We start from the raw sequence: 72089 nt of genomic DNA, 5'->3' as shown, positions 1-72089 counted from the left end.
ATTGAAGACCCTGGCACAGAATGGGTATTTATTAATTGTTGGTTGATTAAATGAACAAATAAACACTTTTTTCCCTCCTGTATTTCACTCACAATACATTTTGCTACCAAAACCAGCATTACCTTTAATAGGTATTATGAATATCTTGACAAGTATTTTATGTAGTGAGTGGTATCTTCCATAGTAATAAAACGAATCCTATTACTATTAGAATTATTGATTACTGATGCCCTTTCCCCTCTTGCATTTATGGTAAATCTACAGTATATATTTCCATTTGAATAATGCAAGATCTAGCTGCATTATTATCACACATTGTACCCATTTCTTAGCTGGGAGTGGTTCTGTTGCTTCAAACTATATATCTAATCCAATATATAGAATCCTGTGCTTCTAAGGTTTTCCAATGTGTTTGTTGGATCTGTCCAACATTTACTAAGCACCTACTGAATATTTTGTATGAATACTACTAATTTATTCAACAAATTGCTTATTGAATGTTCTAGGACTAATGAGAAAAGCAGAGTAATATTATATAATCTCTACCTTCAAGGAATTTCTGATCTACTGGAAGAGATAAGAATTGTATGTATATGAAAAAATAACTAATAATAGACCTCAACTATAGCAGTACATTTAATGTGCCAAATGAGTGACACAGAAATAAATGACAATACCCTTGATTATCATTATTTTACTTGCCTTTCCCATCATACCGTGAGTGCCTTGAGAATACAATATTTTGTAATCTTAGCACCTGCTTTTCAAGAGACATTTGCTTTTTAATAAATTTCCCAGGTGATTCTGATGCACAATGAAGTTAAAGAATCACTAGTATGGACAAAAGGGAGGGATTGAGGGATTGGGAACAAGAACGTGTCATGATAGAGGTGGTTCGATGAAGATTCATCTAGTAGAGTGCAAGATGGAGCACAGCATGGAGAAACTGGAGATGAAGGGATACAGAATGAAAGCAAGTGCATTTTTCCATGCATGAAACATTAAGAATAGTGTGAAGTGAAAGAACGGAGTGGGCATAGAAAACAATGAGCAAGAGGAATCACCAAACTTGGTTATTGAGTGTTTGCTAGGAAAGAAGAGGAGGAATGAAAGTAACTTCAATATTTCTAACTTAAGGAACTGAAATAATCATAACAATAACAGCTAACATGTATAACCCCTGTGGCCTAGCTACCTCAACAACCATGCCCGATCCTCTTCCTTTTTGCTTGTTTCCCATTACAGAAGGAAAAAACTAGACAGTCACTTTTCTGGCCTCTTTCACAGACAAGGGTGGACATGTGACTTCATCTTGGCAATCAGATGTAGGGAGAAGCTCCTAGGAAATCTTTTGCTTTCCTGATGAAAGAATCAGTTGATGCAGGCCCTGCCCTTCTCCCTTCTTTCCTGCCTTGAATATGGATGTGATACCTAAAGCTGCAACAGCCTGGTCACCATAATGTGATAACCATGATGAAGGATGTGTTATTATTATCCCCATTATACGGATGAGATAATTAAGGCACCAAAAAGTCAAATAACTTGCCCAGGTCTACACACCTACTAACACAGCAGGGATTTGAAACCAGGTTGTCAGTCTCCCAACCCTCACTCTTAACCATTACATATCCAGTCTCTCAATAACAGTAATGGTGACAGCATAGATAGAAATAAGGATGTCAGGAACTGGTGCTAACAACTGGAAATGTCCATTAGGCACTTAGAAATTCGAAGTCTGAAGCATGCAAATATAAAGGGTATTATTTAGAACAAGGAGCCAACTGCATTGAAATAGAGTTGATTTAGAGACCATAAAAGTTCCAAATTCTCCTCATCTGTATACAAGGTAAGTTGAACATCACTTTATGTGCAGCAATCCTAGCTTGGCCTGAATAATAATGCTTTGTTGACAGAATATCTTTATCAAAAAGCCGGCCCCCTGGTTAGTGCAGAATTTAAGTTCTGCCAATGAGTATATCGTATAAAGGGATGTTGTGAAGTGGGGTCCTGGGCTGCTCCTTACTTCCAGGGATGATTGTTGGCTGTGCATAGCAATTTCCCAGTGTAGGCCAATGCAGAACATGACCTCAATCTTCCAGGCAGCTGCCAGTTTGTAATGCTGTGCTAACCCAGCAAAATTACCTGGAATCTGAAGTGAGGCTTCCAGGGCAGTTGACTGTATCCTATCACCTTCAACATCGGGGTAGCCTGTCCTCAGAAAAGAGAAAGAATGTTGTTTACCTTCATACCACTGAGGAATGGTCCAGAGAAAAAGGTGCTAGTGAGCACTAAGCTGGGATAAGGGGAAAATAGGTGACATTCATTCCAAATAATAAAAATAATGGTAATAAGAGCTTGCATTTATTGAGCAATGGCCTGGTGCTTTCTCATGCATTAGCAAACTTGAAGCAAGTTAATTTCTGGTCTGCTTCTATTTTAACAAAATCACAAAGCATCTAAAGAAAACTGTTATTAATCACTAAAGGTACTTTGGCACTTGCCAACTGTTTTGTTTTTGTTTTCCATCTTTTTTGAAAGGCTTAATAAAGGTCTGCTGGAACATTCTACTGATACCCGTGACACTGCAACAATTCTCACGTTAGTTAGGCTGAAAACCAAGACAATATATCAGTCCTATGGAAAACAGATTGGCTTGCCTGGGAGAACTGAGAGGTCACATATATGAAAAAGATACATCTATGAACTTTCTATCGCCAACTTTGAAAGACTGGCATTTACATGGTCCTAGAAATTGGAGCTGAACTAATCCTTTCTGATCCAACGTAAGATTATAAATGCTCTGCTGAATTGGAAAAGGACTAAAGAAGGGGAAGATGTCTATTATACAATCCAGGTATTGGTCAGAATGTTTTGTTCTTTCCTTGGTGATGAACTTCAATTAACCCAATTCTGATGTAGATGTGCTGATCTCCATCACAAATCACAGATGACATTGGAACAATTTAACTGTCATTAAATGCTTAAATGATGTTACAATCACTTAAGCAACTAGAGTACACATATTAAAGCTTTAATTTATAATCCTTTTGCCAAAACACTTCTGTTATAATTTAATTTAATACTTCTCTAGACTCACACTCCAAGTCCAATCATTAGAATTAATTCCAATCTCTCTAATCAAGGATGCATGTCTTTACTTAGTCTCCTTAAAAGTAATGGCAATTATAAACAACACTTCATTTTGCCGCTAATAATAACAGAAAGATCAATACACACACACACACACACACACACACACATACACATATATATACGTATATGTATATACATCAATCTTATTACAGAGATAAGAATGAGACAGGTTGAATCACCATTGAAGGGGTCAGTGGTCCAAGATCAGTCGTGCCTCATGACTGACAGCTGCAAAGGGTTCTCTCTGCCAAGCCCACTGGCCAGAGGACAAGCGGTCAGGATATAGGCACACTGCCTTGGAGAAGAGGTTCATCTAGCATTAGTGACTAAATCCAGAGGATGGAATTATACTTGCAGGCAGGATCTGATCTACTATTTAAAAGCACACAGAAGTAGCTAGCAAGTCTATTCACAATTCTGCAAAAGTTGATGTTTCATCCCAATGAAAGAGAAGTGAATTCCCTCCTAGACTTCCAACTCCTTAATTCAAACCTGGTGGATTATCTGGCACACAATAGATAATAAATGTTTGTTGGCACTGAAATTAATGGCATGTCCTGCCATTGAGTCTGCATAACTACCTGACAAAGTTGTCTTTATCTTACTATGAAGAAATCGAAAAAGATCAGTTTGGTAACTTATTAAAAAGGAATAGAGCCGAGACTCAAGCTCAGGTCTTTCTGGCTCTAGCGCTCATGTTCTTTCCATTACATCATACTACTGCAAACCACCTGCTTTACTAAATTAAGAAAAACCCTTCTGTATCTTTACTAATCACAAAATTTACAAGACTATTCTGCATGTGTAAAAATCTCTTCTGCTCCCACCTCCTTATTCTCTACAGATGATCTCATTCATTCCTTTATTCAAAATATGGAGATGATTCTGCATCAACACCACTTCTATGTATCTCCCCATCCTCCCTTCCTTCACTGCTGTAACTAAGAGGTCACCCTTAAGTTCTAGGTGACAGATTTGTTCCACCCTCGAACCATGACCTATTTTGTCCTTAATTTCCCAGAGAAGGCTCCAGCCCTGGTCAGCACTGCTATGACTTACTTACTTGAGCCACAATTCGGCACTATTGTCAGGGTTGAACTGGTTTCTCCAACCCTTGCTGAGATCCTCACAGCTATTCTGAGCTGTGAAAAATTGCCTCAAACTAGCAGCTTCAAACAGCTCAGTTAAGGAAGCTGTGATGAATGGTTTGGTGGCCACTGAAGTGTGGATGTGGCTTTCTGTTGGTGAGATCGTAGGCAAGCATGGTAATATTGGCTATAATGTTTAAAAACTAATCTTTAACATATATTTGATTTACTGTTTGAGTGTTTTTGGTCCATGTACAAAGACTGCTATATGAATAAAATAAGATCATGTGTCAAAATCAATGTTTTCTCCATCAAACACTACATAGACATAGAAGGTAACAATTTCTCAGTATTAAGTTGGGTTGCCTTTTGCTTTGATACATTAATATAGCTCTAAATGTATGTCTTTGTTTAGCCTAAAATTCAAAAGGTTTGAAATATACGTTAAGCTTTATTTCCAGAAAAGTTGGGGCAATAGCCTTGAGAAAACTAGAACTTGATACAGTAGGAAAAACAGTAATACCACGTGCCAGACAGTGATATAGTTAAATCAAGTCAGTGGTCATAAAAAATAAAATTTGGACTGTATCTCTGCTGAAATCAAAGAAATATCCCTTTGATAACAGCTATGTCTATGAATGCTGAGATACTTCTTCTCAACTTGAATACAGCCTCAAGAGAAAATAGCTGGTGGTATTCTAAATATGTATCTTTGTAACATCTGTAACAGTAAGACAGAGTGAATGAGAGCTATGACCTACATTTTAAATCTAAGTTTGATATCTGTTATATTATTAATCTGTCCAGTTTTATAATTTTTAGAACCTATTTTTGCAAAGTAAAATATCCTACAAACATTTAAACAAGATTATAAGAGTTAACACCCATGAGTCTAAACGGCATATGTCCTGACATAAATATAAATGACTGATAACAAAAAAATTAAAAATAAGTGACTCTTCTCTATTTCAGGGTAAAAGCCCCTTCAGTGGCCCTCATTCTCATCCGTTCTCTAGGGCCTTACTCCATCAATAATCCTAATCTGGCTATGTTTTATTACATCTTCATTCTTTCTTCTATGACATCTTCCTGCCAACGTAATAAATGTTTTGAAGTGCTTCCCATTATAAAATACACACACGCACCACCTCTAGTCACCAGGCTACTCCTTGAACTACATTCCTGTTCCTCCCTCCTTCCCTTCACTACCAAGTTTCTTTTTCACAGCCTCCATTTCCTCACCATCTAACCACGCACAAAAAATTCTCTTTTGATAACCACTAAGGGCTTTTTCTTTCATCCTCCTCAGACTCTCTGCAGCAAGCCACTGTCAAAACACTCTTCATATGACCTTCTCTCATGATTTTTTTATAATGCTGTTGTTCATTCTCAGATCTACCTCTCATTCTCTGATTCCTTTCTCCTTCTGACCCCAAATCTAAGTACTCCCTTTGGTTGTGTCCATGGCCCACTTCTTTCCTCTCCTATGGGAACTCACTCAATCTTTTCTTCTGTCCTGGCTAGGGCTGCAGCCCACATTTCCAACTGCTTGTTGAACACTGTTTGTCCTACTGACATCTCAAACTCAGTATGCTCAAAATACAGTCTTCTTTCTTTTTTTGTACATAGCTATTTACTATATTGTAATAGAGAGGTGCATCCCAACTTAATCTTAACTGAAACATCAGCATATACCATGAAAAAATGATTGCTCATGTGTATCAAGGCATGTACAAGGATGTTCACAGCAACAATATTTGTAAAAGCAAAAGACTGGGAACAACCTGAATGTCCATAAATACAAAGATGCATAAAATGTGGTCTTTTCCTTCAATGAAATATTATGCAGCAAAATTAGTAAATTATAGCTACATCAACATGGATGAATCTCAGGAATACAATGTTAAAGGGGGAGAAAGCAAGAAACAGGTATATATCATGAGATTCCATTTTATAGTTATAAAATATGCAACACTAAACAACATATTATTTGAGAATACGTACAGAGTGGTAAAAATAAAGGGAAAAGAAAATGTTAAATGCAAAATTCAAGATAATGGGCTCTCCTGAAGGAGGGAAGTGGAATTGGGAAGGATCACTCTTAGGGATTCTAAAGTACTGGGAATGTTCTAGCTCTTAAGCTGTGAGCGGGGACACCAATATTTGTTGTATCATCATTCTTTAAACTTACATGTGTCTTACAAATGCAGTTAATCTATTCATTATTTAATGAAAACAAACTTCAGAAAAGATATAACAATAGATATTTTAATTAGTCTGAAAAATCCGTTAGTTTTAATTTTCGTAATTTTCATAATTATGTGGAATGCAAGTAAAACAGCATTGTACACAATAAATGGGATCTACTTTTATGGGCCTTCAATTCACCACTTGTTTGTCCTATGGGAGTTTTAGAAAACTAAAGCAAGAATAGCAAATGCATTGATTTGCTGAGCACTGCAGGTACTCAGTGCAGCTTTATGAGATCCCAGGCAGAGTCAGCACAATACCCAATGAAGTGGGAAGGCTGGAATTGTCACAGTACTCTCAAGATGCCAAAAATCCAGTTTGAATTATCTTCTCACCAAAGTGAATAAGCTTGTCTTTCTCTACATCTGTGTTCACCTTCACAACATATCACTGCTGGTCTGCTACTGCCTGGCTCCAGGACTCTGGGCAGTTACCTTCGGCATGCTGGATCAGTATAATGGCCACAGCTCCATCAACTGAGCATGAACCTGTGCTCATTCAGCCCCTCAACATCCCTCAGGGGTAACATGTATTAACTCCACTTTACAGAGGAAAACAGGCTCAGGGAAGATTAACATCTGTCTAAAATCAGTTATAGCAGGTACCCGAGGCAGGATTCAAGTATAGGTCTCTCTGACTTCAAGCGTAAACTTCTCATCTGGCACCCAGAAATCTTCATCTCAGGACTTCTCTTGTCTAGGCAATTTCCCAATGAACCTTCTTCTCCAGTGAAACAGAGTCAACTTAATGTCTCCTGAAAATATCAGGCTCAATTTGTATCCATGCCTTTTCTTATGTTATTCTTACTGCAAACATCCTCTCCAACTTTCTTCCACTCATCCAAAAACTATCCAAATACCAAACACTTCCTTCAAGCTTCCATTTGGGACTGATCATCTGAAGCCTTCCTGAACCAATCCGACTCTAGAGTGGTCTCGCTTTCTTAGAATCTTGTTTTCTAATTGTTTCATTAATAAGGCTACAGGTTCTACGAGAGGCAAGATGCTATCTTCTTCTGTGGCATTTTGCTTTGCTTTATTTGGGGTTTTCCACATAGACACACTCAGTGACTGCAAAATAAATGAAGAAACTCATGATCCAGGTACTCTACAGACATATTTATAATCCCTGTGGTAGTGGTTCCAAGGAGATCCCAAATATCCCTCAGGGCTTGTTAAACCTACAGATGCCAGGCTCCATTTAGGGACCTGGTGGGTCAGAATGTCCCACAGTAGGGGATGGGAGAACTGGGTATCTATATTTTTTACATGTGCTCTTGAGTGCATCCACAGATGAGAACCTTTTGTTTTGTTGCAGTTCAGGACCATACCATGCAGATAAACACATAAAGGACAGACATAGAAAAGAAAAGTGAACCAAAATTCTAAGAAATATGTACTTTTAAGACATATAAATACATATTTCAAGAAATTTATTTCCTTATGGGAATGATTTTGAGGGGAGGAGTAGGAAAGGAAGACAGGAAGCAAAGGAAGGAGGAAAGAAGGGGAAAAGAGGGAAGTCAAAGGGAGGGGGCTGTGAATTTATGAAACTTCGCAGAATCTCAAGGTAACTCATTCTGCATTTGAGCAGTTCTGATTGTGGGTATTTTCTTACTTTGCACCAAAATTCATCCCTATGATCTTTGTCTCAGTGGTCCTAGTTCCTCCCTGACAGGCCTTACAGAACCTGCTTATCCAGGCATTGCAAATGCAAATACCTACAAGGCCAAGGAAGATACTTGAGTGAAACCAGCAGCATGTTAGACAGCAGGGAGTGAGGGAACTCAGGTGAGTTAGAGACTGAGAACCATAACTAAAGGAGTCACCAGTGACTCCGCTTCATTGTCTCCAAGCAGCTCTGGCCCACAGTTACCAGATCCTCCAATTTATCAAAAAAATTGTGATGTCTCCCAATTTTTAAGTATTGATCAATAATTTAAAAAAAAAAAAAATCTAAACACTGGTCAGGCCTAGCTTCCACAGGATAAATATCCTCAGTTCTTCAACAATTTCTTCCCTAACAGTGTCAGGTCTCTGTTGCCTTTAACAAAATATCACACTCCTGTGCCATCTAATTATAAGAGTGGAGTGAGCATCTCATTCTTTCTACACACCGCTTTCTCATAATAAAATCTAAGACCAAAATTAGATTTCAGAGTGGCTACATTACACCTAGCTGTACTAGATGTTTCTAGTACAGCTGCTACTAAACCACATTTCCTCCCGCCCCCATTGTAAGCTTCTGCAATTGTGTTTTTTGGCCCTAAGTGTTAAGACTTTTAAGTTATTACTGTCAGATTTCTTATTGGTTTCTCTCACCCTAGGCTGTCAAAATCATTTCTGGGTTTCAATTCTGTACCCGGTACTTGAAAATCCCTCCTATATTTGGGGGGAAAAAAAATGCCCTCTCTACATATTCAAGTCATTGATTTAAAAAAAATAAATGTAGAGCAAGAGCAGACTGTTGGGAGAGCCCTCTGCCAAACTATTAAAAATCACAATCTCATTAATCCATTTGGATACAACCAGGCAACAAGAAATGGATCCACTTAACTGTTCTCAATTCTAGCCTATACTGTTAACAGATCCTGTAAGATACCTTATAGACCTCTAAATACAATTAAATGCATATTACTGTTTTCTCTAGTAATCTCTTAATATTTCATTCATTCAACACATCTATCACTACATTCACAACACTGAGCAGTCAAATACCTAAGCTCATAGAATTTATGTTCTGGCAATAGAGATGGTCATTGAACAAAAGAATTCACAATTAATCACTAAACAATAACTATGACACCAAAATACTAGTGATTAATTTATATGTCTGGTATTTCCTTCAGAATAATTACAGGATGGTATATAATTCAAATAATATTAACTCGGAGTTAATAATTATTAAAACTGGGTAATAGAAATGGCAGACTTAACTATATTAATTCTACTTCTTCTAAATTTGAAATTTTTCCATTGAAAATTTACAATTATAATTATGATACTGTGGAAAACTATGGGAAATTTAAAAAATGCTAATAGTGAGGACCTAACCTAATGTGAAGAGGCAGAGAAAGCTTCTCTGAGGAAGATACTTTTAAATCTGAAGAATAAGAATTATCTAAATTGAAAGGGGAATGGAAAAGGAAAAGCTTTCCAAACAGAAGGATCAGTATGTGAAAGCATCCTAATATAAGGAGGAACAGAGTAAGTATAAATAGTACAAATATTGTCAAACCATGGTTGATTTGCAACCACAGTTTGGCTACGGATAAAAGAATTTGGCAAAAATTAGCACCCTGGGAAAATCAATTGACTATATGAAATTTATGAGTATTTTATACCTCCTTATACTTGGTATGCTATATACATCTTTTATGTCAGTAAAATTCAAAATAAATATATATGTATACGGAGATAGCTAGGAAGGATAGATAGAGATATATAGATAAAACTCACTTGTTAAACATTTACTAGCATAAACATTTACTAGTGGCAAAGTCTGAGCCTTTGAAAGGGAATTAGAGACTTCATTTGAACCTGGTCTGAGTAATATTCTCAAGTTTTGGGACATGGGAACTCACAGAAAAAGAAATGTAATTCAACACACTATCTGGGCTCTGCATGAACACTATTTAAATAGATGTAATAACATACATGCTTTTATGAGTTTTAACATTAAACCTTGGTCTGTTAAAATTCATCTCTACCCTTTGAGATAAGCTAGCCAAACATACATGCAGCAAAATTATGAAGCATACAGCCTGCAATCCTAATTTAGATTTACTACTGCCATAAGAGAACAAAATTTGGTGCCAGAATGATAACAGTGATTATTAACTGTGTAAGATATTTGCATAGTTTCATTTGAGCCTCACAGGACTATAGGCTATAAATCATCACCTCCATTTTACCAGTGAGAAAACTGGGGATCAAAGAAATTAGGCAATTGCCAAAGACACATGCCCTAACACTACCACTTCAAAGCCCAAAAATCCATCCTGTGGCACTGGCTCAGACTTGCCCTCCTCTGACCATTTGCTCAATTATTAGTACTAGGTCACCAATCAGTGAACAACCTTAATAATTACAGTAATTCACATTAAGACATAAAAGCACTTTAATAGATTAATTTCTTAAATCTCTGGAATGGTGGAGGGGTGAGAGGATTGTTTTTGTTTTGTTTTGGCATATGCATGACGGTTTGAAAGTTGACAAAGAGGTAACTTCTACATGCCCCTTAGCTACATTTCTACTCCATCCAGAAAGAAAAGAGAGTCAGGAACTTGTCCTTCCTTCTGAAAGTTTGTGAACCCCAAAGAGAAAGCCAAAACAAAAGCATTCAGTACACTTCTTTTCCATTCTCCTTCTATCCTCTACCCATACTTCCCTTACCTCCACTCATGTTAAAAATTTTAAAAGCTCCTGAGTAAATAGTTTGATAACATTTAGTGATGTTCGCACATAAAATTACCAGGGACACTGTCAATTTGTATTTCCTGGAAATATGACCTAATAAAAATAACCCTCTGGTTCTTTTACAAACACACACACACACACACACACACATTAAATAAAATTGGGCTAATGCAGCTGTTTCATTTCATTAGCATTGAGAATCCATAAAATTGACATAAAGAACCAGGCCATCATGAAAAAGTAATCATGTCAAATACATATTTAAAGTTGATTTATATTGAGTCCTTTAAATGCACTGTGGGTCTGCTGCCCTGAATCTCAAAGCTACAATAAATACTAACAGTATGAATTCACAAATATATAAAGGGAGTTACCAAATTGATTGAATTTATTTATGGGATAATCATCTGTCTTTCACTAATTATTAAAGATCGTTCTGAAAACTTGGTGTCTTATTTTTCAACTCAATGTTTGAGAAATATTTAAGACCACCATCAAGGAAGACAATAAACAAAAGAAATACAAACAAATGACCAGATCAACAAAGACCTTTTTTTTTAATGATAATATCTTACATAGGTATTTGAGAGGTTGAGAAACCACAAACTCTTAAACCCTCCCAGCAGGAATATGTACTGAAAGAACTTTTTAAAAAATAAATAAGATAGCTACCAATGCGTACTTACAAAGTAGAAGGCTTCAAAACAATACACTTTTACCATTTTACGGATAAGGAAACTTTTTGAGCAAAAAGTTAAGTAACATGCCCAAGAATACAAAGCTAGTTAAAAAAAAAATAAAAGCTAGAAGGCAATCTGGAAACAAGTATTGTCTTTAAAATGCGTGTGTTTTTAGAGCCAGCCATTCCTCGTGGAGTTTATTATAAAGAAATAATTAGAGAAATATACAATTTGTACAATGATGTCCCCTATAACATTATTTATAAAAATGGGAAGTAGAAACAACCTAAAGGTCCAACAATAGCCAAATGGCTAATGTCAGTGTACTGTGCATTGAAGCAATGGAATAATTACATAGTTTTTTAAAGTGATGGTATAACTCTACTTACTGAAATAGAAAGTCCCACGTTAAAGGAAAAAAGGAAAATACAGAGTAGTGTATATACAGTATAACTTTTATTAAAAATAGGTATAAAAAAGGCAAGAATATACTCCAAAATGTTAACTTGTTATATATTGTCATAGGATTTTTTAGTGGTTTTCTTTACTCACATATATTTTTTAATATTTCTCCAACAAAAATGAACAACCTCTGTAAACATTTATTTAAAAGAACTCACACATTGCTCACGTGAATGTAAAACAATACCAGCACTTTGGAAAACTGTTCAGGAATTTCTTATAAAATTAAGTATATACTTCAATGATCCCACCATTCTACTCATAGGTGTATACTCAAGAGAAATGAAAGTATATGTTCATTAAGACTTGTGACAAATTGTGTACATTCACACAATGCAACACTACTCAGCAACAAAATATTGATATATGCCTGAATACACAATATGGCTAAACCTCAAAATCATTATGCTGAGTAAAAGAAGCCAGACACAAGAGTACATATCATGCCATTTACATAAAATGCAAGAGAATGCAAACTAATTTATAGCAACAACAAAAAAAACCAGATCACTAATTGCCTGAGGCCTGGAGTGGGGGAGGGGGTGGGGGTGGGGGGATAGACTACAGAGAGGCATGAGGAAATTTGCGGGGGAGGGCGATGATGGAAATGTTTTGATTATGGTGGTGGTTTCAGATTTCACAGGTATATATAACTATCAAAGGTGACTCAGCATCAACTCAGCATCAAAGCAATTTCTCTTTTCTCTTCCTTTTTTTTAAACAACCAATTAGACACCTATAACCAAAGTGCCTCTGCACATTACACCAAGGTTCCCAGCTCACCTGTGCACCCAAAAGTAAACAAGATAACTATTAAAGCTTATCAAATTGTACCCTTTTAATGAATGTAGTTTGTTTTATATACATTATACTTCAACTAAGCTTTTAAAAAGCATGAGTTTATGTCTTGAAAAATATACAAGTTTTACAGTAATTTTTTTCCTAAATTCTGTATACAGGAATTTTAGATCACCAAATTGGTTTTAAACTTAATAACAACAATTCCAGCTAACATTGATAATATCAACAGTGGGCATGAAAGTTGGTAGGGGACTTCATGAAACACTTCGATGGGCACCTAAATCTTAAGCTAAATTGAAAATATGAATGAATTTGGAAGATAAGATCAGGGAGCATGAATACTATGAGCTTGAGTATGAAAGTATGAGATATATTTCCCTACACGTTTGGGGAACTACAAATAATTTGGTCTGACTAAAATTTAGAGACAGATGAGGTAGAAGGAGAGTAACAGGGCAAGATGAGGCTGAAAAGGCAATAGTCAGATCACAAGAGACCTTACATACTAGATTAAGAGTTTGGACTTCACCTTCACAAGTAAAGGGGCAGGAGGAAGTTGATAATAAAAGTTAATGAAGAGAAAAGAAGAAAAAATTTATTCTTAAAAGATCGTTCAGGCAGAATTACGGGAAAAGGTTTGAGGGCAAAATAAGGCAAAGACTAATTAGTAAACCCACTGGAATAATCCAGGCCAGAGAAGACCAGAGCCAGAATCAAAGCACCAATACAAAAGGATGAATTGATATGGTAAAGCACTATACCCAGTCTTTAGTGACTGAATATGAGGAGAAAATAAAGTCTAATTCCAGTTTTCAAGCATTGCGCACGGAGATAAGAATACAAGCGGAGAACATCTAGAAGAAAGACAATGCCATCTCATTTAGATCTCTTATAGTAAAAGAGCTATGCAAGCAAGTACACAGAAGAGGTTACTATTAGTGCCAAACATCAGCAAAATCTGTGTTGTGCCTTGAACTCTGATTATCATCCTTCGAAGAGCAACAAAAGATTTTTAAAATATTTTCCTACTATGTCTATACCATATTTTTATATATGTATTTATCTTACTTCCAGATATTTTCCTATAACATTATTTTAACTAAAATAAAACACATCTTCACTTTGTTATTTGTTTGTTTAATGTTTTAAATTTCAAAACACTTAAAACTTTCAAAGACAAAATATTAATCAAAATAACTTTACCTTTCATATGTGACTTTGATAACAAAGTGGAAAAGTGATAAACAGTCTCCCTTTAAAAAAAAATGCCAGCACTTCCAAAAAGCCAGAGAGGCTTATATGTAGAGCTAATTCAGAAAGGGGATAACACCTAAAGTCATGGATAAATACCTTATTTTAATCCAAAAACATGAAATACTTACTGCACCTTCATAATGCTTCCAATATGCCATTTACAATAAATTATCCTTGAAAATAAGTTTTTAACCATTCAATATACTCTCTGAAATATCTTGTTAACATATTATTTGACTTAAATATATCAAACATTTACAATCAGCAAAACATTTGAATCTGAAAGCCTGACATTCTGACTTACATTTTCCCAAGTATAATAATATAAACAAATTTTTGAGTATTCAACATATTAAAGTACAACTACCTATTTATAATTAACTTTCAACAATATGGCACACCAGTAAACACCAGTACAATACTTTATAGCAATCATATTATGTGAAATTACAAGTGGAAAACAAATTTCTCAGTAACAGTGAGTCACCAAATTCCTTCATCTAATAGTTACTATAAAAATTTATTTAAAAAACCTAAACACACAAACATGATTAAACATTTTTAAATTATATTGAAATGTCATGAAACTTTTTTTTTACGAAAGGAAAGTTTCAAAAATAAAAGGACAAATTTAATTCTAAGTATTTCATTGTTTTCTACTCTTTTAGAAAATTATTTATTCAATCGCTTCTTTAGGTTCTCAAGGTGTTCCACATTAACATCTTGTAATGCCAGTACCATTGCTTTAGACAAGGAGGGATTAAGGGAAATAGTCATCAGACAGCACAAATCTATTAGATCTCTCTGACACTTCTGCAAACCTTCCTGGAACTTTTGGTATTGAAGAGGATCCTTTTTTAACTTTTTCATTTCTGGTACTGAAAACCCTATCAGACTAGTAAGTATTTCATCTACAAAGTCTACATCTAAATATGCGGTACCATCAGAAATCTTTGCTGTTATACTCCAAATGCCACCAGAACTTGAGAGATTTCCAGTTAAGGTTACAATAAATGCTTTGACTTTCACTGTTGTAACTTCCTCTAGTTTGCTGGCCATTAGAACAGACAAATAGATAAAGGGTGGAGAATACAAATCCAGGGCAACAGAAAGATTAGTGCTATTCTCTGATGATCTTAAAGAATAATTCTGTAAATGGTGATCGCTTTCATTAGAAATTTGTGAACTTTTTGGTACATAACTGCCCAGTTCTTCATTTAATATTTTATTATTTAAGGAATGTCTATCTGAACTGCTGATGGTTGGTTTTACTTTATTATCTGTCCCAGAGTTCTTATCTTTATTTGTAAAATCATGGGGGAGTGGTATATTATGAACTGAAAAAACACTATTGTTGTCTCTAGCAGATAGACAACTAAAAGATTTGTCTTCATTAGTCATTCGTTCAGATAAATTTTTTTCATTCCAATTATTGTTTCCATACTTGCAAATCAAAGAAAAATCATTTGAAGTATTATGTTTATCTGAAGATCTCTCTATTGTTTCATCTGTGATTCTGTTCAAAGTCAATGACTGCAATTCTTTAGGCTCCATTTGTTCTTTCTGGACAGCTTCTTCCAAAAGCAAGGCCTCAGCCAATGAAAAGTCATCTAATTCCCCATCAGTGAAATGCACAGATTGATTTGGTGGTTTCTCCTTTGGTCTTAGAGAAATAGCAAGTCCTCGTTCAAAATCTGACTCTCCTGGGGGGAAAGCATTTGAGGAACTACCTGTGCTGAAACATCCTCTTTCCAAAGAGGTGTCATTCTTTGCTGCAAGCTCAACATTTTCATCAAGACTTGCCAAGAGTTCTTCATCAGAAGGCCCTAACACAAGATCGAGATCATCTGTAATTCTAGGGATGCTTTGGTTAGAATTATTTGGTATGACTGAAACTATAGGAACAGTTTCCCCAATTAATCTTCCAAGTACTTTTTCTTGTGCATATTCCTCTAAAAGAGCATCTACTTCTCCTCCCAACACCTTCACATTTTCTGGTTTCAATAAGAGAACACCAAGACGGAAAGAAATGTTTCCATAAATCAAAATTTTTGTACCTGGAGGAAGATTACTATGAAGAACTGGAATAGGCTGATATTCCATTCCTTGCATTTGGACAATTCCATCAGTTAACTGCAACATCAACATTCGTGAAGGTTTTGTTTCCCAAGGTTTTTGGGTTACTTGTGTTTCAGCTGTAATTAGGTCATTCATATTATTCTTTCCTCTCAACTTTTGTATCTGGGAATATGCAGGTTGACTTACATCAACTAATGAATTAATCTGCAGAGCAAAAAACCCATTCAGTTCTCCTTTTGGAACTTCTAAAATGCCATCAGGTAAAAGAGGATGCTCCAAATCTCTCAGATCAGTTAGGAGCCATTGCTCAAACACTTGTTTGTTTATTTGTGCCTGACTCAAATTAACATTATTATTTTCTTCTTGGATCCAGTTAATACAAGCTTCCAGCCACATCAGAGGTACTTTAACATGCCATGTAGCTAAAAGCCAAGTTTCAACTCTTAATGCAATACTAGTCACACTCATTTCTTTTAAATAAAAGATATATCTGTTACCTAAAAAAAAAAAAAAATTATAATTCAGTACACTTAAATATAGTCTATAATTCTGTACAATGCACAAACAGGCATAACCATACCCTTTTGATTTTTCTCACTTCAGCATCTTAAAAGTCTTTGACTTTCTACATAGCCAAAAATCAAATATCACAAGTAATCAGAGGGCATAATGAGAAAAGCAAAAGTCTGAAAGCTAGCTCTGCCAAATTACAAGCTGTCTGACCTAATATAAATTTCTTAACTTCTCTAACCCAGTTTTTTCTTCATCTTTAGAATGTCAATACCGTGCTCGCTTCAGCAGCACATATAACTAGAATGTCAATACCACCATCTATCTTACAGGGTTGTTGTGAGGATTACATGATTAACATTTGTAAAGCAGAATGTCAGACCTATGGTAGACATGCAGTAAAAAGTAGTTATGATTATATTAATAACCAGATTCTGATAATCTAGTTAAGAAACGATATTCACTAAGGTCATTTTCATATATTTAATTCATATTCTATTAAAACATACCATTGTGTTTGACCATACAGCACTTAAATATGTGCTCTAAGGATAAAATTATAACAAATAACAATAAATACTATGCTGATGTAAAGCATGTTATTTGTTTGGCTAAATAATTCTCAACAGTCTTACCAGGTAAATATACTTCTGATTTTCTCAGAATGATAAAACAGTAGCAAAACAGTAAAGACTAATTAACCCTCTGTTCACAAAAGTATATTTTTTCCTTCTACAGATGAGGCTAAGAGATAAAATTTATAAAAGTTTTAATATGTCCATAAGAAAACTTACCATTTAGAACAGGAGCCTAAGATTTGATGACAGGACTTGGAAGTGGTTGTTCAGTGGAGCACTTGTAACTTCTACTACTCAGGAAAAGCCCTGGGAGCTAAGACCAAAAGCAGTAAGGGTTATAAGAGGAAGCTGCAAAAAGAATCGATGGCCTATTTTCACGAGTGCAAGAGTTGGACAGAATGGTTTTTCAGGTTCCCGTTATCAATCAGGATAGAGTGTAGGTAATACAGAATAAAAACATGAGGTTTGGAGTGAGATAAACAGAAGCAAGTGACCATGAGAAACTTATACATTCTAAGCTTGTTTCCTTGTCTATATAATAGTTACTTCCTAGGGCTACTATGAAAATTAAAGGAGATCGGAGAGGACAGCTGGCAGGCCACCAGCCCAGGAACAGATCTTAGGCAGCTGGGTCATCTGACCCAAGGGGTAATCCAGCCCATTTAGGCTGCTCACCTCAGCCTCAGAACCACCACCTCTGCGGCCAGTCAGCCATAGGGCATCCAACAGCTGCTGCAAGCCAAGAAACAAGCTGCCCAGAAGGTGTCCAAGGCCCACAAGTGACCAGAAGCTGAAGCAGGACAAAGCAGCTCAGGCTAAAACTGAACAATACCATGTGCAGAGGAAAAAAAGAGTTCGAGGCCAAAGAATCTGGGGCTCTGAGATGGAGGAAGAAACCCAAGAGAAGACAACAATCCTCCAGACCTACTTCCAGCAGGGCAGGGATGACATCCTGGATAATCTCTTAGTTTTACCTGCAAAATCAGCCAGAAATCCATGAAAACTACCGCATAAATAGATAAAAGAATAAAGAAGCACCTGTTCCATGGATTGGCATTTTAGATGCTTTCATGAAATATGAAGCATTAGCAAAGCTCGAGCTATTTCTTATGAAAAGGCAATCATATATAGTAGGTCCCTTCACTTTTTGAAGATAGCAAATCTTATTTCTTTGTACAAACTTAAAGCTTATCCAAAAATTTCATTTTTTACCTTGTATTTCTTGGAAATTTATTCAGTATATACATTGTCTGGTTTCCTATGTCTTTAGGCTCAAACATATACATTCCATACTAACTTTTTCTTTCTTAGATGTAAAAAAAAAAATTTTTTTTGAAAAAAAGAGATTAAACTTTCTTCCCCTAAAGCTTTCTTAAAGGTCAAGGATTTTATCTATAAAAAAGTAGTAAATAGTTATTTGTAACCTGTATTAAGTAGCAGCCAGCCTTAAAATAGTACTTTCTGGTTAAGGGTTAGAACAATGAATATTAGTATAATTGTTTGGGCTGCTTTTAGTTTCTCTTACTCAAAATACTAGATGACAGAACTCAAGAACTTGTTACATATTATTAATTGGTGTACTGATAATAGTTTAAAAACTGTGGCGCCAATTATTTTTCACTTACACACTCTGTGACCCTAAACAAGTAGTCATATTATTCATTTAACAAATAGTTAAAATTTTAAAGGATGAGTTATAGTTGTGAGGATTACATGAATAATATTTCAAAGGAGTTAAGAAGGTCATTATAATTACTGACCAGGTGAATCTTTGTATTGAAGAAAATGATTGAGAGTTTATGTATATATATACATATATATAAACCATATATGTGTGTGTGTGTGTGTGTGTGTGTGTGTTTATATATGAAAACAATGTAAAAAGGTAGGAAAGGTCCCTTGCCCATTGTGATGAAAATAAACCATGTAGAGTCAAATCAGCATGTCTCTTTAACAAAGAAACCAACACTCTCTACACCAGCTCTCTGATTTATCAAATGGAAATACTTCCTAACTTATTGCTAAGGAAAGCAAAATATAATGTGCTAACTTTAATGTATAAAAGAAAAGAAAATAAGCATATTCTTCTTTCCTTATATATACATAAAGGATCTCTAGAAGGATATACAGAAAATAAAACTTTAAATATAAAGTTACACTCAATAACAAAGAATAAGATCTTTGTGGGCCAGGAACAGAAGAGAAACCTAGAGTAGTAAGTGAGTACTAAAGCCCCAAGGAAAAGGCAACTAGATAAAAACAGCATAGGCTAAAGCTCCAAAGCTCCAAGGATCCAGCATCCCAATTATGGGTTAAAAGACCAGAAACAGACTCCTTGCTAGAACTGGGCCAAAAAATATTCCACCAAACACCTACTTATGGCCTATGGAGGGAACTTACATAGGGGCCTATATAACTTGTAGTCCAGAAGTAGGCTATTTACATAAAGAAAAATCCAAATCTCTAATGAAACACCTGACCTAGACTATGCCAGCCAGAGGATCAGGCTGAAAGCAACTCCAAAACCATACAAAAAAGAAAAACACACATGGGAAAAACTATCCAACATGACCACTAAAGCCAAAATAATAATGTATTCGAGGAAAATTCCCACATCAGTAGACACAACAAATAGGAGAATTTATGCCTGCAGAAAAATTTAAACAAAGAATCTTAAATGTTTTTTTAAAAATCTTTTTTTTCCCCTCTCTTTAATTCCCCCCACCTTCCACCCCTAACCTAGGGATGTTGCCGTCCCCCTTTTAGACCTGGATCTCTGAAGGCTGGGCGTCTCCTCCCACACGCTCAGGGCGTGCACCTGGGGCCTGGCACCCCTAGCGCACTGGGGGGCGAGGGGGCTGGTACACCCGGGGGGGCTGGTACACCTGGGGGGGGCCTGGCACACCCAGGGACTGGTGCACCCGGGGTATGGTCCGTGGCTCCACCTGGGGCATGAACCTAGGACTTTCTGCACGTAAAGCAGATGTACTAACCACTAAACTATGGAGCCACCCTTAAAAATCTTTTTAAACATACATGAACATACTAAAAATACTTTTAAAGTGGGACAATTATAGTCTTAAGGAATAGAAGATAATAAAAAATAACAGCCATTTATAAAAAGAATCAACTGGAAATCTTGGAAATGGGGAAGTCTCTCAAATTAAAAATTCAAAAGATGGGATAAACAAACTAAAAACAAATGAAAGAATTTATGCATTGGAAATTACCTAGAACAGAGTAAAAAGATTTAAAAAATTAAGCAAAAAAGATTTTAAAAGGCTACATAGGAAAGATAGACTCCAACACTGAAGTAATCAGTTTCAGAAGGAGAAAATAGAAAGAGGTGAAAGAAATGGTTTTTTTAAAGATAATGTTTGAAGATTGTCCAAAAATACAAATTTCCAGTTATAAATAAATGAGTATTAAGGATGTAATGTGCAGCATGATGATTACAGTTAATCATTTATATGATACGTAGGAAAGTTGTTGAGAGTAGATCCTAAGAGTTCTCATCACAAACAGACATTGTTTTTCTTTTCTTTTTACTGTATCTATGAGATGATGAATATTAACTAAACCTATTTTGATAATCATTTCACAATATATGGAAATCAAACCACCATGTAACACACTCTAAGCTTATACAGCGATATATGTCAATTATTTCATTAAAAGCTGGGAAATGACAAAGCATCAAGGACAAAGAAAAAAAATCTTATGACTCAGCAAGCTGGATTTAAAATTTCAGATAACAAAACTGTAGAAAATACAAAAAGAATTCAGAGGGAAATTAAGGTATTCCTGTTTTGTCAAGGAGGAGAGATATTGATCAAGTTTAGAATTTTATAAAAAATATATAAAATTATGTTTAAAGTTAAAAATGGAGGGTTGAAAACACAATTTTTATAATCCCTCTTGAAATTCCACAGAAAACACCTTTTTCATTAGCCATAATACTCTAAGAACAAAGAAAACGGGAGCAGAAACAATGGCAACAAATTTTGGAAGCTTGAAAGCAGACACATAAGTAGTTTATGACTTAGCAGATAACAATAAGTTAAATTCTAAGCTGGTATTAAGGATGGCTGATTTAAAACCCAGAACACACAAAAGGCAATGGTAAGTACATTTGGAAGTAAAAGGCACTCTAAAAACAAGATTGATTATAAAATTATTTAAGACACTAAGACTGGCATCCCCATCCCATGTCAGAGAGACTGCTCCTCCTACCTTCTGGAGAGCATAAAACAGAGGCTTTTAGATGGGGACACCAGAGTACTGTTGAATTCTTAAATACTAAATGCTGGATACGTGTTACTTTCTTCCTCCACAAAGTTTCCAGAAATACCAATGACTAGGCCTATACTCCTCTAGAGAGAGATTAGACAATCTTTCTCTGGGCAGTCTTACCGCCCTAACAGAAAAGACCTAGAAATACTAACATGAGAGATTCTGTGGTTGAACAGCCTATTCTGAGACTGCATCAATGGACTCAGGGTTCCAACCAGCTTTCTTTTTAGTTTCCCACTTAATAATGACAAGATATCTGAGAAAAACCTCTAACAAGAAACCACATCAAACAGAAAAAATGCAGGAAAATGACTGGAGACAGAAACTTCAAAAAAGCTATCATTAATATCCTCAGAAATAAGACATCATATCCATGAAATAAGAATAGGATGCTATAACAAGGAGTATTCATAGGGCAAAAAAAACAACTTCTAGAAATTTAAATATGATAGCAGAAATGAAAAACAGTAGAATGAATGGAAAATAAAGTTAATAAAATCTCTTAGAAAAGTATAACATCAGTACAAAGAAATCAATGGAATCTGGGGATTGAGAGTGGGGTGGCTATAATCAAAGAAATGAATTTAGAAAAATTTCCACAACTTAAAGACAAGAGCTTCCAAATAAAAAGGACTCAACGCAATGGATAAAAATAGACATATAACATAGCATATCTTTATTAAATTTCAGAATACAAGAAAAAAGATTCTACAAGCTTCCAGAAAGTGAGAACAAACAACAAACGATACATTCAGAATATCAGGAATGAAAATGGCTTTAGATTTCTCAATGGAAGCTCTAAGGTAAATGAACAATTCCTTCAAACTTCTGAATGAAAATTATCTCCAACCTATAAATCTCTACCCAGGCAAAGTACCAATTAAGTATGACAATGAAATAAAAACATTTTTAGATCAGCATTGTCTAAAACAATTTTTGTAATGGAGAATGTGTTCCAACATAACAGAAAAATAAACCAAGAAAGAGGAAATATCTTTGATATTACACAAAACAGAGGCAAAACATTATAGTAAAGGGTATTTGTAGGATGTAAAGGCAAATAGCCCAGAAGGCCTTAGGAGAGATTATATTTTATGAAGATTAAATTGTGTAAGACCCACTGTTTCTGAGATTTCACATCTTTCTCCTTCCTGGTTTACACCTGTTAATTGGAGTATTGATGTATCTCTATGTACAACTGAGATTTAAATAACTGGAGGAGTTAGGAGTTGAACTAATAAAAAATATACAGAAAACTAAGATAACTCAAGAGAAAATAAAATGTTGTACAAGGAAGAAAAGTAGTATTTGTATATTATAGGCTTAGTTGTAATTGACATGTATGTAGTCATAATAATATACACTCTAAATACTAATCTGACCAAAATTTTAATACGGCTATACAGAGATAATAGAGATGGACAAATATGTGTGAGAGTGAAAGGAGAGGGTAAGAAAAGTAGGTGGAAAAAGAGCTAAATCCTCATCTCTATAGTTAAAGTCAGTAGGTAATGCCAAAAACTGAAAAATCAAGTAGTATTATCTGTATGTATGGTTTCCAGAGCTATAGAAGCAAATATAAAAAAGAATCAGCTAGAAAAGTTGCAAGTGGTTGCCTCTGGAGGAAGCGAACAAAAGAGAAGGAAGGCAGAAGATTGCTATTTTTCTAAATAATTCTTAAAAGATTTATATTTTAAATGATACATATAAAAGTTTTATTTTCTTTGATCTCCTATGTTCCACTGATTTCTTTGTACTGATGTTTAATTTTGGGAGAAGACTTTCTTAACTTTAACTTTCATTTGTTTTACTGAGTTTTTTATTCCCACTGCTAGCAATGAACAAAATTAAAGGTATACAAGACAAAATGCTTTCCCCTTAAGATCAGAATAAGGCAAAAATGTTCACTCTCAATACTTCAACATCGTACTAGAGGCTCATGTCAGTGCAGTAAGACACGAAAAAAAAAAATAAAAGGTATACAGATTAAAACAGAAAAAAAAAATAGCATAAATACAGATGTACAGACCAACAAAACAGACTAGAGAGTCCAGAAATAAACCTTCACATTGTGGTCAAATGATGAACAAAAGTGTCAAGATAACATAATGGAGAAAGGACAGTCTCTTCAACAAACGGTGTTGGGAAAACTAGATAACCACATGCAAGAATAGATACATCTTATATCATATTCAAAATTTCACTCAAAATGGATTAGAAATCTAAATGTAAGACATGAAACTATAAAACTCCTAGAAAAAATCATAGAAGAAAAGCTTCGTGATATTGCAATGATTTCTTGGCTTTGACACCAAAAGCACAGGTAAAAAAAGCAAAAACAGACAAACAGGACTGTATCAAACTTGAAAAGTCTGTGCAGCAAAAAAAAATAACAGTGAAAAAGTAACCTACAGAATGGGATGAAATATTTGCAACTCATATATCTGCTAAGGGGTAAATATCCAGAACATATAAAGAACTCAACTCAAGAACAAAAAACAAATAAGCCAATTTAAAAATGGGCAAAGGACTAGAATAGGCATTTCTTAATTGAAGATATAAATGGCCAACAAGCATATAAAAAGACGCTTGCCATCAGTAATCATAAGAGAAATGAAAACCAAAACTACAATGAAATATCATCTCACACACCTTAAAATGGCCACTGACAAAAAATAAATAAAAATCAAAATTAAAAACAGGAAAAAAAGAGTGAGGGTGTGGAGAAATTGGAACCCTTGTGCACTACTAGCAGGACTATAAAATGGTGAAACCACTATGGAACAGTATGAAGGTTGCTAAAAATATAAAAAATGTAATTACCATACGACCCAGCAATCCTACTCCTGGTATGTATCCAGTAGAACTGAGAACAGAATCTTGAAGAGATGTTTGCACACCTATGTTCACTGCAGCATTATTCACAATAGACAAGATGTGAAAGCAACCTAATTGACTATCACCAGATGAATGGATAGAGAAAATGTGGTATATACATAAGAAGGAATATTATTCAGCCTTCAAAAAAAAAAAAGGAAAACCTGTCGTATATTACAACATGGATGAACCAAAGGACATTATGCTAAATGAAATAAGCTAATCACAGACAGACACTACATGATTCCACTTATATGAGGTATCTAAAGTAATCAGACTCTTAGAAATATAAAGTATAATTGTGGTTGCCAGAGACTGAGGGGAGGGAGAAATGGGGAGTAGTTCAATGGATACAGAATTTCAATAATGCAAGATAAATAAATTCCAGAAATATGCAGTATAACATATGTATAGTTAACACTATAATGTACACTTAAAAACTGCTAAGGGAGTAAAAATTTATGTTATATGTTTTGTACTACAATAAAAAAGGGGGTAATCAAGAGGGAAGAAGAGGGGGGGAATGAAAAAATAAGACTACCCCAATTGCAGATGACATGAATGTTTATGAAAATGCCGAAGAATCTACAAAAAGCTATATCACCTGATAAGAGTTAGCAAGGTAAAAGCATCTTTTTCGTGCTCTATTTAGTGCCACATTTTTTGTATTTGTTGCTTGTTGTTGATGACTTCACTGTTTAAAATGGCCCCCTAGCATACTGCTAACGTGCTGTCTAGTGTTCCTAAGTACAAGAATGCTGTGCTGTGTCATATGCCAAAAAAATGTGTTAGATCAAGCTTCATCCATGCATGAGTTATAGTGCCATTGGCTATAAATCCAATGTTAATGATCAACATGTATTGAATAAAGTGTCTTTAAAAAGAAACACACACAAAAAAGGCTATGTACTAATCCACTGATGAAAATGTCATGATCAGACACTCACAGGAAGCTAACCCTATTATTTCCCCTAGGAGAAATGGTTCAGTATTCCCTAATTTACTGTTCACAGTGACTTTACAGAATGTAATTACCATAAATAACAAGACTCAATTGTACTAGTAATAAACAAGACAGTACAATTTACAATAGCAACCAAAAATTATGACTAACAAAATATGTGCAGGGTATGTATACTGAAAACTACAAACGACTTATGAAAGAAATCAAAGACAACCCAAACATATAAAGAGATAAGCTGTGTTGAAGACTCTATATTAAGGTTTCTGTTCTCCTCGAACTGGTCTACAGGTTCGATGCAATCCATTCAGAATCCCAGCAATTTTTTTTTGTAAAAAATTACAATTTGATTCAATATATGGGTCAATGGAAAAAGAAAGTCTAGAAATAGCCCCATACATATAGTCAATTGTTTTTCTACAAAGTTGCAAAGGCAATTCCATGAAAATGGGAGTCTTTTGTAGAAACGGTGCTGAAACGACTAGACACGCATGTGCAAAAATACAAACCTCAACCAATACCTGTAATGTGCAGCATGGTGATTATAGTTAATAACTCCGTATTGCATATTTGAAAGTTGCTAAGAGAGTAGATCTTCAAAGTTCTCATAAGAAAAAAAAAATTTTTCTAACTATGTGTGGGGATAGATCTTAATTAGACTTATTGTGGTGATCATTTCCCAACGTATACAAATAGCAAATCATTATGTCGTACACCTGAAACTAATGTTGTATGTCAATTATACCTCAATTTAAAAAAAGAGAAAAATCTTCGATCTTGGTTTCTTAAAACTTTTCTTAGATACAACACCAAAAGCATACTCCATAAAAGAAGTAAATTAATAAATTGGGATTCATCAAAATTTAAAACTTCTGCTCTGTGAAATATGCTGTTAAGAGTATAAAGGCAAGACACATATACACACAAAAGACAAGCCACAGATGGGGAGAAACACATAATTGACAAAGACTTGTATCCAGAGTATATAAAGAATTCTAAAATTAAAAAAAAAATTTTTAAATGAGCAAAAGATCTGAATAGACATTTCACCAGAGAAGATATGCAGATAGCAAGTAAACACATTAAAAGATGCTCAATATTATTAGACACTAGGGAAGTGAAAAATTAAAATCACAATGTGAACTACACACCTATTAGCATAGCTAAAATACAAAATAACAATACCAAGTATTGGAATGCTCATACATTACTGGTAGGAATGCAAAATGGCACAGCCACTTTAGAAAGCAGTTTAACCAGTTGCTTAGAAAGAAAAACAGATTAGCATTTTCTTAGAAAATTAAATATATGCTTATGTCATATAACCCAGCAATCATATTACTAGGTATTTACTCAAGAGAAATGAAAACTTATACTCATTGAAAACCTATATGTGAACATTTATGCCAGCTTTATTCATAATCACCAAAAACTGGAAACCCACATCTCTTTCAACTGGTGAATGGAGAAACAAATTGTGGTACAGCATTACAATGGAATACTATTCAGTAATAAAAAGGAATGATCTACTAATAAGATACATTAACATGGATGAATGTTACTACAGACTGTGTCCCCCAACACACACAAAAAAATCGTATGCTGAAATCCTAATGTCCAATGTAATGGCTATTAGGAGGTTGGGCCTTTGGGACATGCTTAGGCCATGAGGGTGGAGCCCTCATTAAAGGAATTAGAACTCATAAAAGAGAACTCCCCACACACAAAACTATCTTGCTCCTTCTACCATGGGAGGCTACAGTGAAGACAGTCATCCACGAATCAGGAAATGTGCTCATCAGACACCCACCAAATCTGCCAAAGCCTTGATCTTCAACTTCCCAGCCTCCAGAGAAATAAATTTATATTGTTTATAAGCTACCCAGTTTACGGTATTTTGTTATAGTAGCTCAAACAGACTAAGACAAATGTCAAATGCGGTATGCTAAGTGAAAGAAGCCAGACAAAGACTGTAAAATTCCATTTATGTAACATTCTGGAAAAGGCAATATAGGAACAGAAAACAGTTCAGTGATTCTAAAGGCTGGGGATGTGAAGAGTAGTCAACCACATGGGGCAAAAGGGCATTTTAGGTGTGATGAAACTGTTCTATGTCATGGTGGTGGTGGAAGTGATGGTGATGTGACTATGTCTGTCAAAACTCACAGAACTGTAAATCAAAAAAGAACATAAATTTTACTGAATGTAAATTATACCTCCAATAAAAAAACTGAAGACGAACACCAAAAAAATAGAAATATCACTTTCAAACTTGCTGAGGAAAACATTAAGAAAACAATCCAACAAAAGACATAAAAGGAATGGGCAAGCTCTATAAATACAAATAATAAATAAGATGGTAGAATAAATCTACATATGTCAGCAATCATAACATAGATTAACTCACCTGTTAAGATACAAATGGAATAAATCAAATCCAGCTGCATGCTTAAAAGGTAGACCTAAAACAAAATAACATCAAAATATGAAATTAATTAAAATAAAGGCATGTTAAAATCTCTAAGCACAATTCCATGAAGCCATAGCTTAGTGACATCAAGACTGAAAGCTTTGTATTTGTATGATAAGATTCCACAGTACTATCTTATTCCATGTTTTTTAACCTCAAAAAATTAAACCAGATTCATAGCTTTTAGGTGAGCTCATCCTGTAGGTTACCCATTTCCTCCACTATAATTTAAATAGCACAGTGCTGGCAAATGGATCCAGTATAATTTCCAAAGGTGTTGTAGCAATGTGATGATAGTCATTAAGTAAACTGAAGTCAGGACAGTGTATTTTCAGTAGTTATAAATTGTTTAAGTGGATTATCAAGTATAAATACCACAATTACAATTGTTTTTTCAAGAATGCTTTGTACTGTAAATCACTCTAAGTACAATATATACCCCTAAATTGTTACACGCAGCCATACAACACAAATGTTATTTTCTACCTGAATCTGTCAAATGCTAGGAGATAATACTGTTAATACTTCTAGGAGGAAGAAGGAATCAGTAACAAAGGGAGACTGACTGGTTGTAAATTAAAAAGGTCAAAACTGGACAGAAAATGAACAAGGATGAATTTCAGATAATATTCCTATATCCCAGCTGATACAGCTGTATAAACACAGAATTAAGGTAAGGGTTTGCTGAAAATAAAAATTAAAACTTATTTGTAAGACTTTAAACTTTTTTCAAAATACTTTTACATCTGCAGTATTACCTAAATTTCAAAATAATAATTTATGGTAGGTATTGTTATCTATTTGAGAATGAAACTGAGACATGAAGAATAAGATATAAAGATCATACTTAGCAGCAGACCTAGAACTGGAAGATAAATTCTGCTAATCTCCATTCCTATGTCTTTTTCTAGACCTTGATGACTTAAGTGAAAAGTGAAAGTACAGCCAGTCCCTCATTTACATATAAAACCCACTTACATATAAAACTCACTCTTAATTGGCTATTCTATCAGAGCACACTATTATAATAAACATACTTTCCTGAAATCTCATTTAAATAAGCTCACCTAGTGCACTCTAAATTATTTCATTTACAAAATCAAGTGAAAAAAAACAACACCTACAGCAAATGTAATCACCTATCACCTATCTTTATGACAACTTCAAAACAACAATGTTATGGTTAAGTGCTACTTTTCCTTTGTTATAACTCTACTAAGACACCACATAAAATAATTTTAAATTTTTTAAAATGTCACAAAGTGATATTTTAAGGCTTACGTATCCTTTTTTTTTTAATTATTTATTTCAATCATACACTTGTTTGTGCTGTTGAACATAGCAAGTGACAAAACTTTCAAGTGACAATTAGGACAAATTCTGAGAAACATTGCTCAAATAAACCCCAACTAAATCGTTCTATTAATGTGTGGCAGTAGTAATAATTATTTCCAAGTACTACCGTCTAGGATTTGAATGTCCACTTTTGGAGCTACCTGACACCCAATAATTTTATGATGTTATCATAACTAGGTAAAGAAAAAATTCGAATGACTAAAACCTCCAAAGATAACCTTAAAACACAAACAAATGTGTTAAGAGATACTTAACATTGTACAAGCACTCAAATACAGCTAATACCAAATATTTTATCAGTCAAGAACCTTGGGAGAAAATTTGACTGCTAAATGCACATTTATCACACAGCACTCTTCATTTAACAGCAAAGAAAGTAGAGGACATAGTGATCTGAACATAGAAATGGTCTCCACAACTGTATGTTATAATAACTGTAATAGAAAGATTTTGTGTATAATAGGATTTTTTCCCCTACAGGTTAGAAATTAAAATTTTTACTTAAATGGAAAAAGTATCCCATGAGAGATCCTATCATGTGGGATCTATGTTATAAAGTTTGGACTGGGTTTCAATAACAGAGCCCCTTAATAATTTAGTAAATTCTATTATTTGCATCTTCTTCAAACAATGAATTCCTAAAGTTTTCATTCTTCCCTTTCTCAAAAAACTGTGTAATCATAGTTGCTGCAGGTAAAAGCAACTCAGAGGGAAGTGTTAGCTAGAGCAGCACCACTTCCCATCTACTAACACAAAAAGCTGCCCCTAATCCTCAAAAGTATATATTTTTTAAATTGTATTCTAAGAAATGTTCATACCATATAATCCACTTCTTAAGAAAACAATCAGAAATGAAGACAAAGATTTATGTGTCAGAGTTTATCACTGTATTTTTACAGTGTGGAAAAAAAACAGAAAAAACCTAAATGTTTAACATCAGACTGGCTCCATGACATGGAAGGTTATAGTCTTTAAAAAGTTATTTTTAAGAACTATTTAATGTCCTGAAAATATATTTTTTTTATTTTTTTGCTAGGGAAAGGCCAGCTATAAAACTACATGAATCTTAATCCTCAAAATATAATAATTATGAAAAAGTTTTTTAACAAATCAATTGACATTTTGTGCATGCTAAACTAAGGTGACCACAATAATCTACATGCTAGATTTTGACTACAGAACTGAGCAGAAAAGTAGAAAATTCTATCATTCAGTACTAAGACTTAAGCATATTTGATTTATAAATTAATTTTCAGTCAGCCTCACATATTCCAATTTTTTCAAAAACAGAAAAAGAGATGGAAGTACCATCCTTTTGGACACTATATGGCATTCAACCAACTGAACCTTAAAAGCGCAAATATTTAAATCATAAGCACTCCATGTTTCCACTATCTTCATCTAAAAAATAAAGAATTTGTGTTTTAAATCATTTGAGATGACTTTAAGATACTCTGAAGATAGAAAATTAAGGAGGAAATTTTTATATTTAATGACTGAAATCAGAAAGAAGTAATCAGTGGGGCTCCTTGTGGATCTTCCATAACTTAATGTAAAATTTGAATCTCAACTCTGCAATGTGACCTCAGACATGTTCCTTAACTTCTCTTAATTTCCTCACCCATTAAAAAAAAAAAAAAAGAGAACAATTTACCCACAAGACTGCAATAAGCATTAAACTACAAGCACAAGGTTTAGCACATGATGGGGAAATTCAGGAAACGTTAGCTATATTTTAAATAATCATCCAGCTTGATTGTGGGTAATCTCAATTATATTAGCTTATCTAAAATAAATCCCACAGCTAAGTAATACTAGCTCTGAATTCACTGGAAGTACGAAATGATCATACAATTCATTACACAATACAGGAATCACTGAATGTATCAATCAAGTTGACAAGTCCTTGAATAAGCATAGGTATAATGTGGTTTGGCTGAAAAGAGGATGAAAGGATAGTGAAAAGACAGACTATCCTATTATTTAAAGAGTAAACCTAAAAAGCAAATTACAAGAGAGAAGGAAGAAAACAAGTGGAAAAAGGAAAAAAAAAAAAATCTAACAATGGCATCTAGAAAAGTCAAGAGCTTTCACCAGTTAGGGTCCAGCTGGAAGACAGTAAAATTGGAAGGAGTTCCTAGATAGGGATACTGACTTTGCCATTTATCAAGGCATAAAATGATGGCTACAGCAGAAATAATACCTTAAAAGAATGTATGATTAGTAGAGTACCCTTTATGTTCCTATTAATGTTAGTGAAATGTCCCAGGTTTTAAATGACAGATTCAATTAGTGTTCCAAATCCCGACTGGCGGATTAAATCTCTATAATCCAAGTATCCCCAGCCCCTACGTACATACACTCATCAATTCTTGGTTGAAAACTTAATCAAAGTCTGAACTATGTAACAGAACAAAAACGTGAGTTAAGTTTTACCTCCCAACAAGACTTGTAGTACTCTTCATGGTAGGGACCATTATAAACTCCAAGTAAAAGATAAGAGATAGACGAAATCATAGTCATTCAAAAAAGAAGCCGGATTACAACTATTTTGCGAATTATTCAAAAGGGAAACCAAGTTACGATATTGTAAATCAGCACAAATTCATAATTACTATAAACGTATATGTATGTGTCCATATATACATACATATACTGCTAACGGTGGATTTAGCTTTATACGTTAATTACTGCATCTTTAAACTTCAATGTGAGTTTGTGTTGTGGATGAAGGCTGGAAGGTTGAAGAGTCGGATGTGAAAATTGGATACGATCAGGCCTGGTGATTTCCCAGGTTTGTCACCAATTCGCAGTGACCTGATGTGTCTCAACAAAAGAAATCATCAAAGCTTGGCACAGGGGCCTAAAAAGTAACTGAACAAAAAGCAAGTAATGTAAACTGAACATGCTAGAACGGTAACATTATTGAAGCGCGAGGTTTTTGATGTCCTGACCACTGCTGAATATCCTGACACACGGTAGGCGCTTTAAAGAATTGAATTAACAGAACATGGATGTCTAAACGTATTTTGATTTGCATTCATTTTGGATGAATGCAATATTACTTCCAGAAAAATCTCAGATAAAATGCAGCGACACTACAAAATACTAGCATCACAGGCCCCACTAACAAAAAGACTAAAGAAAGGAAAATAATGAAAGGTCTCATCATAATGGAGAGCCCTGTTCTCCTGGACTTTCCAGGGCGTGCTGGTTCAGATCGGAACCGTAGGGACAAGTTCCCTAAGACTCCGAGGCTCACCGCCACAACCCGGCGGACCCGCTCGCGCTGCCAGGGATCCCGCCGGAGCCGACAACCGGCCGCAAACCGCCAGCAGGATCCCCAGCCCGGGCCACGCCTGACTGGCACTGCGGCCCGTTACAAACAGCGGGTTTCCGCGGAGTGGGCCGGGCCAGAGGGCTGCACTTACCGACCCGCGGCTCTCCCCGCAGCCGGGCAACCCGGGCGGGAGTGAAGTTGCGGGGAGGAAGGGAGACGCAAGTGTAGACCGTGGAAACGAGAGCATTCGTCAGGGCCTAGCACAGACCTGGGCGTCCCGCCTTCCCCTCGCGCAACAGCGGTTGCCGGGCCGCGACACTCTAACTACGGTCACCGCGCGCCCTAATCCTGTTTCTCCTCTTCCCGCCCGATTTGCCGCACGCTCACGCCCCTCCTCCAAACCCAAAAGATTCCTTGAGGTCCCGAAAACGCCCCTTCCCCACCCCCTCCCAGTGCGCGTGAACGAGGCAACCTTTAGTTCTCGCGAGAGGTTTTTCCCCTCCCCCAGCTAGTGAGTGCGCGAACGAGAAAGGAGGAGGGCGTTCCAGGCGAAAGCGCTGCGGACGCCATTATCCTCTGTTTCTCTGCTGCACCAACCTCGACGTCTTGCCTACGTCCCGCTTGTTTACGGCCTTTAGGTAATTAGGGTTATTGGGGCTTCGGTATTACGGATTTAGGCAGGGGATTGGCCTCCCTAAAGGCCGCGTTGACTTTTTTCAAGCCCGGTTTTCCTTGGGCCCTTAGCGGCCTTACAGCCTGAAGGGAGGCGCCGACGGGAGGTGGGGCCGTCACCTCCTCCGGCGCCTCGATTGACGCGGCCTTGAGCCAATCGCTTCGTTCTCGCGCCACCGCCGAAGCTCGAGCAGCCAATCGGCACCGCGGCGGGGTAGGAGAGCGCGGGGAGGCGGGGGAGGGCGGTAAGGGCCTGCGCTCGTTCTCTGTCTAGCTGCGACCGGCTGAGGCGGCCCGGCGGCGTAGGGACGGCGGCCTCGCGCGGTGAGGAGCGGAGATAGTCGAACGGCGCGTGAAAGCGAGAGTCAGACCAATTTTTCCTTTTGAGGGAGGCTTTTGGGGACTACTTGGTGGTTGGCCGATTCTCAGCGAGGGAACGTTGCCCAATTTCCCCTCCCCCCACCTCCGCCATTTCCCTGAGAGTATATCCGCAGTCCGTGTTGTGGTAATAGAGGCTTTGGGGCATTGCGAGGCATGTGTCTGTGGGATGAGCTGTAATTTAGTAGACAAGAGGTCCAAGACCCTTGCGTAAGAAGAAGGGGCCAGCGGGCGGCACCCGAAGGCGGCAGAGAATGAAGCCGTTCTTTGGATTTCGCCGCACTTTAGCTTTCTCAGCTTGATCTTGGAGCTGAAGCTGGAGCGGGGGAGGTCGAATGGTCGGGGCTTCCTCCGTTGCTTTGTCTCTCCCGCGGTGGGGGGAGGGTGCGGGGGATGAGGTCTCGGGACCGCGTGGTGGGTGGGGGAGGGGGGGTCGGCGCTCGGCTCCGCCTAGTAGCACGTAGTCGCCATTACACGGGCCGCCATTTCCTGTCGGATCCGGGAGAGGAGAGGTGCGGCGTTTCTGCTCTCGCCTCTGGCTTTTTCAACTGTTACCCTCGGCTGTTGCCGATCCCGGTATCAGGCGTACGGGGGGCGGGGGGGGGGGGTGGTGTACCTCGGCTAGTCGCGCGCATACTTAGCTATTTTTGAGGTCTTAGGAATGGTGACTAAAGGACCGCGGCAACGTTTTATTCCTAAAAATACACTGTTTACCTTTAAACTTTTTTATCCAAATTTTCTACCACACATTACTAGTGAATTTAGTGATGGGCCAGAAGGAGAGCGTTTCAGTTAGTCGTTAAACGTTGTGGAGAGTGGGAGGCGTAAATGTTTCCTTGATTTTTTAGTGCTGGCCTACCTACCTTTTTTAGCAGAGGCCACATGTCGCCTCCTGCCAGTCCAGAGACGGCTGTTTGCAGTCTCATCGCCAGTCTGGTTGTAGAAGGGTAATTGTTAGGTTATATCCTTTTTAACCTAGTGTAAAATACCCTGCTCGTGTTCGAGGGCTCTACTACCTCTTGAATAATCGGGCAGCTCTGGCAGTGTGGTTCTGTCTGCTCTTATATTCGTTTTTGAGTTAGATTTTTCCGGTAGATTGACCCGATTATTGAATGTGGCTTGAATTTGTCTTCGTAAACTTTCGAGGTTTTTGGAGAATAGCATTTCAAGTCACCAATGGAAAAAAAACTAAAAACTGTTTAAAATGTTAACACTAGTTTTACCTTTTTATAAACTTATGCTCGGGGACAAAATCAGCTCACAGGCTTATGCGCCTTTCGTCTTCTATGTATTTATCACATAAAATTACTAGTTTCCGTGATGGGATTAGATCCAATGGCAAAATAGTGTTTGTTTTTTGTCGGAAAATTAGATATGATTGTTTTGGGTTTTTAAGGCAATCATTTGAAGGTTTAAGGCCCTAAAAGGAAGAAAATTTTAGAAAGAGCGCAGTTGTGTTTATTAGTGTTTAGTAATCAGCGATCAAAACCAAAACTTGATTTATGTTGGTTTCTGTAGGCTACTGCAGCACTAGGGTGTCAGTTGGTCCCGCCCAGAACACTTCAGTTCTGCTCTGCAAGGATATATAACTGGTACGTTCTAGACGCAGAGTCATTTCTTTGCCTTTTTAAAATATATATATATTTAGCAACATGCATTGTTTACTTTCCAATAAGCCAAATGTACTAGCTGCTTTGTTTTTCAACAGATCAGTGTGTCCATTTAATCCAAGAAAATGGAAACTGAACAGCCAGAGGAAACCTTCCCCAACACCGAAACCAATGGTGAATTTGGTGAGAAAACATTTTAATTGTAACAATTTTATATTTTCATTCTATTTGTGATTGTTTAGTTTTAGATCCCTGTCAGTTACAACTTGGCTTTTATTTATCAACTTAAATAGTAACATTTACAAAGGTAACAGACCAGAAGAAGCCGATAGTTGTTCCCCGCCCCCTTGCATTTTGGAATTTCTGATCCTTTGAAGTATTGTCACAGTATCTTGTATTTAGAAAAGGATGCTGGAAGGGAGCATGCTTTGATTCGTATTTAAAAGTCCAAGAATGTAAGTGCCTTTGGCCTTTTCAGAAGTACTTGGAATTAGCAACAGACCTCTTCAAACAGAAAGAGTTGCTTTTTCTAATTTAACTTATAGGGTAAAACAAATATAATCGAAGATGCTGATATTTTCTTTGATGTCTAAACTGTTAATTTCTAGGTAAACGCCCTGCAGAAGATATGGAAGAGGAGCAAGCTTTTAAAAGATCTAGAAACACTGATGAGATGGTTGAATTACGCATTCTGCTTCAGAGCAAGGTATAAATTTTATTTGTGAAAATTTGAAAGTGCTTCTTAACTAGAGTAGAAATTAAGATAGATAAAGTTCCGATTTGGCCCTCTGGTAAGCCTTTAAAGCCTTATAGGTTGAAGAATATGAAAGATTTGTTTCTGAACAGACTTGTAGGTCATCCTGAGTCTGTTTCTGTCTTTTGACTAACAAAATGAAATCTTAGTATAGTGAGCCACTTACAGGTCAAACCAGGAGAAAGGGTGTGGGTAATCTTAAAGCATTAATGGATTAAAGATTATACCTTGATTACATTGTGGATTTGATAGAATATGTCCTGGTTGTCAGTTTACTTGATTAGTATTGCTATGCCACAATGTAAAGGTGTATCTGCTATTAAAAAATTTTTTTTTAGCCCGTGTACTGTAAAGCTAGGGCTTAAGTTTATTCTGACATTCTGAATATTCCAAAGCTCTGTCTTGGTATTTAGACCGCAAAAAGCACATAGACTCTAGATGGTTTTTTAATTAGATGATTTTGATATCCTCCAACAGAGTTTTCATTTGCTTTTTTGTTTGTGTGTTTTTGGTTAAAGCTTAAGAGCACTGAAAGAAAAAGGCAGACTTAATTTCTTGTCCTTTTACTTTTTCCAGAATGCTGGGGCAGTGATTGGAAAAGGAGGCAAGAATATTAAGGCTCTGCGTACAGACGTAAGTATTAAAGAGTTTAAACTACTACACAACAGCTTCAGTTTATGTGTGTGTAGAAATTTAAAGAGTTGCATCATAGAAATCATTTAATAGTCTAGAGACAAGCCATCGTAATAATTGATTATATAGATAATTTCAAGGTTTGCCATTCCCAATTTTAACAAATTTCAGATTGGGTTGGAGGGGAGTGTCTATTAAACCTCTTCACTTTCTAATAACTTTCCACCAAATTCTCTTCAAGATAACATTTAATTAGAAATAACAATTGTAAAAACCCTTATGTACCATTTCCCATGTATGAATCAATTACAGTATTACTGAAAACCATTGCAGGTGGCTGATAAAACTCAATTTTTATTTCCCTTTTTTTAAAGTCATCCATCTGTTCTTTAACAGCTTGCACATGGAGCACAAAGAAATTAATGTTGGGCTTGCATGATTAAACATGGGTAAAGACTAGAGTAGGCACTTAATATTATGATTGGGAAACCATTTGTCCATGCCAGTGATTTGAGTCTTCATATAGTGGGTTGACTCTTGTGATTAGACACATTAAATGTTGGTATCACACCATAAGTAAGCATAGTTATAGGACTTGGCTACACCAAAATTTCTTTAAATTTTTTTTCTCCTAGTGAACACACTCTTTCTTGCTGAAATTGAGGCAAATAGTAACTTTGTGTTGAATACTTATTTGATAGTATTTCATTTCTCTCTTGGTCGCAGATCTTTGTATGTTCCTCTTTGATTACTGTAAACTGAACTTGAAAATTTGTTTAAAATTTTATAAACTTTTGCCTGTTTAGGATCTAGGATTGCGTTTTAAACCTCCAGGAAACCAACTAGTCTTTTAAGAGTTAAGGTTTTTGGTGGTGTGGGAATTTTTGTTTTGTCTTATATAAACCTCTTTCCTCTTAATCCAGATGTTCTGTATAATTATCTGGGTTATTAATTTCCCCATTTCCTCAAGCACTTCAGTAAACTGAGTCATGACAGGTTTTGTGTCTACCCTCATGAGCCAGCCTGCTACTGAAACATTTGTTAAAAAAAAAAGCTAGTACCATCATTTAAGGTCCTTAAATGTTAAGCCACAGTCAGATATAGAGAAGTCCATTATTGTGTTAGTCTTCAGAACAACTTAAGCTTGTTTCATTAATTGAGAGTATGAGTATAGTTTGTATTAAATTAAAATTTATTGCTTTTCCCCCTTTTCCCTCTCCTTGTTTTTTTGGCCATATATCTCCGTTGCCCATGTACTGGATCGACTTACCCCTGCGTTGCCCACCATGACGTTGGCCCATCCGCCCCTGAACGCCCATGTGAAAACCCTGGTTGGCTATGCCCAAAAATGTGCTCGTTGCCAAACGGGTACCATACTTGACAACTTCTGATTGAATGCCCATGCCCAATGCCAACATCCACGAACGCCAATGACCAATGCAGTACAATGCCAGTGTTTCAGTCCCAGACAGCAGTGGCCCCGAGCGGTATGTCCCAACAGTTTATGCCTCACTGCCTGATTAGAAAGAGAGAAATGTATTTTATTACCTGCCTTTTATATAATTAAATAGTATCCCCTTTAGACGGTGTATTGTTTTTCAAGTTTCTGTCTTATTTTCCCCATTAAGTCTTTTTGTCACTGAACTTTTACCGTGAGTTGCCCACCCAAACGATCCACTAATTTTATTTCAATGGAAGGAGCACAGCTTCAAGTGTTGCATATTTGCTGCATTGTAAATCAGATTGTTACCAAAATAGTCTCTCGCTCTGTCTTTGTGGCCCACCTTGCTTCCCAACATTGCCTGTTCATAATTTTTTCTGATGAAATGCTAACTCTGGTTCACTTTCCTTCACTTCTCATTTGTGTTGTCTTTGTTTTGTCTCGCATTTGTATTTGTTTTCTTGCAGAGCCCATTAGTGATCTAATTTCTAACTGGTATTCATAACCTTACTCCAAATATAATGTTCACCACTTGCATATTCCCCCACTTTGCCTAAGAGAAGGTGTGCCAGTTTTACCAATGTAACAGCGAGGGTATCCTTAATTAACTTAGTGGTGGCGGGGAACATACATATTCAACTCTGCTTCAGTTCTGGTCAGTTTATTGCCCACTTAATCTGAGCCCTTCCAAGAGCCCATTCTTTCTGTCTCTCTGCAAGTCTCCTAATATTGTTATGTCTGTATTGGGCATAAAACAAAATGCATGTGTAAATCTATAAATAGGCTACTTTAAATGGGGAGTGTTAAATAATTGTAACTTCTCTGTAAAAATTTGTATGACTACCTGGTGATGAACACAAAACTCATTTTTCTTTTCCACCTTTTTTGTACTATCTGGTATTTGTGATGTTTGACAGCATATTGAGTATCAGTGCTGACATTGAAACAATTGGAGAAATTCTGAAGAAAATCATCCCTACCTTGGAAGAGGTAGGCTCATTTTTCTGTGTATTTGCCAATTGAGGCGGAGGGGTGGTGGTGGCGGTGGTTAAAGTATGTTTAACTGGGGCATAATGGGGGAGGTGGAGAGACAGTGGATATAAGTTTGTAGCAGCAACATCTTGACAACCTACATAATGTACAGGGTTACTGTACCCACCTTACTGGTTTTAAAATGTAGTCTGACCACTTGAGTAAATAGAACTGTCTGTGGTCACATACTTTAATGGGTTTAGCATATATTTTATGGGCTTTAGTTTTAGGGGAGGTGTTTGGGTTTTTTTAATGAGTTAAAATATTGATTGTAGGACTATTGGAAAGGCCTGTTTAATCTAGTTTGAGGATTTTAAAATTCTGTAACAGATGTAGAGAGAAAAGCATTGTATGTACATAGATTCTTAGTATGTAGATTAGCAGTTTCTTGTTTTTTAATGACATAGATGTGAAATATGTTGTAGTAGCTTTACCAATATATGCGACAATAGCCTGATCACACTAGACACTTAACCTATTACTCTTATTTTTCTACTTTCAGGGCCTGCAGTTGCCATCACCCACTGCAACCAGCCAGCTCCCGCTCGAATCTGATGCTGTGGAATGCTTAAATGTATGTCATAGTGCCATTGAACCCCACTGAAGTATGGAGCCTGGCCCATAGGATCAATTTTATTTTTAACATAGTGTACTTTTCCCGTCTCTATAGAAAAAGGCTTAAAAACATGATAAATGAATGGTCTTACAACTCACTGTTGACCCTGCTCCATGCTGCAGTGGGAATTAACTACATTTGCAAAGTGCTTTGCAGTCATTTTTATTATGGTGTTATTTGAATGTTAATAATAATTTTGTGGTAACAGCGACATGCTAAATGGCTGCAGTGTGGGTATGGTGTTGCAGGACCTGAAAATAAAATAGTTTTTTAAGGTGGTGCAGAATGTCCTTTTTTGGGCCTGGCTATTGAGGATAATAAGCACATAACTGGTAAAGTTATTGAAATATAAATTCAGGTTGCTCACTGCAACAGTATGTTATGCTTATAGCAGATAAGTGTGTATTGGGGAATCCTTGATTTGGGACTAAAATTTTATAACTCTCCCTCTGCAGTACCAGCACTATAAAGGAAGCGACTTTGACTGCGAATTGAGACTGCTGATTCATCAGAGTCTGGCAGGCGGAATTATTGGAGTCAAAGGTGCTAAAATCAAAGAACTTAGAGAGGTAAACGCAACTGTTTGATTTTCTGCTATATTACTGGAAAGTAGTTTTTCATGAAGAATTGGTTTAATGGGCTTCTCACACTCCCCCTTCTCATTTTCTTTCCTGAGATTCCTCATCACTTCTATATTTATCCAGTTGCTATTGAAATACCACAAAAAAGATCTGGCCACGTTATTTTGCCAATTTGTGTGTGTGTGTGTGTGTGTGCCCTGAAAAGTTCTAGTATTCAAAGATTTTTATGAGTGGTGGGTTACTGAATGCAAATGTAAATTTATTTGAATCTTAGATTTCCTAATTTTTCTCCCTTTTGTGCATTTTTTTTTATTCTGATGGATTTATTTATTTATTTTTGTGCATTTATTGCAGAACACTCAGACAACAATCAAGCTTTTCCAGGAATGCTGTCCTCATTCCACTGACAGAGTCGTTCTTATTGGAGGAAAACCTGATAGGGTTGTAGAGTGCATAAAGATCATCCTTGATCTTATATCAGAGGTATCTTCAGAACACTTTATTTTTCATTTCATGAAACAAATAGATGTCAAAAGTAGTTTCAGAAGGTTTAAACAAATGACTTTTACTTGTCCTTTCCCTTTTTTTTTTTTTTTTTTTTTTTATCGCCAAGCTTTAGCCGTCACTTTACTTTAGAAATACTTTGCGATTGCTGATGAGATTTTTATGGCCTGTAGATCTTCAAAAGAAGTTTTTACAGTATTGCATTGCACAACTTCCCATGCTTCGGTATGGGTTACAGGCTTACCAAAGATACTGATCGCCTTATCCCTTGGGATGGTTGCTCTTTTTCATAGACTCCACTGTGAAATGCAAAGGTTTCTAGTCTCAAGATCTAAGATTTAAAATAGTAAGCTGGCAGTTATTCCCCCAAAAGCAATAAAAGTTACTTTTTATTTAGGACTCACCAAAAGTACTGAATATTTTCAGTCTTTTAATATTATTTTACCTGTATTCTTGTCATGTCTGAAGTACCTCCCAGAAGAAATAAAGGACTTTAAATATTGTTTGTAGGAAAAAATGGTAAGAACTAAGGCTATTTTCCTTCAATCTATATAACATTGCTATGTTTTTGTTTTAGTCCCCCATCAAAGGACGTGCACAGCCTTATGATCCCAATTTTTACGATGAAACTTACGATTATGGTGGCTTTACAATGATGTTTGATGATCGCCGTGGACGTCCTGTGGGATTTCCCATGCGGGGAAGAGGTGGTTTTGACAGAATGCCTCCTGGTCGGGGTGGGCGTCCAATGCCTCCATCTAGAAGAGATTATGATGATATGAGCCCTCGGCGAGGACCTCCTCCCCCTCCTCCTGGACGAGGTGGCAGGGGAGGAAGCAGAGCTCGGAATCTTCCTCTTCCTCCACCACCACCACCTAGAGGAGGGTAAGTTTCATTCACACATTATTAACAGAAAAGAGGCTGTATATAGGGGAGCAGAAAGGGTAGGTTTTTGATGTGTGATGTGAACAAGCTGAGATTACAATACATATTGTTGCAGAGATCTAATGGCCTATGACAGAAGAGGAAGACCTGGAGACCGTTACGATGGCATGGTAAGACTTACTTATCAATGTATATAAGGGCTGTGAGGGGTCTTAAAATCAGATAATTTAACTTTTTTTTATAACAAGTATTGTTAATTAAAAAGCTTGTGTTACAAGCGGACTTCTTATTAGCCACTTAGTTGTTTGCCGAAATATTGAGACTTTATTGAGCCATCTTTATTCCTCCAAAGTATGATTTAATGATGTAAAATAAAAATTGAGCATGTAAAAACAGTAGCTCTGTGACAAAGTGTCAGGTTTTTGTTGATCGTTCTGTCTCTTAACACAGGTTGGTTTCAGTGCTGATGAAACTTGGGACTCTGCAATTGATACATGGAGCCCTTCAGAATGGCAAATGGCTTATGAACCACAGGTTGAGTATCGTGGGTATTTGCATTCATATCAGTAATAATTATGTTTGGCTACTCACCAATAAGTATTTTATTTTTTCTCATTGATGTTTGTTTCTTTAAATGCTATGTACTTCAATGATTTCTTCCCGTATAGATTGTCTTCTGAAATAAACTTACTGGGGAGGATGTGGGAGGACTTTGGTTTTTCTAAACTGAGAGATTTTAGGAATATTAAAATATCTGAAGAGTAATTTTGAAGACAGAGTAATTTTGTTTTTTTCTTTGTGTTTTTAGGGTGGCTCCGGATATGGTAAGTTTTCTCCTTTGTGAAATCAAATATTTTTACATGCTTTCTAAATGAACTTAATGCTCATTATTTAAATCAGATTATTCCTATGCAGGGGGTCGTGGCTCATATGGTGATCTTGGTGGACCTATTATTACTACACAAGTAACTATTCCCAAAGATGTAAGTACCTTTACTATATTGTAAAGAACGTTTACTAAATCATTCCAAGTACCCTAACTTATAATAAAAGGTTTTAACAGAAATATTTCATTTTAGGCTGGAAATTGTGTTTTAGAATTTAAGTGAGGTGTCATTCTCTAGTTTTTGAGTTTTGTTAGGTGATGGTCATTACTACCAAAAGCTGTTAGGTTTTGAGCCTTTTATTAATTACAGAAAACGTTGAAGTGTAAATACATTATAATTCAAGCCTTAACGAGTTAGAGGGCATTAAAAATAAATAACTACAAAGTTAATATACTTTATGGTCATTAAAAATATGGGTAATGTCATTTCTTTTAAAAATTTGTTTTTGAAATTTTTCAGTTGGCTGGATCTATTATTGGCAAAGGTGGTCAGCGGATTAAACAAATTCGCCATGAGTCAGGAGCTTCGATCAAAATTGATGAACCTTTAGAAGGGTCTGAAGATCGGATCATTACCATTACAGGAACACAGGACCAGATACAGAATGCACAGTATTTGCTGCAGAACAGGTCAGTTTAAGTTTATCTTTATGTTAGTCTACACGTACTAAAACTTTAAGCTTTCCTCTCAATTGATTTTTCTTTTAGAGGCCATGGTGTCTCAACCTTTTGGGGACCTAACTTCTAAACATTCTAATAGCTTTGCTTTAATTTTCTTCTGCTTTCTTACTAAAAACGGAGACAATTCAATACTAATCTTGCTGGAAGAAGCCTTAACCAAGCAAACTTCTCATTTCTCTGGTGAAAACTGCTGCCAAAACCACTTGTTATAATTATACAGAGCCTGTAGAAAATATAGAAGATTCAGTGGATGTTGGTCTAGTTCTGTGTGGAAGACTAGTGATTTTGTTGTTTTTAGATAACTAAATCGACAACAAATCACAGTCTGCCATATGGCACAGGCCATGCCTCTACAGGACAAATGATTGGTGCTGTAAAATGCAGCATTTCACACCTTACTGGCATTTCTTGTCTTTTCTACCAAACATTAACAACTTTTGATTTCATCTTCTTAATTCTGCTCTACTAATGTCTGATTTACTATTAATCATTTTTAATTTTACATTGCTCTTAATTTGTAATTGTGCTAATGTTTTAATTCTTCTAATTATAATGGACATGTTTATCATTTAATTTAGCATTGAAATTGTCTTAATGTTGATTAAGATGTTACGAACAAAAATTCTAATTCGTACTTTTTTTTCTTTTCTTTTATAGTGTGAAGCAGTATGCAGATGTTGAAGGATTCTAATGCAAGATATTTTTTCTTTTTTATAGTGTGAAGCAGTATTCTGGAAAGTTTTTCTAAGACTAGTGAAGAACTGAAGGAGTCCTGCATCTTTTTTTTTTTATCTGCTTCTGTTTAAAAAGCCAACATTCCTCTGCTTCATAGGTGTTCTGCATTTGAGGTGTAGTGAAATCTTTGCTGTTCACCAGATGTAATGTTTTAGTTCCTTACAAATAGGGTGGGGGGAGGGTGTGCAAAACTAACATTGAAATTTTGAAACAGCAGCAGAGTGAGTGAATTTTAATTTTTGTTCATTGTTGGTTAAAAAGGAAATTTCCCCCTATGTAATTATTGTGAACACTTTGCTTTGTGGTCACTGTAACATTTGGGGTGGGGTGGGACAGGGAGGAAAAGTAACAATAGTCCATATGTCCCTGGCATCTATTCAGAGCAGTGTGCAGAATGTAATGCTCTTTTGTAAGAAACGTTTTATGATTTTTAAAATAAATTTAGTGAACCTATTTTTGGTGGTCATTTTTTTAAGACAGTCATTTTTCAAATGGCTGGATTCTCCAACCCACCCCCAAACTAAACACTAAGTTTGATTTTCAGCTCCTCTGTTGGAATAAATAGATGCATCTCTTCTTGGACATAGGCAAAATAACTTGGCAGATTCAGTTCTGGTGATTTGATGGTTTGAAAGTCCATTGCTTGGGAAGAAATTCCATAATACACATTCATGCTTATAATAAGCTGGGGATTTTGTTTGTTTTGCAAATGCTTGCCCCTACTTTGCAACAGTTTTCTATGTTAATTGTGAAGAACCAAGGTGGGGAGCAGTACTACAAGTTGATTAATGGTATAAATATATACCAAGAGCCTAATGGCAGCAAGTTTTATAATCAGAGTAATAGTTGGTTATGGAAGTGACTGATGCTAAATAAATTCTGGTTTTTTATTAGATAATTTCTCACATATAGATTTAAACTGTCAGCCTGCCTAGTGTCTTATTAGTTAAACTTTGTAAAATATATATATATTCTTGTTTTTCCATTGTATGCAAATTGAAAGAAAAAGATGTACCATTTCTTTGTTTTATGTTGGATTATGTAGGAAATGTTTGTGAACAATTCAAAAAAAAAAAAAGATGAAAAAAGTTCCTGTGGATGTTTTGTGTAGTATCTTGACATTTGTATTAATAGTTAAAAGTTCACTTCCAAATAAACTCCCTTAATGCTAGAATTGATGTGTGCCCAATTTGAACAAGGGTTGATTGACACCTTGTAAAATTTGTTAAAACGTTCCTCTTGTAAGGAAATACAGTAATCTTAAATTATGTATTTTTCGTGTGAAGTGTTTTTCTAGCATTTATAAATGAAGTCCGGTAGGGGTGGTAAATAGAGAATTCCAATGGGCTCTTAAATTGTTGGGGGAGTATAGCATAAGGAGAGCTGATTCATGTAACTTTACAAGTGCTATTCTCAAATGTACAAGAAATTTTGATTTCTTAGGTTTCTCTATCTGTAGAATAGTTCTGGCTTGATGGTTGAGAATATTGATAGTAAAATAACTATAGAGTATGATTCCTGACTCAAATTCTTAAGATACTGCCTGTTAATCTTTAATTGCCCAGAAGGCATGAGAACAACTCAAATTACGTGGAAAAGGATTCGTGGATGTAATTCTAAGTTTAGGAAAGAGTTGTGCATATAAGTATGAAGTGGGCAGTCTTTTTGGCTTATGGAAAAACAAGTTGTTCGTGCAAATGTGCCATTTAAGCAGTATTTCAGTAAGTGCCCTTTTAGAGAAGAATTGAGTGTTCTCTTGATAGTGAAATAAGTGATTGTCACAACATCACTTAAAACTAGAGAGTGCTGCTTAGTTTCTTCAAAAGGTAAAATTAGGCTGAGTTGCCATGTGTTAATTTAGCTCTTCTCCCTTGAGTATTTAAGTATGGGTGAGTTGGGGTTGCTTAGGGAGTAGTAGTACAGCCTACTAGTGTTCAAATGAGCCTTTCCCTCTAGGAAAAAAAAAACCATAAATGACAGTTTAGGAGAGAATTCCTGGAGAGGACACGTTTTTCAAGCTTTCATTGGTCATTCAAAAATCGTGACTATGTAGACTTAGCTGAAAGTTTTAAATTTGGCTTCTACAAATCAGACCTTGAACACACGAACCTAAGATTAAGTAGATTGGAAAATGTCATTGGTAAGTGGGAGGAGAGAGGCCTTTTGCATTGCCACTCATTGGTAACATGGTGTTTGAATGTGGGCTGGAAATTGAGAAAATTCTGAAAGTTTAAAATTCACTAAAATTGAACATCAATTTGTAAGAAATAACTACATATGCCAGTTCATTGGAGCATTAAAATTTTAAATGTTACAAAAACTTCCAACTTTTTGAAATGTGGTTACCAAGATACCAACATACGTTGGGAACCAGGTTGCACCAAGGTTTTACAGGAATGAATTTAAAATTCCCTATTCAAATTTTAGTAGTTAGCCTTTACGTTGAGACTATAGTGGAAAATACTTTCATTTCTTGAATGATAGATTATCCTAAATCTGACCACTGATCCCACTGAGATGAAATCTTTTAGGAAAAGTGGACATAGCAATTTTTCTCAAATTTTAGAGGTTTGTCTTATAATGCCTTGTGTTAGTAAAATGGAATTAGCATTCCACAAGACAGGTTGTGACTTAAGATTGCTGCTAAAGGCGCCTGTATTTTAAATTTCCTCTTTAGGCCAAAGAAAATGTCCATACAGTTCTTTTAAATGTTCAGTGCCATCAATTTTGAGAAGAGAGTCTACCTTAAATGCTATATTTTAAATATGTCTATTTTGAAGGTTTGCCCCTTGGCAAGTCTGAAGTAAAACTGACCCAATTTCTTGGTGGTGACACTGAACTTTTGGAAAGCAGTATTACAATATTTCTCAAACTTCCTAGGAGCACCTTCAAAATCAATGCTGATAAAACATGAAAATTTCTGAGCCACACCTCAGCTCTACTGAATCTATAGAAAGGTGCTGGGAATCTGCACATTTAATAAATTCTTGAGAGTTAATACTTCAAGTTGTTAAAAGGTGTTTCCTATTACCTCCACCTTTCCAAGACCGTCCAGGGTCTTCTGGGTGCAAAGGGTTTTAGGTGTTCTGATAAGTGGGAGGAAAGCGCCTTTGTCAGCAATTTTGTAATACAACAATGTATATAGTAAGCACCATAACTTCATTAATTTAAATACGTATTTGAGTTTTACAGGGGCAGTAGTTGGCCCTAAGGGTGCAGTGGTTAACCGTCTTTGAAGAGAATCCAATAAACTGATAATGAAAAACAGTACCATGAGGTGTGTTTAAGAAAAATGTACATGTATGTACACATACACATTTCACAATCACAGTGCTTGAAACAATATTGTAGAGTTAAACTAGGAAAATCCCAGTGTGTTGATCCAAAATTCTGCCCTCTGTTCCTTTAGCAGATGAAAAAGACATCACAGCTTATGTACCCTTACAGGATGGACATCATTTGCCCATGCCAGGCCTCAGTACTTCCAGTCAGGGAAGGAATCTGACCTGAGGAAAAGGAGGGGAATACCTGGAAAATTAAATCCCAAGCAATTGCACATTTGTCCGTATTTAAAATGGGGAGCTAATTTGCTGAGCTGAGTGGCTGTACAAGATGCAAACGTTTTGTGGGGTTGCATACCCTTGTTTGCCAACTGAGCAACAAGCACTAGCAAACGGTAAACTGAAGTACCAACTATCCTATGACCTCAAACCTTTCCAGCTTCTACCTCATTTTTTTGTCCAGAACCTGTAAGAACATCCCGTCCTCCCACTCAACAGTTCCCTCCACCCATTTCTTCCTGCTTCCCCAAACTCAGACCTGTAACACCAAACCTGTAATGTTGAGGGAAATAAAAGGCATAATCACCAAAACCTCACACCTTTCAAAAATCTTTTCCCCTTTTGGTCATCCTATCCCACTTTCCCCTTTTTCCCGCCCCCGAAGTCTACCATTAAGGGATAGGCTTCATGGAAGGGAAGGACCAGCTCACTTAGAACAAAAAAAATCAGTAGGAGGCGGTGGGGAGGGACATGACAGCTGCTTATGAGATCAAAAGAGGGAAAAGTCATTTTGATAGATTTGGCAGGAGCAGGGTAAAGTAAAAGGCACCAGCATGATTCGTTGGAGACATCCTTAGGGTTCAGCCTGATGTAGGACAAACGGAGGATGACTAGTGAGAGCAGCAACTCCAGACGCAGAGAAGCAAAGGCTCAAGCCCAACTTCTATTTGGTATGCTACAAACTCACCCTATAACAACATGGGCTAGTAAAGCATGGCAGAGACAGATTTCACACACATACACCACAGAATTCCCTGATTCCCGTATGACATAGGGGACACCAGCTGAGGGCAAATGGGCTTGCCATGGAGTCACTATAGTGAAGGGAGTGGTTATTGCATAGCAGGAGCTATAAGGTAGACAGCCCAGCCAGGGGATACAGCAGAAACCCAAAAGACTGTCATGTCAGTACAACTGAAAACAAGTCAGATAAAGTTAGTCAAGGAAGACATCTGAGCTTAGTGCTGAGAAACCAGACCACCAGGTTTACTAGCTTTGGTCATTCAATGGTAACTATGGGGAGAACAGGGGCAAAAATTCAGATACCAGGCAGTCAGACTACACCTCATCTAGAGGTCAAGGAATTTGCTGACAAAGGCCCTCTCCTTCCATTGCTTCTTTCCATTGCGCCCAGACCTTGGAAGGTCTTGGAAAGGTAGAAGTGAAAGAAAAATCTTTCAGAGAAAACAACCCTAATAAGGGGGCTTACCTAAGTGAATAATTATCTCCCTTAAATTAGACTATTTAAAACTGGAAGAGATCAACTTACTTTTACTTGACAAGTTTATGTGTTTTGTCTACCATCATGGGAATGGGAACTTACAAGAAAGAAGGCGTACGGGAATTTGGGGGCTCCGGAAGTCCCCATAAAAGCTAGAGAGGAAAGGCTAATACTATCAAACCTTAAGTTCTAGGTAGAGATGGACCCAACTGGATTGAGGCCTTCACTTGGTAGATCAAGTAGCCTTTTTCCCTAGATCATTTATCCATACCTGTGTGTCATACTGGCACCGATTCTGTGTACAGTTTCAGACTCTAGAACTCTGTGAGATGAGGCTGACCCTAATTTCCAATTGAGACTAAATCATTGCTTGAGTAATTAATTCCCTGCCCTATTCTGCTTCCCTTGCTCTTTTTCACTTGAGAGTATTGCTCCAGTGAATCACTTGCACAAGAATCCCTGATTTGTACTCTTAGGGACACAATCTAAGACAATTGAGCTGGAGCTAGAGCAGAAATTTGCATCATCCAGACAGCCTTGACTTAGATTTTGACGCAATAAGTAAGAAGACATTGAGTTATCTCTTTCTAAGGAAGGGGTAAGACTTTTTTATTTTATGAAAAATAACTGCATTCTGTTAGGCAGGAGTATTTTTTAAAGTATATGTATGGGAAGAAAATAGTTTAGATGCTGAATTATAATGGACCTTTTGTTAAAAAAACATAGCATCAGTTTCCCCTTTCCAGCAGTACCTAATTTTCCTTTTGGAGTTTTTCTCTCCCAGTTGTATGTAGGCTTGATGAGATAGAAATCATGGTCCTTAAAGATCCCTTACCATGCAAGAGGGTGGGCATTTTACCCAGGCTTGCCAAACCAGACTCTTTGGCCTGGTAATTTGAATCTTAAGCAGAATGATGCAAGCAAGTTACAATGATCATATTTAGTTTTTTCAGCTGCACTAGAAGAGAACTTTGGGCAGTTTCTGCCCTCAATACTCTAATTGCCTGATTTCTGTTTACAAGTTAGGTTCTCCAAGCTTCCTTTTCATCCTGAAAACTTTATCGATAACTTTTCAAAACTTATTTTTGCTTAGTCAGTTGCTATTATATGCAGCCCTTCAATTAAAGAGACTTATCTTGTACAGGGAGTATTGCTAATTTAAGGTCAGATAATACCAAAGCATGGGTGACAGATGCTGGCTCCACCTCCACAGATACTGCTGTCAACCAGTGTCGCTAGGCCTTCACAGTTATGCCATCTGGGGCATAAATCAGTCATTTTCTAGGGGTGCACCCAGCCCTACCTCAAGGCTACAACTGAACGCTCAGAGAAACCAGCAACATGCCCCGAGTTTCTGGTTTTTTCCTCCACTTTCAGACTTCGATAAAATGCCACACCACACAGGCAAGGAATCTGGCTTCCTGACCAGCCACTAAAGGGATGATACAACTGGAATGATGGAGGAGTCCACTCTCTGTGGGGAAAACTATGACCAATGGGGAATAAGAAAAAGGGAAGAGACATGCCACCCGGCAACCAGTCCTCTCTGCTGAGTCTGCCTGGCCACCACCAGAGACAAACTCTGGATCGCCAGTAGCAAGTGGTCAATTTCATTCAGCCCCAGCCACCAAGCTGCCACGCTCAGTGTTGTTAGAGATACAAAAAAGAATTACTAGACTACAAAGGTGTCGACATTAGTGTTCTTCAAATGAGTCATAGGCCATCATTTTTGCTAAGATGATTAACATCTTGGGGGAGAATTGTTAGCTGTTCCAGACAACGAGAAGATAATTTTTGTGCAGAGGTAGGTCAGGCCAGTTCAGTGCTGTCCCCTTAAACCTGACTGATCTGAAATCAGAAGGGTGTGCCGACTATGTGGTGAGCTAAGGTCGCAGGAGAAGCCTAGAAGTTTGGGACTATGAATATCGTTATCCTAAACTTGGGAGTTATACAAAAAATCCAGACCCAAGTTCGTGAATCTTTAGCACAGATGCCTCTTCTACGTGTCACTGTGCCCAAGAGATCACGCATGGTGTGGAGTTTGACTTTATCCCTGATGTCAAGGGAGCAGTACTGGTTTGCGATGAGTCCTCAAACTTCCTATCTAAGCCAGTGGATGTTTCCAAGTTTGGTGTGATATTTGCTCTTCTGGCACTCAGAAAAATGTTGGCTCTGAGTCAGTCACAGTGGTGATCATACAAGATGACTTGCTGGGGTTCGCCCTCAAAGAGTGCCCTTTAGTCTGGAAATACAATGTGCAGGCGGGAAACAACTTGTTCAACACACTTCTGTGTTTCAGTATCTATGGCATGGGCTTGGTCCTGGAGTGGATTAAAAACAGTGGTGGTGCAGCAGCCATGGAGAAGCTTAGCTCCATCGACTCTCAAGTGATTTATGATATTATTGATATCACCTCAAGGATGCTATGTATATCCAGTGTATTCCAGAGTGGAAGCAAGACGACTATTCCATTCTGCATTGGCAAACCTCAAAGGACATGATGCTTTAGAAAAAAGATTTCTCAGTAAAGCTTTTGAACTCAATACAATCTTGAAAGGGGCATGGGTCTGTGGGAGGCAGCTGGTCCTTTCTTACAATGCAGACAGGATTGAAAGTGTTCAGAAGCTGGCAGCCTTCATGAAAAAGTCTTTGGAGATATATCAGCTATGAACACATCCTAACCAATGTATACTCTGCCCTTGAACAATGCACACAACTTAATTTGGAAATGGCTGCAAAAACTTAACAAACATGGTATTTTTCTTGAATGAACATGTTTATTAGATTTTTCTCTTTTCAAAGAACAGCAAAACATCCACAGCTCCGCAAGGCTGGTGGGGCTTTGAACAGATAACTTAATTCTGATTTGAACTGGAAGCTTTTAAAAAAATCTTTAGCTTTTCTAATGAATTCCACTGTCAGTATTTTATGTCGAATATGTGAAGGACATTAAAATCCTAAAACATCTAAAAAAGAGAATTTCCACTCCTTTATCTCTCCCATAAACTGCTGAGGCAGTTTCTCGTTTGTTCAGTATAGTGTACTGTGCCAACACTCCTGCACATTGACTAGCTGTGTCTCTTCAAGGCTCACCACAAAGCAGTGGCCAGCACAATGCTATATCTCTCTGTGTTACTTAACATCTGAACCTTCTCTTTTCCTTTGTCTCACTGTCATGCCCTCAGATTGCACCTCATAGATAAAATGTCAGCATTTAATCTCTACCTCAGGTTATATTCAAAATAAATATTCCTTTGTATGTTTATTTTTGTATGTTTTTAAAAGCAGGTTTTTACACTTATTGTTGTATATCCCCTCACCCCATCCCCTTTTTTGCATGACAATCTAAGCTGAGTGATCTACTGCCAACCAGCACCAATTCTCCAAATCTAAGTATGCAAGGGAAACATGCTTGTGTGATCCTCTTTAATAGAAGATACACTAAGAATCCATCTACTTCTGATCTCTGGAAATAAAGTAACTAGAAGGGTTGCCGCTCCTCTTCCACGTATTTGAATTTCAATTCTGAAAATTTCTTCAGCCTGTCTTTGCACAGTGCAACAAACCCTCGCTTGATCATTTCCAGGACCCATTCCACTGACAGTTCAGCTCCAGCTCGTAGCAACTTTGAGCTAAAGAAGGTGATTACCGGATCAATATTTTGCTTTATATCCTGAAATGAAAGCTGATTTCAAAATTGTTCAGAGAACTCATTTGTAAAGCAGTGTGTGTACACCGAGTTTGGATTGTGAAGAGAAGTTTTCAAATAGGAACTGATGATCTCTAACATCATTTAAATCACTTCTTCCATGACATTTAAGTCTTGCATGTAATCTGGTAAGGGAACATTACTGAAACTCAGCAAATCTCTCAAGAACTGTGGCTTTTTCAGAACTTTGTTGTGTTTTTTAGACAGCAAGGAAAATAGATTAATGATTTATTATAGAAGTATATAATTCAGGAACAGCCAGATGGGAAGAGACATGGGAAGGGCAAGGTATGTGGAAAGGGGCACGGAGTTTCCACGTTCTCTCAGCATGTCACTCTCCCTGAATCTATGTGCTCTCCAACCTGAAACCTCTATACTTTTTTTTTAAATACTTCCTCGTAAGTTCTTCCTCCTAAGTAGGAAATACTAATTTCACTAGTTAAAAGTAAACTATGGTTAACAAAATTCTAATTGATTTTAAACTGTAGTAATAATGTTAATATTATATAATGGAAAGTGTTTATTTCATTATAACTAAATATTTTAAAGCAGTAAAGTATTTAAGAGTCTGATTTTTCACCAGAAAGAGTTTATTTTGTCCCTAAGCCATAGCCTATATATGGGACATTTTACTCACAAAGAGGAGAAAGAGCATCTAATGGTACTAAGAAAACTAGAATAATACAATGCCCTTCAAGGAAGTGGTCAATTTTAAATGCTATATATATGATAAATCAAGGAGAAAAGGAACAGAGAAAAATTACAGAGTAGTGAAACATCTCTTTTCTGCTAAGTCTTCTTGAGGCTTTAGTCTATTGATCACTGAGAAAGTCGGGGGAAATGAAAATAACTGAGATGCCCTGCTTTCACAAAATCCATTTTACTTCTCTGCTTTCCTTTTTCTGCATATATGAGAAACTACTGCCTCCTTTTTAGCAGTATCTATGGTCCATCCATTGCTCAAGCCAACTTTTGCAACTTTTCCTCAAGAATACCTCTTAACCCACGATTTAATTATCTGTCATAATTTATCATGACAGAAAATAGCAGACGTAGCAATGACTGTTGCCAATGATTGACATTTAATATAGCTATTCAGACTGATGGCTCTCTTGATGACTGGAATAATCTAACTTGGATATTATTCGAGAGGGGAAAAAGTGATACAGACAGATCATTGATCATTCCTTTCTCCTTTGTTAACCTTTAAAATGTAAGCTTACGGACTATTTAGAGGTTATTTTGATCTTCTCTTCAAAAACCTATGCCTATGGGGTAGAGCTTCCGGTAAAAGTTTTCAAAAGAAACATAACTCAGCTGGAATATTCCTCTGGCTCTTTGCTTTCACTTTCCTTTCTTTCTGTGGACACAATGCCAATAAGAATAGAGCCATCTTACAACCATAAAGACAGAAGACACATGTTAGGGATAGGACAAAGCAAGGACCCTAGTTCCTTGCTGATATTCTCAAACAGATGTACCAGCCCTGGAGTGCCTACCTCTAGACTTATATGAGGAAGAAAAATACTCTTTTTGTTTAGTTACTATAGTCTGGTTTTGTTGCTTGAAGCACAATCCTACCCAGATATTTGATTGTCTGCTTTTCCCACTAGATCAGATAGCATGTGTTTTTGATACCTGTGTAAGATAGGAACCTTTCAAAGCAAATAACAGAAAATCAAACCCAAAACTGCTTTAAACTATAAGAAAGTTTATTACCTCACATAACTGGAGATCCAAAAGTAGGACAGACTTAAGAGTGGACGTAACCCCATTACCCTCGTTCCATTTCTCTGCTATTCTTTTGGCCTCCCCCATGTGTTGACTTTATACTCACAATGACATCAAATGGACTGTAGCAATTTCAAACCTTATATCAAAGCTCAACATATCCAGTGGGAGCATGAATCACTTCTGGAAGTTCCCCTGGAAAAGCTTTTCTAGAAGCATCCTGCAAATTTATCCTTGTAACTCACTGAAGTAAACTGGGGAACATGCAAAATCCTAATCCGGTCCCTGGCAAGAGGATGCTATTATTCTTAGACCAGTCTAGACCAACCCTGGAGCTGAGGATGCTGAGATATACCAACTGTGGGTAAGAGGGAGGGGTTCCTGAACCACATCAAGGTTCTGTTGACAAAAAAAGGAGGGAAAAGATGTTGAGTAGGTGAAAAGCTTACATTTTCTATTTCCAGCATCTTGTAGACAAACAAAACATCCACACATGCAAAGTTTATGCTTTATTTCAACAGTAAGTTCCTTGAGAGAAGGAAGCATGTTCTACTCTTGTTAATACTACTACTAGTGTCTAACTCAGTATCCTGAACATAGTTGGAATTAAAGTTGTTTTTTTCCTGTCAACAAGCCTTAGTGAGAGAAAATGACTTAAATTATTTAGACTCTTGAATTCTTCTGTAGATTGCCAGATTTTCTTGCTAATCAATTTGATTCCCAAGACTTAAAACTGCTGGGGTATAAAAGAAAAATCTCAAGTCTACAGATTTGCATATATTCGATAACTGTATTAATGTACTAGTGACTTTTTCTGGAAAAGTAAATCACAGTGAAGTCCTTAAAGTTCATTTTTCTTATCAAAATGAAACCAGAAAGATGAAGATGTCCTGCTTCTCTAGGGACACAGTTGTCAAACTTAAAAAGTTCCATATCTTCCAGAAATTCCAAGATTCTTTACTGTCAAAATAGAGATGACTGATTTTAAAAAATAGCTGATTTTCAAAGGTGTGAATTTTATATTATCGATGGAGATTTAAGTCTCTGAAGCAGGGGAAAAAATATGCCTCTATACAAAGTTATCATCACTAGGGAAATTTGGATCATCACTAAATTGACTCCGATTATCTCCCTATCCTATCAAAAAGTATTTTATAAAAAGTTTGGAGCTGTAAGGTGATACTTATTTCCTTTAATGTCTCCTCAGCAGGGCCACTGAGAAAGTCACTGCTTGTAAATGCTGGTTGACATTGGTAAGCTTGGCTTGTAGAAGTGCCCTTGATTTGAGGATTGGTGAACAAGGGTTCTAGTATCAGCCCAGACCATGGCTGTGATCAGGACCTAACTAATGAACCACTCAATTTCTCCTGCAAAATGAGACTCAGTACTTAAGCATAATTTCAGGCACACAATGTTAACAATTCAATACACTTGCTTCCTCATCCATTTCTCCAAATGTTCCAACTAATCATAAACGTTCATTCGGCCTCCAAATAGGCCAGGAACTTAGCAAAAAAGAAAGAAGAGGCCTGCCTGGGGAAGGGGTTAGCGGTACCGCCGACCCCTGTCGCAGTCTGGGGTCCCCAGCACCGAGACGGGCGGCTACAATTAAAGTTCGTCGCGGCCAGGGACCCTGATTCGGGGCGTCACTGTGGGCGTGTACCCTACATCTCGCCCTCCGGGAGAGGAGAGAAACGGGAGCTGCGTGAGGGCAACGCAGTACACAGGCTGGAGTCATCGCGACCCAGGGCACCGCCACGCACTGCAGTTCCACCTACCCGAAAACAGGGTGGGGGCACGGACAAAATGGCGCAGCCATACGGTTCACGGTGGGCAACTCCCCGCCGGCGCGCGCCCGACCCTTCCAGGCCGTTTCCGGACCTGCGGAACCGGAAGTGGGCCCCAGGCGCGCGCCTGGGAGAGAGTGGGCGGGGCTGTTCTCCCGGAAATGCCTGTGGTCTTGGCCCAGCGCGCGGTCCCCTTGGACCCCGGGTTTCCGCATTTCCGCAGAGGCGCTGTCGCGTAGGGAGGGAGGGTCCCGCGAGTTTTTTGCGATCTCGATTCTCTGTGCCTCTGTGGGAAGGCAGGACCCTGTTAGGACAGCGATCCCACAGTGGGTTGGGAGGGGGAGTCTCAGAGGGACCCTGGCCCTTGACCTACCTAGAGAGAGAATAGAGTTTGGCCAGCCCATTGGCAAAAGCGTCGTTTCCTTGTCCCAAAGGGGAGGAGCGGGATGGACGGGTTCCTGACTCCCCGGGAGTCCGCAAAATTCATTGCGGAAAACAGCCAGGATGTATTCATTGATGGTGGAGGCGTGCAGAGGGTGGCCGAGCTGCTGCTCACTAAGGTCTCGGGGCTGGAGCTGCGCGTGGGCGGCTGGAAGGCCCTTCATGAGCTGAACCCCAGGGAGGCTGACGAGGCCGCGGTCAACTGGGTGTTCGTGACAGACACGCTCAACTTCTCCTTCTGGTCGGAGCATGACGAGCACAAATGTCTGGTGGGGTATAGGGGGAGAACGTACAGTGGGTACTGGTCCCTGTGCGCCGCGATCAACAGAGCCCTTGACGAAGGTTGGTGCCCCTTTCTGCCGGTCAGACCTGGCAGCCTTTGAGATTTCAGTTAACTGGGAGGGTCCCAAGGAGGGGGTTGGAAGATAGAATAATGTGTTAATAAGGCAAGCTTGAAGTTCTTCATTGCCACTCCTCTGCTTAAAAGTATGAGAAGAGGCTGGCGTTAAATGCTTATTCAGTGGTAAACGATCCTAATATTTATTATTATCACAGCAAAGTATAAAGTGTCAGTTTTCTCAAGAACGCCACTTTGATGACATCTGCAAACAAAGGAACAGATACAACATTTTATGCAGTCACAATACATTTGATGTAATATAGAAACGGATGAATAAGTGCAGACGAGCAAATAGAAAATGAGGGGGTCTGTCATTTTTTATTATTCATCCACTTTCAGTGCATTCATGTAACACTCAGGTTTCGTATTAACCGTATATTGTAAAAGCAAGGGTCTAACGAATAAAAGTATGACATTGTTAATCAGCGGTTTTTGTTTTTTTTTTTCTCCCAAGGGATACCAATAACTAGTGCTTCGTACTATGCCACAGTCACCCTGGATCAGGTTCGGCATATATTCCGTTCTGACACTGACGTTCCTATGCCTTTGATAGAAGAGAGGCATCGGATTCTCAATGAAACCGGGAACATTCTGCTTGAGAAGTTTGAAGGCTCTTTTCTTAATTGTGTCCGAAAAAGTGAAAAAAGTGCACAGAAGTTAATGCACCTGATAGTTGAAAACTTTCCTTCTTACAGAGATGTGACTCAGTTTAAGGTGAGTTGCTTCTGTTGGGGATTTTAGAATTCTTAATTATCTTTTCATAGTTAACTCTTTTCCTCCCACAACTCCTTTTGAGAATAAAAACTTAAATTTTAAAGTTCTTATGGACAAGGAATACTAACAAAATTAAGTAGTGTTTTGAAGACATTATTTCTCTTATGTTTTCTAATCAGTTTATTTCCTTTTTTCGTTGTCCTTTTAAAATGTTTGAAACCTGAAAAAACACTAGACTGTCAGCATGATGTTGTCACTTAGGGATAATGAGGTCCTTTGAATACTTCAAAAAATTTACATCATTGGATGAAAATCAGAATGTATACTAAATTTTCTCTAATAAAAATATTTTTTTGCAGAGTTCTACTGTATATGTATACTATGTTTTCCTTTTCATGCACAGAGAAGTAATAATGATATTTGCTTTCAAGTACAAAAAATTTTCAAGAGACATAATTTTAAAATGGTGAACATTTTGTATACCCTCCCAGTGTACACCTGGATTTTGTTTTTGTAAAATTCTTTTAGAATCTGTTATCACTGTGTATTTTAACTGATAAGAAGTGAAAGCAACTTCAGCAGAATCACGTAATATAAATATGTTGAATAAGCTAATGAATACTTGTCAAATTGAAATTTTAAACCCTCCCTTTGTAATCGCAATTCAACAACTAATATTACCAATAATATTGTTTATGTCGCCCTTTATGATTTCTAAGGTGTTTGTGCATAAAAACATCTTGATCTCATTTGATCCACAGAACAACTCTATGGGGCCTAAGGACAAGGAACATTATTGTCCCCTTTGCAGACCAGGAACCAGTCGAAAAAGAAAATTTAGTTTATCTTGGGTCATTTTGACAGGAAATAGCTAGCTTCTTGATTCTACAGTAAAATGAAAGATGGCCTGATTATGTTAAGATTCTTTAAATTGCAAGTGACAGACACAAAACTAGAAAAAACTTAAATCAAAAAGAAGAATTTTTAGATGAATATTGGTGATAGGAACATTTCGGATCAAGTACTTGATGCCATCAAGATTCAGCCTCTCCTCTTTGCTTCTGTTGACTTCATTTTTCTTTTATTGTAGACCAGCTTCATGAAGTAGAAAAGATCCATGAATTTTGCATCTTACTGCTTCAGTGCACGTGTGTGAGAGAGACAGACAGACAGAGACAGAGGGAGACCCAGAGACAGAGACAGAGAGACAGAGACACCCTTTCTGGTGTGTGTTGCAGGGGAGGATATGGGTGTGGATTGGACAGAGGCAGTTCCTAGAAAAAAGGCCCTAGGTCAACTTGCTGTTGAACTTCATTCTGTGCTGACTAACGATTTTGCTAATGCAGAAGTTACTTTGAGATTTACCTTTGTCTTCAAGGTGTGTTATATTCAGGCCATCTAAATATATTACACACTGTATAAAAGAAATCAAACTGCTATTAATGTGGCTAAGAAGCCATGTATGCCAGAATTGATATGGTTGTGGTAGATGGGCTGAGATTAAATTTAACATGACTTCAGCATGGAGTAAATTCAGGACATCCTATAGTTTTTTCTTTCAAATGTCCTGAGTTTTGTTTTTGTAGAAGAAAGGAGTGATTTTTTTTGTAGATTATAATATTGATTTAGTTAGCATTTGCTGATTTTCTGTTTTATTTACGGCATGGTGCTTTTGATTTGCTTTGCTGAAAAGTTCAATTTTTAAAAATGACCAGGATATAGATTAATTTTAAGGCCGATACATTTAAAAATGAAAATTAGTACCTGAACCATTTCCCATCAGTACTCATTTCTAAAATGCATTTTTATAGAAAAATCCCCAAAGTGTAACAAAAGTCATACTTAAGAATTCTAACACTTTCTTAAAGGAGTATTATATTTTTTCATTTATTTTTTCCATAAGATTATCATTAGTGTTACCCAAAGCACTGTAACCCCTATGATTCCTAACATAACAATGAATATATAGTAGGTGCTCACTTAATGCTTTGATTAGTCAATTTACAGTTATCTTTGTATATTCATTTAAAAGATACACAAATAACTAAAGCACTTTGTGCAACTAATTCCAAATCTGGAGGGATTCTTATGAACAATTTCGGGACTGCTTTGAAATTCAGAAAGTATTAAAATCAAATATCTTTTTATCCATATTTAAAATTTTTCTAATTGTAAAAGTAAAATATATCAATTACAGAATTTGGAAGGTATAGAGAAGTAGTCTTTATTTTACCAACAGGTAATTACCACCATAATTTGGTCATTTTCTCTGTGTATGTGAATGTGTATACAAATAGGCAGGGGAGGATTAGGATCATGCCGTATAAACTTTTAAAATTTAACACATTATGAACATCTTTTTATGTCAATAAAATTATTTCACAGTACAATTTTTTTCATAGTATCAATTTTAATGGCTTCACAGTATTTTACTGTATACAATCCCATAATTATTTGCCCAAATTATTTTACTGCAGTAATTGCATTTGATACAGTTTATTTTTTAAATTGAATTTTATGTCTTCTTGTTTTCAATTTTTTTCAGTACTGAGCGATACTGCACAACAGTTTAACATCTATAATTATTTCCTTAGAATGAATTCCTAGTAGTAGAAATACTGAATCAGAGCATCGCCAGTATTTTCAGTCTTGTACTGTATAAAAATGCTCACAGTTCTCTAGAAAGATGATAACACAGATGATCAGCAGTAGCAGATGAGACTGCCCTTTTCCTTACTCTTTCAGAACATGGTATTGGTCGTTATATTTTTTAATCTTTAACAAGTTGCATAAAAAGTCATAATTATTTTTAATGTATACCTATTTACTGAGATTATTATTCACTTTAAGATATTATAAACAAATTAATGAAATTAGAAAATTTTAATTCAGACAGGGAACAATTTCCAGGTTGTCATATTTTGATATGACGTAGGTTTGGGAATATAGGTTATTCCTAAGTGATGTAGGGCTACTTCTTATTGAAGAAAATCATCTCGTGGTCGTAGTTTTTCATTTACAATTATTTTATAAAGGTACTATTTTGAAAATATTTTATTTACAAAGCAATATTCTGGAAAGTGTAGGGAATTTTTATTTTGAGATTTGCTATTTTCAGTGATATCAGTTAATATTTTGGAGACATAGAATTTGATTATTAAAAGCGTTTGATTACTAAAACCATGTCACCTTTTAAGAAAATGTTTTATAGATAATTCGAATTTATTTTTAGATTCCTCACTTGAATCATATACACACACACACATATTTCATTTTAAGGATATCGTAATCTAATTTTTATGATGTACTCGTTGGCTACCATGCAGTGGTCATAATGTGACAATTTATGTTTTGTTAGATGCTAGCATTGATTTTGATATATGTCTGGTTCCTAGATTTTTCTAGTTCGCTCTGTGAATCTTGTTAAAAATAAGAGACAATAGCTTCTGTCTATCATAGTAAACATCATGATATAATGTGTTTGATACACAGTTTTATTTTATAAATTAAGTTTATGTCTTGCTGTTTAGTAAACTAGAATTAGAAACCTAGTTATCATATATAAATCCAGTTCTTAGTGGTGATTCGTTCTCCCAGCATTCAATAATTTGCAGACTTTACACCATGTCAAAAAATGAGTATATGTATTTGCTCTGGAAAACAAAATACTGAATTTCCTAATGTTGGCCCTAGAAAACTTTTACTTAGTGAAAGTAGGTTTGGATCGATTAAGCAATATTAGGTGGTCATTAGGATATAGTATCACTGAATTTTTTTTTTTTTTCAGTAAATAAAGGAATCTATATTGTCATCTGAAGGAATTTATGTATGGAGCCTTTCTTTCCTTGAAGAATTTGATTTCATTTTTTATTTAATTATTTATGTCATTTAATTATTAAAACATTCTCCAGGATGGTCAGAATATACTTTGGGAACCAATAATATTGATTATTCCCATTTAGTAGATGAGCAATTATAAAAGATGATTTGGGGATCTTACCTTTGATATTAGGATTAGGAGTAGACTGTAATTATTTGTCCATGTTTTTCCATAGTTTATGCTGATCTGTACTTGTAGTTTTATAGAGACTTTTAGAGTTAAGTTATAACTCACTACCTTATAATGCTGGATTAAATTCGTTTCTTCCATGTATTATTGGTAGTTTATTTTGTTATATGGACTTACTTATTGACTTTGACCATTTCTAAAAATGAGAGACTTGACAAATTCCGGCTGTTAATCAAGTATGTCTTTATTTCTGAAATAAGTTAATCATATCTGAAAGGGAACAGGTAAAAAATAAATGTTGTGATTCTCTTCAGAGGTAAGTTTAGGGATGATTATTTTCTTCTTTATACTCTTTGAGTTTTATATGATTAACATGAATTATGTTGCAATTAGAAAAACATATATATATTTAAGAAACTTTCTAAAGAAATACTATCTAGCCATTAAAAATAGTAAGTAGGTAGATTATAGTGACACAGAAATAAGTACACAAAGTGATGCCATTGAAAAAGAACACTAAATAGTACTACGATTGCATAAATTGTATTTTCTGTGCCTTGAAAAATATAGGAAGTAAATTCGTAGTGATAGAGATAATTTAATGTTTATTAGACTCTCTTTTTTTTCTGCAAAAGGTCTCTAAATTCTTAACAGCAGGGTAAGGTTATTCTGCTCTTGAAAAATGTTTTCAATGTCTTTTTTTTTTTTTTTTTAATAAATATTTCATAAAACTTTCAGATACCCAGGTAACATTTATATTCTCTTCATTCATCAGGGGAAAAAAATTTCTTTTTACAAACGGGCCCAAATCCTTGTGGCAGATACGTGGAGTGTGTTAGAGGGAAAAGGAGACGGCTGCTTTAAGGACATCTCCAGCATCACCATGTTTGCTGACTATAGATTACCTCAGGTTCTTGTTTACCTGGGAGCCCTGAAATATTCTGATGAACTACTGGCGAAGCTTCTCAAAGGTTTGCCAGCTTATTTAAGACATTCTCTATTATACTATGAATTGTTGTTGAGTCTATGTCTGGTTTCTTTCACAAAAGGTCTCCTTTTCTTAGAAAAACAGTATTTTTTGTTGATGGCATGTGTAAAGAAAAAGGCAAGGGCAATTATATAGAGAGAAAATTGCTTTTTGTTGTTTACACTGTGGAATATGAGTATTGTGGGAAGTTGCATTATTTGAGCTTTATAATTTTAGAGCATCATAATAAAATGAAATCTAACTTTACGTTACATGAAAGTATGTGACACTAAGACAGTTCATCTGGTATAGTATTTGAAGAGCATTAAGCTGAAGAGCACACTACACTGCAATAAAAGGTGGGCTGAGATGTAATATGTACTGGGTTTTGAGTCAGATGGCTTCAAGATCTGCTGCTGGGTTATCTTATTGATTCTCAAGAGTGGGAGCCTTATTATAATATATAAGTACAGATAATTGTGTTTGTGTGAAAATTAGCTTTTTGTTTTTTAAACATTTCTTTGTATAAGAAAAATAATTGTATAATTTTAACATTAATTTCTCTTTTGGGGGTACAGCATTTTCAGCTTTTTTCTTTATTTTTAAGAAAGTCATTTTTATGACTGAATAACATTCTCTTGTGAAATAGATTTCAATCACCCAAAATAAGAATAACACAGAATATAAAGGTACTATTATTCCTGTGGTTACTTTTATCTGACTTTTATGCTGCCTCGGGCAATCCATTTTATCTCTATTTCTTCATTTGAAAAATAACAAGTGTTTTATGTCATAATGCCCATGTCTTGGATCATTAATTGTTGCATACATTTAAAAGGGACAACTGTTGGCAATCAGGGCTTCTTTTACATACAACCATATTCAGCTGGTATCTGCCTCCAAGGACTTGACGATTGTCAGTTGACTTGACAATTCTGGCAAGTCGATAGTCAAGTTTTGAGGACTTGATTAACAAAAGAACTGAAGAGGAAGGGATGGATTTGTATGTTAGCACCTGGGACAAATTAAGGAAATATAGAGTTATCTGTTCTTCCACCTGCCCCAGTGACCGGTGCCTGAGCCCTGGAGGGAGATGGATGGAAGGGACATAAGTAACAACACTAAAGATCCCAGGTAACAGAGTGGAACCCAGTGGGGCTGGGTATTTTCCCTGTCTCAATGGATCACAGGGCCTATCGAGTACTCTGAAGCTCTGTGCAATAGTACAGACTGGTGGCCAGAGGCCAAATACAGCCTGCAGATGTGTTTTGTTTGACCTGAACAGTGTTTTAAGCAATTAAAAAAATTTTTTTTATTTATTTAAATTAGTTTCAAGTATACAGTACATTGGTTAGACATCTATAATGTTCATAAAACGATCCTAGGTGCTCCCTCCCTCCCCTGGCCTTCCACTTAACCATCATATTAATGCTAACTGCATTCCCTGTTATGCTCCCTGTACCCAACTATAACTACTAATTTGTACTTCTTTAATCCTTCACCTCATTCTCCCAGCCTCCCAACCCCCCTCCCTTCTGTCCGTCACCAAATTGTCCACTATTTTTATGAGTCCGTTTTTGATTAGTTTGTTCTTTTTGTTCCTTAGATACCGCATATAACTGAAATCATATAGTATTTGTCTTTGTCTGACTTATTTCACTCAGCATAATAACCTCTAGCTCCATCCATGTCATTGCAAATGGTAGGATTTCATGTTTTTTAATGGCTGAGTGATATTCTATTGTATATATGAACCATAATTTTTTTATCCAGTCATCTATTGATGGGCATTTAGGTTGCTTGCATATCTTGGCTACTATAAATTGTGCTGCCACGAATATTGGACTACGTAGATCTTTACGAATTATTGTTTTGGTTTTCTTTGGATAAATACTCAGAATTGCAATTGCTGGGTCAAAAGGTATATTTATTTTTAATTTTTTTGAGGAACCTCCATACTCTTTTCCATAGAGGCTGTACCAATTTGCAATCCTACCAACAATGTATTGAGGGTTCCCTTTTCTCCGCATCCTCGCCAACACTTGCTGTTTTTTGATTTATCGATGATAGCCATTCTGACAGGTGTGAGGTGATATCTTATTGTGGTTTAAATTTGCATTTCTCTGATGATCAGCGACCTTGAGCATCTTTTCATATGTTTGTTAGCCATCTATATTTCCAATTTGGAGAAGTATCTGTTCAGATCTTCTGCCCATTTTTAATTGGGTTGTTTGTTTTTTTGCTGTTGAGTTGTATAAGTTCTTTATAAATTGTGGCTATTAACCCTTATCAAATGTATCATTAGCGAATATCTTCTCCCAAACAGTCGGTTGTCTTTTTGTTTTGTTGATGATTTCCTTTGCTGTACAAAAACTTTTTAGTTTGATGTAGTCCTATTTGTTTATTTTTTCTTTTGTTTCCCTTGCCCGAGGAGATATATCTGAAAAGAAATTCCCGTTAGTAATATCAGAGAGTTTACTGACTATATTTTCTTCTAAAAGTTTTATGGTTTCGGGTCTTACATTTAAATCTTTAATCCATTTTGAGTCTATTCTTGTATATGGTGTAAGAAGATGGTCCAGCTTTTTTTTTTTTTTTTTGCATGTATCTGTCCAATTTTCCCAATACCATTTATTGAAGAGACTGTCTTTACTCCATTATATATTCTTACCTCCTATGTCATATATTAAGTGAGCGTATAGGTGTGGATTTATTTCTGGGCTCTCTATTCTGTTCCATTGATCAATGTATCTGTTTTTATGCCAGTACCATGCTGTTTTGATTACTGTAACCTTCTAGTATAGTTTGATATCAGGTAGTATGATACCTCCAACTTTGTTCTTCTTTCTCAAGATTGCCATGGCTATTTGGAGTTTTTTATGGCTCCATATAAATTTTAGGATTATTCGTTCTAGCTCTCTGAAAAATGCCATTGGTATTTTGATAGGAGTTGCATTGAATATATAGATTGCTTTGGATAGTATGGCCATTTTAATAATGTTGGTTCTTCTTACCCATGAACATGGTATATGCTTCCATTTATTTGTATATTCTTCAATTTCTTTTTTCAATGACATAATTTTATGAAAACAGGTCTTCTACCTTCTTGGTTAATTTGATTCCCAGGTATTTTATAGTTTCGATGCAATTGTAAATGGGATTGTTTTCTTAATTTCTCTTTCTGAAAGTTCATCATTTGTGTACAAAAATGCCACTGACTTCTGAATATTTATTTTGTTACTTGCTACTTTACTGAATTCATTGATCAGTTCTAGCAGTTTTTTGGTGGAATCTTTAGGGTTCTCTACATATAGTATCATGTCATCAGCAAATAATGAAAGTTTTACTTCTTCCTTTCCAATTCGGATGCCTTTTATTTCTCTTTCTTGTCTTATTGCTGTTGCTAAGACTTCCAATACAATGCTGAAGAGGAGTGGTGAAAGTGGGCATCCTTGTCTTGTTCTGATCTTAAGGAAAATGCTTTTAGCTTTTCCCCATAGAGTATGATGTTAGCTGTAGGTCTGTCTTATATAGCCTTTATTATGTTGAGGTATGTTCCCTCTATTCCCACTTGCTGAGAGTTTTTATCATAAATGGATGCTGAATTTTGTCAAACGCTTTATTTGCATTTATTTATATGATCATATAGTTTTTATCTTTTGATTTGTTAACGTGGGGTATCACATTAATTGTTTTGCAGATATTGAACCAACCTTGCATCTCAGGAATAAATCCAACTTGCTCATGGTGTATGATATTTTTAATGTATTGCTGAATTTGGTTTACTAATATTTTGAGGATTTTTGCATCAATGTTCATAAGAGATATTGGCCTATAGTTTTCTTTTTTTGTAATGTCTTTGCCTGGTTTTGGAATCAAGGTAATGGTGGCCTCATAAAAGGAGTTAAGGAGCCTTCCCTTTTCTTGAATTTTTTGGAATAGTTTGAGAAGAATAGGTGGTAATTCTTTGAACGTTTGGTAAAATTCACCTATGAAGCCATCTGGTTCAGAACTTTTGTTTTTTGGAAGGTTTTTGATTACTGATTCTATTTCATTGGTGGTAATCAGTTGGTTCAGATTTTCTGGTTTTTGGGGTTTTTTTTGACTCAGTTTTGGGAGATTGTATGTTTCTAGGACTGTATCCATTTCTTCCAGGTTGTCCAATTTGTTGGCGTATAATTGCTCGTAGTATTTTCTTATGATCCACTGTATTTCTGTGGAGTCTAGTTATTTCTCCTTTCATTTCTGATTTTATTTATTTCAGTCCTCTCTCTTTTTTCCTTGATGAGTCTGGCTAAGGGCCTGTCAATTTTGTTTATCCTTTCAAAGAACCAGCTCTTGGTTTCATTAATCTTTTGTATTGTTTTTCTAGACTCTATTTCATTTATTTCTGCTCTGATCTTTATTATTTCCTTCCTTCTATTCACTTTGAGCTTTGTTTGCTGTTCTTTTTCTAGTTCTTTTAATTGTAAGGTTAGATTGTTTATTTGAGCTTTTTCTTTTTTCTTGAGGTAGGCCTGTATTGCTAGGAATTTCCTTCTTAGTACTTCTTTCGCTGTGTCCCAGAAATTTTGAGTCATTGTGTTTTCATTTTCATTTGTCTCCAGGTATGTTTTAAGCAATATTAAATTAGTTATTAACACTTGACAATTAGGAGATTTTACATGACAATCAAACTTTCTAACTCTTGTAAAAATAGAGAAATATGGGAACATTGAGCCTACCTTTAGACAGGGCAGCACACTCTCTAGCTCACCACAGTTTGCATGTGGCTGCTGCATTTACTTACTCTTATCTGCCTGACTGCTATGAATTGATGAGCCAACTCCAGTCTCAGTGGCAAAGCATAGCCAATGTTCATCTCACAGGATCAGATGTGCCCAGAAGATGGCACTGAATAGACTACGGGTCCTGTAGGAATGCTCAGCTTCATATTCAGGCAGAGCTGACTTAACGATTCTGAATCCAAAGGATGATTATGGTTTTCTTTTCTCAAGTTAACAACTTTGATTTCTTAGGTTCTCCTTGATGCACTTAGGGTGTCCCCAAGTCAGTGTTCAATTCTCAAGTGGGGAAGGGAGGTACTGTTTATTTGGCCCCCTATCAGTCTTCCAAATTTTGTAATAATATTTTTTTCCTGGCATTAAACCCAATATTAAATCCTTTCTTTTCAATAATGTAGTAATCTTGCTGTCATATTTTTATTTTCATTTCAAATTTTTTTTTTTTGATGTTTGATCTTATTTATTTGTTAGTCTTACAAAACCTCATTTTTGACTGAACTCAGACTTGGAGGTAGAAGCTCTCAGGGAGGAAAATCTGTTTCTTGGCAGTCTGTTCCTGGTGTTTTTCTTTGGTTTCTTTCATTCTCATGGCCAAAAGTTTAGCCTATTCTTTAGCCTCTTTCTTATTTTTCTTAGTACGCTGTTTCTTCAGAGCAATACGCTTACATTTGTGTTGCAGGGTGTGTAGAGTAACAAGACACTGAATCTTGCGTGCTTTGTCCCAAGTTTCTTACCTTCTTTGTTTAGGGGCTTTCTCACAACATATTGACAGACATCACCTTCTTTAGAGAGATTGAAAAGTTTGCTGGTTCTGCTAGCTCAGGAGTATCAGTGAGACTAGGAATATCATTCTCCCCTTTTTTGATAGTGACCAAGTTGAGAACACTCAGATTGGCATCCACAATGCAACCTCGAACAGATTTGCACTTTCTTTCTTAAGTCCTCCTTGATCTATAACAGGAATACCCCTTACTCAGTAGCAGCTAGAAATGGCCATGGGTCAAGATACTGTGCTTCATGGGGAAACCTTGTTTGTCATTCCCACTACTGATTCGAACCACATGGCCCTTCCATTCTTCACCCAGAGTGTCAGCAGCAACTTCTGTGGCCATATGCTTCTCATAAAAGGTACGAAGTTTGCATTTATTGTCCACTTCAGTGAGCTTCTGGCAGCCAGTGGCTGGGAAAGAGATGTTCAGCCTTCATCCTGAGGTAGCTGAGCCTCTGAGGTGCCACGAAAGAGCTGTTGTATTTTTAAATGTATGGTTACCCCATATTCATTTAGCAAATGTTTGCTGGAGAGCTAGCATGTTGAGATAGGCCAGACACGGTCCCCTACCTTGTGGAACTTGCAATTTTGAATTAATGCTTGAGTTTAGAAATTGTTTAAATTACGCGAAATAAAGTCTGAGGTTTACAGTTTTAAAGTAAGTACTGTTTAAATACTGTGTTTTGTTCTACAGTTCTGAATTGATTTTACATCATTGATTATTAGTGCTTCTTGCTCTGTTTTTTTTCCCTTGCAGGAGAAATGCTGTCGTATGGGAATAGGCAAGAGGTGGAAATCAGAGGGTGTTCACTTTGGTGTGTTGAACTGATCCGAGATTATCTTCTGGAGCTTATTGAAAAAAAGGGTGAAAAAAATAGTGGAGAGATCAATTCCATTCTTCTGGATTATTACTTATGGGACTATGCCCGTGATCACAGGGAAGATATGAAAGGAATTCCATTTCATCGAACACGTTGCATATATTATTGATCCAAAGAGTTAACTGATCCGAAGAAAACTCCTTGCATTTTTATATCACGTAATCATTTGTACGATTTCACTTTGATATTAAGAGAAGGTGATAGAAGTTATAGCAATAAGAACACTGATTACCCAGTCTCACTTAAAATTTTTTTCCAACATATCACTCTGTATTCTCAACTTTACCTTTTTTCTGCTCATTTGGTTTTGACTATATTTTCCCTTTTTGTTGACATATGATGAATAATGAAAGAACTTTAATGCTTTCTTTAAATTTCAGATTTCTAAAAATTAATCATGCCTTATAATGTGATTAATCTTCAGTGATAATAATTCATCTGTTCAGTTGGTATCTTTTCTCAAGGTGTAATTTTCTATATGTCTTAATCATTTGCTTTGAGAGGGGGGTTGGATGGGGTCTTTGCTGTATAAATGCTGCAGCTCTTGTAAAAAATTTTGACAGCTTAAGCTTTTTATTGATAATGACAGTGGGTTTTGTACATAATGATTTTCAGTTTAGTATATCTATCTGTTTAATATTTTTTAACAGAGTAAATATATTAGAATTGAATAAAGATTTTAAAAAATTTTCTAAAACCTGGAATGGATTATTTTATTAAAATAGGATATTCCAGATATAATTTTAAAAGGTTTTAGTGAATTTGATTATTTACTTTATGTTGCAGAACGCTCATTACCTACCACACACTCATTTCCCACTTTCACCCCCACCTTCCTTTCGTAATCTTGGTTTTTGTTAGTTATATCCCTTGTCAGCTTGCTGTGACTTTGTGCAAATCAGAAAAAAGTGTCCTTTCTCCAAGCACTTTGCTGCCATCTGCTGGAAATGTATAAGGTCATAATAACCTTACAAATGACATTGACCGTGAATGTGAATTGGTCCCACCTTGAGTTATGCACCACATAGCTTGCACCACCATAAGTAGTGGGCCTGTATCTATCCCTCCCCTGTGTGACTCAGGGGAAAGTGAACCCATCCCCAAAGTCATATGTAGACCCGTATTACTATGAATGGCTTATTATTCATGTTAATCGTATTCTCTGCTTGTGACTATAGTAATGGGTTTATAATCCAGTTCTGGACAATGAAACTGGAGGGAAAGTCTTCAGGGAGGCTTCCAGGAAAAAATTCCTTCACTTTAAAAACAGAAAGGCCCTCTTCTTTCTCTGAGCTACATTCTGTCTAAATGTGATACCTGAAGCTGCAGTAGCCATTGTGTGGAACCAGAGCCCCATCTCAGCTATGGACTTCATTCCTGAGATTTGTAAACATATTATTATTTCCATCGTTTTGAATTAGTTTTCTATAATTTGTAGTAGAAAGTATCATAACTAAGTTTCCAATTTAACGCGCTCTCATGAGGCTCTAGGAAGCTGAAGCAAAAAGGTCTCCCAGGCCCTGGAGCCCTCCAGCCTCTCGGATTCTACCTGCACCACTCCCCCCGCCGCCTTTCATGCCCCTCTCCCTCTCCTGCTTACCCTGTACCTTTTCTCTCCCTTCCTCTTTTTTCCCTTTGCCCTTCCCTTTGTTCTCCCACTTTTCTCTTTCCTTCTCTCCCTTCTTCCTCTTCCAGGCTCAGCCAGCTCTGGGCTTTCTGCTTTCCCCACAGTTTACTTCTCCATTATAAAAAAGACAGAGAAGACAGTGCAAGGGTGTATGGTGCTCTTTGTTGTTCAAGACCCAGCTGTCTTTTCTCTCGTGCCACTAAGTACAGCCTGGACTCGTGATCCAAGATGTCTGCGTTCTAATCTAGGCAGCAGGATTGAAGAAGCAATGAAGTTGAGTGCAAGGGTTGACAGGAAGGCTCTAGCAGCTACCACATGCATTTTTGCTTTCATTTCACTGACTAGAATTTAGTCATATGACCATAGCTAACTGCCATGGAGGCCAGGAAAATAGTCTCTATTTTGGGCATTGGATACCAGCTAAACTATGTAAGGAGTATAGTCAGATACAAGAAAATAAGTTTTTACCACCAAGCATGGATTTTGTAATTTTCATACCTGATGCAGACAAAGAATTTAAATATTATTTCACCTAATGGTTTTAATAGCCATTAGTGATCAATAATCAATATCAATAATAGTATTAGTGATACAAACTGAACAAGTAAGGACATTGATCTTATTCAGCCTATTGCAATATGAAGAGCACCCTAGATCCAAAGTTAGAATCACTTGGCAGGATGGTGTTGTCCTAGTCTTTTTGTAGTTATAGGTACAGGATTTACAGGTGGGGTTGTTTTTAATCAGCAGAAGTCTCAGTCAGTTCACTGAACAGGAAGTGTTTATCTTTGTGTCCAGCTAGTTTCAGGCAGACTAACAGTTCTAATCTCAGGTAATCATTCACAAGACAAAGAATGAGGAATGGGAGAGTCTGTGTCTAGCCTTGTCATCAGATTTAGGCAAAAGGAGAAAGATGTATGTTTGGCCTTGTCAGAGATAAACAAGGGAGGCATGAGAAATCAATAGTCTTACTTAAGTCACATAGAGAAGTGTGGTCCTTCGGGATAAACCATTTATCCCAGAACATAAAAGGGTGGGAGATTTCTTAATGTCACTGTTTTCTGAAAATGCGAAGCACAGGTAAAGTTCAGCATAGTCACCATCAACTCTTTCTGGTGCTTGTGCTTGTGTATTGGTTGGGAACAAAATAAGCTGCCATGGCTAGGTAACATTTTTATTTATTCATTCATTTTATTCACTCTCAAGCCATGGGAGGTAATAACTCTCAAAGTAAGGATGTCCAGAGTTGTAACTGTGAGTTCTCCACAGTGTAAAATGTCCAGAGTCAAGATCCAAGGGTCTTGGCTCCTCTAAAGGGAATCACTGTGTGCTCACTGCCTTGGTTCTGTTATTAACTTTTGAACAAAACAGTTAAGATCTCTATGCCTGTTTAATTTACACATGAAATGGGATAATCTAATTCAGATTTTCTAGTTCTAGTTCCAGTTTTCTTTTTGTGCCATTTTATAGAATGTATGCATGACACATATCATAGGATGACATAGGATGAGATTGGAATGGTTAATTTTATGTCAGCTTGGCTAGACTATGATGTCCAGTTGTTTGATCA

At 36.6% G+C, this 72089-nt stretch overlaps 3 protein-coding genes, 1 long non-coding RNA gene and 3 pseudogenes across 15 annotated transcripts; 5 read left to right on the top strand and 2 right to left on the bottom strand.

Annotated features, from left to right (window-relative positions):
* The first annotated feature begins 3327 nt into the window (after positions 1-3327).
* LOC111746713 lies at positions 3328-4646 on the top strand (annotated as a pseudogene).
* A 7377-nt stretch (positions 4647-12023) lies between these two features.
* Positions 12024-32882, bottom strand: RMI1 (RecQ mediated genome instability 1). 2 transcript variants are annotated; one of them, XM_011372061.2, is made up of 4 exons: positions 32662-32882; positions 27812-27866; positions 17490-17586; positions 12024-16682 (listed from the first exon to the last, which is right to left on the bottom strand). In XM_011372061.2, exon 4 carries the CDS (start codon positions 16651-16653, stop codon positions 14779-14781), a length of 1875 nt encoding a protein of 624 aa, XP_011370363.1. In that variant the 5' UTR covers positions 16654-16682; positions 17490-17586; positions 27812-27866; positions 32662-32882; the 3' UTR covers positions 12024-14778. The 2 variants fall into 2 exon arrangements, with proteins under 2 accessions (XP_011370363.1, XP_011370365.1); XM_011372063.2 differs by having other exon boundaries at positions 32779-32882.
* LOC105300052 lies at positions 17292-19031 on the top strand (annotated as a pseudogene).
* HNRNPK (heterogeneous nuclear ribonucleoprotein K) lies at positions 32880-45190 on the top strand. Of its 11 annotated transcripts, none has more exons than XM_011372050.2 (17): positions 32880-33148; positions 35079-35152; positions 35269-35353; positions 35779-35876; positions 36501-36557; positions 38001-38044; positions 38916-38988; positions 39533-39604; positions 40102-40215; positions 40582-40710; positions 41309-41616; positions 41732-41786; positions 42067-42150; positions 42425-42440; positions 42517-42599; positions 42963-43132; positions 43841-45190. In XM_011372050.2, the coding sequence occupies exons 3-17, from the start codon at positions 35296-35298 to the stop codon at positions 43872-43874; spliced, it is 1395 nt and encodes a 464-aa protein (XP_011370352.1). In that variant the 5' UTR covers positions 32880-33148; positions 35079-35152; positions 35269-35295; the 3' UTR covers positions 43875-45190. The 11 variants fall into 11 exon arrangements, with proteins under 11 accessions (XP_011370352.1, XP_011370358.1, XP_011370360.1 ...); XM_011372056.2 differs by having other exon boundaries at positions 43901-45092; XM_011372051.2 differs by lacking the exon at positions 32880-33148 and adding an exon at positions 33368-33506 and having other exon boundaries at positions 43841-45092.
* Positions 45191-48085: 2895 nt separating this feature from the next.
* Positions 48086-51370, top strand: LOC105300051 (annotated as a pseudogene).
* A 2730-nt stretch (positions 51371-54100) lies between these two features.
* On the bottom strand, positions 54101-55984 carry LOC111746712. The gene is made up of 2 exons (XR_002783234.1): positions 55919-55984; positions 54101-55100 (listed from the first exon to the last, which is right to left on the bottom strand). It is a non-coding gene; the product is annotated as an uncharacterized LOC111746712 (long non-coding RNA).
* A 164-nt stretch (positions 55985-56148) lies between these two features.
* On the top strand, positions 56149-69206 carry CUNH9orf64 (chromosome unknown C9orf64 homolog). The gene is made up of 4 exons (XM_011372049.2): positions 56149-56710; positions 57223-57482; positions 62267-62462; positions 68769-69206. The coding sequence occupies exons 1-4, from the start codon at positions 56374-56376 to the stop codon at positions 68999-69001; spliced, it is 1026 nt and encodes a 341-aa protein (XP_011370351.1). The 5' UTR covers positions 56149-56373; the 3' UTR covers positions 69002-69206.
* The last annotated feature ends 2883 nt before the right edge of the window (positions 69207-72089 follow it).

This window comes from Pteropus vampyrus, unplaced genomic scaffold (genome assembly GCF_000151845.1).
Source record: "Pteropus vampyrus isolate Shadow unplaced genomic scaffold, Pvam_2.0 Scaffold199, whole genome shotgun sequence".
NCBI lineage: Eukaryota > Metazoa > Chordata > Mammalia > Chiroptera > Pteropodidae > Pteropus > Pteropus vampyrus.
Note: the sequence above shows the minus strand (reverse complement) of the source record. Positions and strands in the feature narration are given on the sequence as shown.

Excerpts from the sequence above, each read along its gene's own strand:
- RMI1 (XM_011372061.2), bottom strand. The coding sequence starts at position 16,653 with ATGAGTGTGACTAGTATTGCATTAAGAGTTGAAACTTGGCTTTTAGCT.
- HNRNPK (XM_011372050.2), top strand. The coding sequence starts at position 35,296 with ATGGAAACTGAACAGCCAGAGGAAACCTTCCCCAACACCGAAACCAAT. Across the intron at positions 36,558-38,000 it reads TTAAGGCTCTGCGTACAGAC|TACAATGCCAGTGTTTCAGT; the intron begins GTAAGTATTAAA and ends TGACCAATGCAG. Across the intron at positions 42,600-42,962 it reads AAGTAACTATTCCCAAAGAT|TTGGCTGGATCTATTATTGG; the intron begins GTAAGTACCTTT and ends GAAATTTTTCAG.
- CUNH9orf64 (XM_011372049.2), top strand. The coding sequence starts at position 56,374 with ATGGACGGGTTCCTGACTCCCCGGGAGTCCGCAAAATTCATTGCGGAA. Across the intron at positions 56,711-57,222 it reads CAACAGAGCCCTTGACGAAG|GGATACCAATAACTAGTGCT; the intron begins GTTGGTGCCCCT and ends TTTTCTCCCAAG. Across the intron at positions 57,483-62,266 it reads GAGATGTGACTCAGTTTAAG|GGGAAAAAAATTTCTTTTTA; the intron begins GTGAGTTGCTTC and ends TTCATTCATCAG.